Source organism: Silene latifolia, chromosome 1 (assembly GCF_048544455.1).
Source record: "Silene latifolia isolate original U9 population chromosome 1, ASM4854445v1, whole genome shotgun sequence".
Taxonomy (NCBI): domain Eukaryota; kingdom Viridiplantae; phylum Streptophyta; class Magnoliopsida; order Caryophyllales; family Caryophyllaceae; genus Silene; species Silene latifolia.
In genome coordinates this window covers 169,585,631-169,657,719 of record NC_133526.1, presented here as the reverse complement: position 1 = coordinate 169,657,719, position 72,089 = coordinate 169,585,631, and the positions used below count along the sequence as shown (strand labels likewise).

At 38.6% G+C, this 72,089-nt stretch overlaps 2 protein-coding genes and 1 non-coding gene across 3 annotated transcripts in view; all 3 read right to left on the bottom strand.

Annotated features, from left to right (window-relative positions):
• Positions 1–5,088, bottom strand: part of LOC141587095 (uncharacterized) — a 45,995-nt gene extending 40,907 nt beyond the window's left edge. The window contains exon 1 of the mRNA XM_074408522.1: positions 4,522–5,088. The gene's annotated coding sequence lies outside the window, so the exon portion shown is untranslated. The remainder of the gene's footprint in view (positions 1–4,521) is intronic.
• Positions 5,089–23,012: 17,924 nt separating this feature from the next.
• On the bottom strand, positions 23,013–23,758 carry LOC141587086 (actin-related protein 2-like). Its single transcript, XM_074408510.1, has 4 exons — positions 23,685–23,758; positions 23,484–23,533; positions 23,201–23,304; positions 23,013–23,091 (listed from the first exon to the last, which is right to left on the bottom strand). Exons 1-4 carry the CDS (start codon positions 23,752–23,754, stop codon positions 23,013–23,015), a joined length of 303 nt encoding a protein of 100 aa, XP_074264611.1. The 5' UTR covers positions 23,755–23,758.
• Positions 23,759–28,014: 4,256 nt separating this feature from the next.
• On the bottom strand, positions 28,015–28,121 carry LOC141619147 (small nucleolar RNA R71). Its single transcript, XR_012531604.1, has one exon. It is a non-coding gene; the product is annotated as a small nucleolar RNA R71 (small nucleolar RNA).
• Between the last annotated feature and the right edge of the window lie 43,968 nt (positions 28,122–72,089).

Here is a 72,089-nt window from a genome sequence, read left to right as displayed (position 1 = left end):
CAAAGTCACTTACCTATCATTCATTGGTATCCATCTAGATTTGAGTGGATTTGATGGTTTTTAACATGTAAAAATCAATAATTAACTCTTAAATCTCATTTAAGTCCAAACTAATAGTCCAAACTGTTTTGAACCTCAAAATTAGTCTTCACTAATTTTATGACAAATTATTAGTTTGGTTTGGTGATAATTTGCTAATTAAATCGGAAAAATCATAATATTTGTTCAAAATAATTGAAAAATTACCCAAACAATTGAAACAAAAATTTTTAGTATTCTGGAACACTCCCAAGAACACCAAAAAGTCATAAAAATTGCCCAAAAATTTGGTTTAAATTTTGTGAAGAAAAGGGCATTTACTAGGTCATTTTTAACCACTAAAACCAATAAATCATCAAAACAAAGTGAAAACACACATGCAAAATCACTTTTGACATTTAAATAATATTTTTAAATGTACATAAATTTATCATGGGCAGAATCAAAAATTTCGAAATTATGATTAATTAATTGGACTTTTATCGACTTTTAACTCAAAAAATCAATAAACATGCAAAAATTTGAACCAACCTTCAACCTTTTGCATACAATCGAGTAGAAAAATGCATGAAATGCCAGAAAAGGCCATGCACCGAATCAACATTTAACTAATTTTAGTCAATTTTTCACTAAAATGGGACATTTTGAGTTAGTGTCCTCCAAAAAACATTAAAATTAAAAATTCATTAAAAAATCACCAAAAATTCCACAAATTTTGAGATCAGTAGGTATGATTCCCAAAAATTTCGTGCCAAAACCTCTTCTAACACAATTTTTGAGTTTTTACTAATTATCTCATAATTCATAAAAATGCTTAAAATCAACATGCAAATTACAAGCCCAAATTGATAACTAATTAATTGAAAGATCACAGATCCATTTAGACTCTCTGATTTATAGATTAAAGGTTATCTCATAAATTGATTGTTAAGAGATTTAGTTGTAACTCATGCATGATTATTATTTAAAAGCGATAATTAAATAAAAGTTAAGGAAAAACGGGTTTTAGTTAATTGAATAATTTACTAAAATTGTACAAATTGATTAATGTGATTAATTTGTTCTTAAATAAAATAATGGGATGATCCTATATTTGAATAACCTTCAACTAGAAATTTATTATGGAAGCATTTAAACATGATAACGATGTTTAAAATGAAAACTAGTAACTTATTAATTGTGCCGACAAAATAAAAACCAACATGGATTACTAACTATTCTTAGTAATAATGTGTATACTGTAAAATTATTGTGATGGATGATTACTTTTTTAATCATTTTACCTTATTTTTATACTACCATAATATAAGTCTTATACTACATTTTGCATGTGAATAAGATAAAAATTATAAGGAAAAATTGTCCGGGTGGACTCAAGTACTCCTTCCAGTGGACACTTTTTCCTTATCCATTATTTATTCACATCACATCCTTCAAAATGTATATAAGACTTTTATTATGTTTTGTATGTGAAAAAACCTCTTGATTCTCTACAATAATTCATCTCTAGTATATTATTATTACTAAGAATAGTTAGTAATATTACTAGTATTATTATCAAGGGTTTTTATATTAATAAGTTACTAATTTTCTTCTTACATCGTATCATTTTAAATTATTTCCATAATGTTCTTGGGTGCTACTTGGAGGAGACTTTCTAGTTGAAGGTTATTCAAGGAGGATCATCCACTTATTTTAGCTCAAGAACAAATTAGTAAGGAGAACTAATTTGTGCCCATTTTTAAATTATATTAATTAACTAAAATTGTTTTTCCTTATACTTTTATTTTTATGCTTTTATATTAGCATGCATGTTACATAGATCACATTAACATCAATTTATGAGATAAATTTATTTTATTAGAGAGTCTAATATGGATCTATGATCTTTCAAGAACTTGAAAGATCATAGATCCATATTAGACTCTCTAATAAAATAAATTTATCTCATAAATTGATGTTAATGTGATCTATGTAACATGCATGCTAATATAAAAGCATAAAAACAAAGTATAAGGAAAAACAATTTCCTTACATTGATTATAAGGTAAAATGGGCACAAATTAGTTCTCCTTACTAATTTGTTCTTGAGCTAAATATATGTGGATGATCCTCCTTGTATAACCTTCAATTAGAAAGTCTCCTCCAAGTAGCACCCAAGAACAACCCAAATAATATTAATAAGTAAGAACTAGTAACTTATTAATATGTGCCCTTGAAAATAATACTAGTAATATTACTAACTATTCTTAGTAATAATAGTATACTAGAGAGGAATTATTGTAGAGAGATGGTAGAGGTTTTTTCACATGCAAAACATAATGAATTATGTGTAAGAAGGTAGTGTGAAGAAGTGAATAAATAGATGGAGTGAAGGAAGGGAAGTGGCGGGTGGAGGAGTACTTGAGTGGACAATTTTGTCTTATAATTTTTATCTTACATCACATGCAAAATGTAGTATAAGACTTATATTATGGTAGTATACAAAATAAGGTAAATTGATTATGTAAGTAATCATCCATCACACTTATTTTACACGGTCCACATGACCATATACGGGTCCATGTTGGTTTTTTATATTTGTCGCACAAATCCGTGTAATTTTCATTTTAAACATCGTATCATGTTTAAATGCTTCCATAATAAATTCGTCCAATTCACTCCGTAAATATACGTGTACCACTACACATATTTTTTACGTACTAATATTAATCACATTAATCAATTAGTACAATTTTAGTAAATTAACTAAAACCCGTTTCCCAAAACTTATTATTTAATTATCGCATAATTAAATAATAATCGCCAATAATTCCTCGAGTTCGCAACTCGAAATCTCTCTAACAATAATCGACTAACCTCTTAATCTATAAATCAAGGGACTAAATGAATTGTATCTCATACAATTAATTAGTTATCAATTTGGGTTCGTTCCTTTAGGTGTGACCGAAAGGGGTCAGTTGATCACCGCCGTCTCACGACAATAACGTCAAACTCTAGTCAGCCAACCGTTATCGATTTACGTTAATCAACTGACGAGGATCAAATAATTAAATATCTGATGATATTCTATTAATGAGATTTATTATGTTAACGCACTATTGTGGAGGACACTAACTCCAACAATCTCCCACTTGTCCGACACAAGGTGTGCGCTACCAATTCTCTTGTCCGTTTTAATCTCCCACTCAATGCAAGGTGTCTTACAGGTCGCACTTGCACATGAACACATCGCGAGTGGTTTTCTCGATCGGGAGTGTGACTACCTGACCGGAAAAATCTCTCACAGATTACTTCCGAGCGTGGCCACGCATTTGTAGTCATTAACTCCTCGAGTGGTCTTGAGATATAGTTACCCAACGTGGGTGGACAATTCCTGTATGCCCTATCTATCCTATTGCACAATACAGCTCACCATGACCTAGTAAATGCCCTTTTGGCCTCCTTTCACGGCACGACCTAGGACAAAACCAAAGTCACTCGGAAACCGCACCGCTCGATAATAGTCTCCAGTCAAAAGAATCGACTCATTAGAACATCTTAGAGATCCCCGCCACGACCAGGCGTCTATAATAGAACTTAGGGACTCTCTAAATGGTCACCGTCCGGCAAAGTGTCACACACTCTGCCTATGTAATCGACCAGTCATCATATATGACCTTATGGTGTTGAACAACCATCAATCGACTCACAATCTAGTCACTCCGAGACGTCACCTCATTAAGTGACTAGGGACAAAATACAATGTTCATCTTATTCACTTGAATAGTGTTCAACATTGTCTCCACAACTTATTCGATAAACAAGGTATTATAAATTTAGTCACACTAAATAAAAATTCATAAAAGAATGAATACGAAAACAATGAATGTGATTATCATATATATAATAAAAGATACACTATCCAATTATTACATATCCATAATCTAAAGAAAATCTGGTACTCGTCTCAATCCCATAGAGACGACATGACCATCATGCTTGGCCTTTGATAAAGGCTTGGTTAAAGGATCAGCAATGTTGTCATCTGTCCCAACCTTACAAATGTCAATTTCCTTCCTTTCCACATAATCTCTAATTACATGGTATTTCCTTTCAATGTGTCTAGATTTGTTACTAGACTTAGGCTCTTTGGCTTGAAAAATAGCTCCACTGTTATCACAATATAGAGTGATAGGATCTTTGGCAGAATGGACTACTCCTAGCCCCTCCATGAATTGCCTAATCAAAAACACTTCCTTCGCAGCCTCAGACGCTGCAAGGTACTCAGCCTCTGTTGTAGAATCCGCAGTAACACTTTGCTTGAAGCTCTTCCAGCAAACAGCTCCTCCATTTAGCATAAACACGTAGCCAGATTAGATCCATATTAGACTCTCTAATAAAATAAATTTATCTCATAAATTGATGTTAATGTGATCTATGTAACATGCATGCTAATATAAAAGCATAAAAACAAAGTATAAGGAAAAACAATTTCCTTACATTGAATATAAGGTAAAATGGGCACAAATTAGTTCTCCTTACTAATTTGTTCTTGAGCTAAAATAAGTGGATGATCCTCCTTGAATAACCTTCAACTAGAAAGTCTCCTCCAAGTAGCACCCAAGAACAACCCAAATAATATTAATAAGTAAGAACTAGTAACTTATTAATATGTGCCCTTGATAATAATACTAGTAATATTACTAACTATTCTTAGTAATAATAGTATACTAGAGAGGAATTATTGTAGAGAGAAGGAAGAGCTTTGTTCACATGCAAAGTATGATGAATTGTGTAAGAAGGATGGAGTGAACAAGTGAATAATATATAGAGTGTAGAAATGGGAAAGGAAGTGGCGGGTGGAAGGAGTCTTTAGTGGACAATTTTTGTTTTATATTTTTATCTTACATCACATGCAAAATGTAGTATAAAACATATATTATGGTAGTATACAAAATAAGGTAAAATGATTATGTAAGTAATCATCCATCACACTTATTTTACACGGTCCACATGACCATATACGGGTCCATGTTGGTTTTTATATTTGTCGCACAAATCCGTGTAATTTTCATTTTAAACATCGTATCATGTTTAAATGCTTCCATAATAAATTCGTCCAATTCACTCCGTAAATATACGTGTACCACTACACATATTATTTACGTACTAATATTAATCACATTAATCAATTAGTACAATTTTAGTAAATTAACAGTTAATTAACTAAAACCCGTTTCCCAAAACTTATTATTTAATTATCGCATAATTAAATAATAACTGCCGCTCCTCGAGTTCGCAACTCGAAATCTCTCTAACAATAATCGACTAACCTCTTAATCTATAAATCAAGGGACTAAATGAATTGTATCTCATACAATTAATTAGTTATCAATTTGGGTTCGTTCCTTTAGGTGTGACCGAAAGGGGTCAGTTGATCACCGCCGTCTCACGACAATAACGTCAAACTCTAGTCAGCCAACCGTTATCGATTTACGTTAATCAACTGACGAGGATCAAATAATTAAATATCTGATGATATTCTATTAATGAGATTTATTATGTTAACGCACTATTGTGGAGGACACTAACTCCAACAATCTCCCACTTGTCCGACACAAGGTGTGCGCTACCAATTCTCTTGTCCGTTTTAATCTCCCACTCAATGCAAGGTGTCTTACAGGTCGCACTTGCACATGAACACATCGCGAGTGGTTTTCTCGATCGGGAGTGTGACTACCTGACCGGAAAAATCTCTCACAGATTACTTCCGAGCGTGGCCACGCATTTGTAGTCATTAACTCCTCGAGTGGCCTTGAGATATAGTTACCCAACGTGGGTGGACAATTCTGTATGCCCGGCCTATCTATCCTATTGCACAATACTGACTCACCATGACCTAGTAAATGCCCTTTTGGCCTCCTTTCACGGCACGACCTAGGACAAAAACCAAAGTCACTCGGAAACCGCACTGCTCGGATAATAGTCTCCGATCAAAAGAATCGACTCATTAGAACATCTTAGAGATCCCCGCCACGACCAGGCGTCTATAATAGAACTTAGGGACTCTCTAAATGGTCACTGTCCGGCAAAGTGTCACACACTCCGCCTATGTAATCGACCAGTCATCATATATGACCTTATGGTGTTGAACAACCATCAATCGACTCACAATCTAGTCACTCCGAGACGTCACCTCATTAAGTGACTAGGGACAAAATACAATGTTCATCTTATTCACTTGAATAGTGTTCAACATTGTCTCCACAACTTATTCAGATAAACAAGGTATTAAAATTTAGTCACACTAAATAAAAATTCATAAAAGAATGAATACGAAAACAATGAATGTGATTATCATATATATAATAAAAGATACACTATCCAATTATTACATATCCATAATCTAAAGAAAATCTGGTACTCGTCTCAATCCCATAGAGACGACATGACCATCATGCTTGGCCTTTGATAAAGGCTTGGTTAAAGGATCAGCAATGTTGTCATCTGTCCCAACCTTACAAATGTCAATTTCCTTCCTTTCCACATAATCTCTAATTACATGGTATTTCCTTTCAATGTGTCTAGATTTGTTACTAGACTTAGGCTCTTTGGCTTGAAAAATAGCTCCACTGTTATCACAATATAGAGTGATAGGATCTTTGGCGGAATGGACTACTCCTAGCCCCTCCATGAATTGCCTAATCCAAACAGCCTTCCTTCGCAGCCTCGACGCCGCAAGGTACTCACCCTGTTGTAGAATCCGCAGTAACACTTTGCTTGAAGCTCTTCCAGCAAACAGCTCCTCCATTTAGCATAAACACGTAGCCGGATTGGGATTTCATGTCATCCCGATCAGTTTGGAAACTTGCGTCTGTGTAACCTCTTACACACAACTCAGTTTCTCCTCCAAACACTAAGAACGAATCCTTAGTCCTTCTCAAGTACTTAAGGATGTTCTTTACGGCTATCCAGTGACTCTCACCAGGCTTGGCTTGATACCGACTTGTCATGCTCAAGGCATACGCAACGTCGGGACGAGTGCAAATCATAGCATACATGATAGACCCAACAGCGGAAGCATAAGGGACGGTCTTCATGTGTTCAATTTCCTTAGGGGTAGAGGGAGACTGTGACTTGCTCAAAGTAATCCCTTGGCCCATAGGTAGAAATCCTCTCTTGGAGTCTTTCATATTGAACCGGTCAAGAACTTTGTCAATATAAGCTTCTTGACTCAATGCTAGTATCCTCTTGGACCTATCCCTATAGATCCGGATACCTAAGATTCGTTGTGCCTCTCCCAAGTCCTTCATTTGGAAGTGTTTCCCTAGCCACTCCTTAACGGAAGTGAGCGATGGAATGTCATTCCCAATGAGCAATATGTCATCCACATATAGGACAAGGAATACAACCTTACTCCCACTAAACTTCATGTATAAACACGGTTCTTCCACACTTCTAGTGAATCCGTATTGTTTAATGACATGATCAAAGCGATGGTTCCAACTCCTAGATGCCTGCTTAAGACCATAGATGGACTTCTTGAGCTTACACACCTTCTTAGGGTTAGATGTATCCACAAAACCTTCGGGTTGTATCATGTACACCTCTTCTTCTAGAATCCCATTCAAAAAGGCGGTTTTGACATCCATTTGCCAAATCTCATAATCATGAAATGCGGCAACCGCTAAGATTATCCTAATGGACCTTAGCATAGCGACTGGAGCGAAGGTTTCGTCATAGTGTAAACCATGAACTTGGGTGAAACCTTTTGCCACCAATCTAGCTTTGTAAACATCCACATGTTTATCCACGCCGAGTTTAATTTTGTATATCCATTTACATTGAAGAGGTCGCACTCCCTCAGGTAAATCCACCAAGTCCCATACTTGGTTCTCGTACATGGAATCCATTTCGGACCGCATGGCTTCTAGCCAAAGCGAGGAGTCGGGACTAGACATGGCCGATTTGTAGGTAGTGGGTTCATTACTTTCAAGAAGTAACAAAACACCATCCTCTTCGATGTTACCAAGGTATCGATCAGGTGGATTAGAAATCCTACTTGACTTTCTAGGAATAATTACCGTTTCAGAGGAAGAGGGAATGTTTTCCTCCACGTTCTCCTCTACCTCATTCTCGGTTTGTGGCTCTCGAACTTCTTCAAGCTCAAATTTTCTCCCACTCTGTCTCCTAGAAATAAATTCCTTTTCTAGGAAGACAGCATCACGAGCCACAAACACTTTGTTCTCGTGTTTATTGTAGAAGTAATAGCCACGTGTTTCCCTTGGATATCCTACAAAAAGACATTTGTCAGACCTAGGTGCAAGCTTATTGTCGACTTGATCTTAACGTACGCTTCGCAACCCCAAATACGCATGAATGACAAATGAGGGACTCTCCCTGTCCATATCTCATATGGAGTCTTATCGGCCGCTTTAGTCGGGCTTCGATTTAGTGAAAATACTGCAGACAAGAGGGCAAAACCCCAAAATGAACTAGGAAGCTCAGTTAGACTCATCATTGACCGAACCATATCAAGTAAAGTTCGGTTTCTCCTTTCGACCACACCATTTAATTGCGGTGTGCCAGGAGGAGTCCATTGTGATACTATACCACAATCTTTTAGGTGTGAATCAAATTCAATATTTAGATACTCACCACCACGGTCGGACCGTAGAGTCTTTATCTTTTTATCCAATTGGTTCTCTACTTCCTTTTGAAACTCTTTGAACTTGTCAAAGGCTTCACTTTTGTTCTTCATTAAGTAGACATACCCATATCTACTTAAGTCATCAGTAAAAGTAATGAAGTAGTGAAAACCTCCTCTAGCGGTGATGGTTAATGGTCCACACACATCCGTGTGTATGAGAGCCAAAACCTCACTAGCTCGTGTCCCTTTTCCCGCAAAAGGTGCACGAGTCATCTTGCCTAAAAGGCAAGACTCGCATGTACCATAAGATTCGAAACCAAATGGTTTGAGCACTTTTGATGAAGCAAGTCTCTTAATGCGTCTTTCGTTTATGTGGCCTAAACGACAATGCCAAAGGTAGGATTCGTTTGGATCACCCTTTTTGAGCTTTTTAGTTTCCATATGATAAACGTCATTAACATCATTTAAAACATAAATGCCTCCAATTGAAATGGCCTTGCCATAAACCACATCATTTAAAGAAAAAGTACAACACTTGTCCTTGATCATAAAACAAAAGCCTTCCGCGTCTAACGCGGAAATGGAGATGATGTTCTTAGTTAAAGTTGGTACAAAATAACACTTATTTAAATACAACTCTAAACCACTAGCTAAAGTGAGCACATAGGTCCCTACGGCAACGGCGGCTACTCTAGCTCCATTGCCCATGCGGAGATCCACATCACCTTTTGCTAGTGCTTGCACGTCCCTTATACCCCGCAAATGGTTACAAAGGTGAGAGCCACATCCGGTATCAAGTACCCAAGTGGAAGTACAAGCATAATTAACGTCTATCACATAGAGAGAGGAAATCATACCAATAGGCGTCACACGCCCTTCCTTGAGATCCTCCAAGTATTTGGGACAACTCCTCCTATAATGCCCCTTCCCATTACAATGGAAACATTCGGCCTCGGAGAGCTTGACACTTTTTGCTCCTTGGGATTGTCATTCACAACGGCCTTCCCCTTTCCCTTGTCAATTTTCTTTGACGATTTCTTGAATTGGGACTTTTGTTTCCCTTTTCCTTTCTTAACTCCAAGAGACATGTTCTTTAACTTCATGGTTAAAACATCTCCCTTTTCACTCCCACTAGCCTCCATATCCCTCTCCGCTTGGGTGAGGAGTGCATGAATTTCATGGTAACTCTTATCCATACCATTCATGTTGTAGTGTACCCTAAAGTGGGCAAACTTGGTGGGAAGTGAGTGAAGGATACGATCCACCACAAGAGTTTTAGGAATCTTACACCCTAGACGCTCTAGGATGTCAACATATTCGACCATTTGAAGGACATGGGGACCAACCTTTTGGCCCTTCTCAAGCTTAGCTTCAAAGAAGCGTGCCGCCGCATCGTATTGACGGACTTTAGGTGTTTGTGAAAACATAGTGATCATACGAGTGAATATCTCGTAAGCATTTAAAGAAATGCATGATGGCTTGAGCTTTGGCGATATTGACCATATCAACACATTCTTGATATCATTCAACATCCTCACATAGTCATCATAGGCGGTCCGCACCGCCGATGAAGCTCTTGCACCGGGCTCGATAGGAGGAGCATCGGTTAAGTAAGTGAGCACATTGTCGGACAACGCGGCACTTTTGATGTTGGATTCCCATTCAAGAAAGTTACTACCGTCATCTTTTAAAATACATTTGTCCATTACGGACCTTAGCCATGAATCTTTGCCTAGTGAAGTAGTCGATGGAGTTGATGAAGTTGCCATTGCGAATTAAAATGCTACAACAAAAAGGGAAATTAACATTCATTGTTTTAAAATTACTTGTAAAAACATGTTTAGCAAGTTTTAGCATTTATATAATGACCTCCCACTTAATTATATAAATGATTCCAAGACCCAAATATTAAACAAAAATGAGCATCGCTTGGGCGAAACATCCCATAATTGCGTAAATTCGGTAAGTCACGTTGACTAATTCTACCTCTAGAACTCTTGGTCGACAAATTTCCTCAAATTTATCTACTAGCCCCGGAACACAAGACCGTCTTATATCCCGTTGAGTCCAACCAATTTTGGCGTGTGATAACCGCTTACCACCCTACTTACCCAAGGTAAAAAGAGAACACCCCGCTAGGGCGAGCGTGGCTCTAATGAACAAGAGATTCATAGGTGTTACTAATTGGTAAGGCTAATCTCAATTTTAGTTATGTGAGAGATCTTGTCAATTTAGTCATAAATTCCTTATAAGTGAATTAATTCAGCGAATGTAAATGACGTGAATTGACAACCGCGAAAAATAAAATGCATGTGAATGGCGATTTTGGCATGCGCGAAAATAAAACAAGCAAACATGTAAGCATATGAATAAATCCTAGTATGGCCTCCTAGTTAATAAACAACTAGTCTATTACATTTCGGAAACCAACTCCTTGGTCCCTTGCCTCTTCATTCCTTAAGTGGCTCTTCCTTGTGGGATTTGGAACACCTTCCAAAAATAGACTCCGTTTCGTTGTAATCCGTCTTTTGGAAACGCCGGTAAAATAACTATTACAAATTAATTACATAGCTATTCCTATTATACATTAATTAATAAAATGAATAAAACTATTAATTAATTACAAACCGACGATACGAGATCGTATTTAATTACAAACAAATCGATATTCCCATTCATTTGGGGTAATAACGATTAAAATTAACTAGGCCATACTAGGTACAAAAGATAAATACTTTAAATAAATGACAATCATTCATTCAACTTAAATAAATATGCTTAAAATGCTGTAAATATGATGCCAAAATCGCCCTACCTATCATTCATTGGTATCCATCTCGGTTTTGTGGATTTAATCGATTTTTAACATGTAAAAATCAATAATTGACTCTTAAATCTCATTTAAGTCCAAACTAATAGTCCAAACTGTTTTGAACCTCAAAATTAGTCTTCACTAATTTTATGACAAATTATTAGTTTGGTTTGGTGATAATTTGCTAATTAAATCGGAAAAATCATAATATTTAAGTAAAAATCCAAAATAATTGAAAAATTACCCAAACAATTGAAACAAAAATTTTTAGTATTCTGGAACACTCCCAAGAACACCAAAAAGTCATAAAATTGCCCAAAAATTTCGGATAAATTTTGTGAAGAAAAAGATCGATATTTATCGGTTTTTAACCACTAAAACCAATAAATCATCAAAACAAAGTGAAAACACACATGCAAAATCACTTTTGACATTTAAATAATATTTCTAAATGTACATAAATTTATCATGGGCAGAATCAAAAATTTCGAAATTATGATTAATTAATTGGACTTTTATCGACTTTTTACTCAAAAAATCAATAAACATGCAAAAATTTCGAACCAACCTTCAACCTTTTGCATACAATCAGTAGAAAATATGCATGAAATGCCATAAAAAGGCCATGCACCGAATCAACATTTAACTAATTTTAGTCAATTTTTCACTAAAATGCGACATTTTGACTCGGTTTTCTACCAAAAAACATTAAAATTAGCAAAATTACTTGAAAAATCACCAAAAAATTCCACAAACCTTTTGAGATCAGTAGGTATGCATGTCCCAAAAATTTCGTGCCAAAACCTCTTCTAACACAATTTTTGAGTTTTTACTAATTATCTCATAATTCATAAAAATGCTTAAAATCAACATGCAAATTACAAGCCTATGCTCTGATATCACTTGAATGATCATAGATCCATATTAGACTCTCTAATAAAATAAATTTATCTCATAAATTGATGTTAATGTGATCTATGTAACATGCATGCTAATATAAAAGCATAAAAACAAAGTATAAGGAAAAACAATTTCCTTACATTGAATATAAGGTAAAATGGGCACAAATTAGTTCTCCTTACTAATTTGTTCTTGAGCTAAAATAAGTGGATGATCCTCCTTGAATAACCTTCAACTAGAAAGTCTCCTCCAAGTAGCACCCAAGAACAACCCAAATAATATTAATAAGTAAGAACTAGTAACTTATTAATATGTGCCCTTGATAATAATACTAGTAATATTACTAACTATTCTTAGTAATAATAGTATACTAGAGAGGAATTATTGTAGAGAGAAGGAAGAGCTTTGTTCACATGCAAAGTATGATGAATTGTGTAAGAAGGATGGAGTGAACAAGTGAATAATATATAGAGTGTAGAAATGGGAAAGGAAGTGGCGGGTGGAAGGAGTCTTTAGTGGACAATTTTTGTTTTATATTTTTATCTTACATCACATGCAAAATGTAGTATAAAACATATATTATGGTAGTATACAAAATAAGGTAAAATGATTATGTAAGTAATCATCCATCACACTTATTTTACACGGTCCACATGACCATATACGGGTCCATGTTGGTTTTTATATTTGTCGCACAAATCCGTGTAATTTTCATTTTAAACATCGTATCATGTTTAAATGCTTCCATAATAAATTCGTCCAATTCACTCCGTAAATATACGTGTACCACTACACATATTATTTACCTACTAATATTAATCACATTAATCAATTAGTACAATTTTAGTAAATTAACAGTTAATTAACTAAAACCCGTTTCCCAAAACTTATTATTTAATTATCGCATAATTAAATAATAACTGCCGCTCCTCGAGTTCGCAACTCGAAATCTCTCTAACAATAATCGACTAACCTCTTAATCTATAAATCAAGGGACTAAATGAATTGTATCTCATACAATTAATTAGTTATCAATTTGGGTTCGTTCCTTTAGGTGTGACCGAAAGGGGTCAGTTGATCACCGCCGTCTCACGACAATAACGTCAAACTCTAGTCAGCCAACCGTTATCGATTTACGTTAATCAACTGACGAGGATCAAATAATTAAATATCTGATGATATTCTATTAATGAGATTTATTATGTTAACGCACTATTGTGGAGGACACTAACTCCAACAATTTAAAAATTACTTGTAAAAACATGTTTAGCAAGTTTTAGCATTTATATAATGACCTCCCACTTAATTATATAAATGATTCCAAGACCCAAATATTAAACAAAAATGAGCATCGCTTGGGCGAAACATCCCATAATTGCGTAAATTCGGTAAGTCACGTTGACTAATTCTACCTCTAGAACTCTTGGTCGACAAATTTCCTCAAATTTATCTACTAGCCCCGGAACACAAGACCGTCTTATATCCCGTTGAGTCCAACCAATTTTGGCGTGTGATAACCGCTTACCACCCTACTTACCCAAGGTAAAAAGAGAACACCCCGCTAGGGCGAGCGTGGCTCTAATGAACAAGAGATTCATAGGTGTTACTAATTGGTAAGGCTAATCTCAATTTTAGTTATGTGAGAGATCTTGTCAATTTAGTCATAAATTCCTTATAAGTGAATTAATTCAGCGAATGTAAATGACGTGAATTGACAAACCAAAAAAATAAAATGCATGTGAATGGCGATTTTGGCATGCGAAAATAAAACAAGCAAACATGTAAGCATATGAATAAATCCTAGTATGGCCTCCTAGTTAATAAACAACTAGTCTATTACATTTCGGAAACCAACTCCTTGGTCCCTTGCCTCTTCATTCCTTAAGTGGCTCTTCCTTGTGGGATTTGGAACACCTTCCAAAAATAGACTCCGTTTCGTTGTAATCCGTCTTTTGGAAACGCCGGTAAAATAACTATTACAAATGAATTACATAGCTATTCCTATTATACATTAATTAATAAAATGAATAAAACTATTAATTAATTACAAACCGACGATACGAGATCGTATTTAATTACAAACAAATCGATATTCCCATTCATTTCGGGTAATAACGATTAAAAATTAACTAGGCCATACTAGGTACAAAAGATAAATACTTTAAATAAATGACAATCATTCATTCAACTTAAATAAATATGCTTAAAATGCTGTAAATATGATGCCAAAATCGCCCTACCTATCATTCATTGGTATCCATCTCGGTTTTGTGGATTTAATCGATTTTTAACATGTAAAAATCAATAATTAACTCTTAAATCTCATTTAAGTCCAAACTAATAGTCCAAACTGTTTTGAACCTCAAAATTAGTCTTCACTAATTTTATGACAAATTATTAGTTTGGTTTGGTGATAATTTGCTAATTAAATCGGAAAAATCATAATATTTAAGTAAAAATCCAAAATAATTGAAAAATTACCCAAACAATTGAAACAAAAATTTTTAGTATTCTGGAACACTCCCAAGAACACCAAAAAGTCATAAAAATTGCCCAAAAATTTCGGATAAATTTTGTGAAGAAAAAGATCGATATTTATCGGTTTTTAACCATTAAAACCAATAAATCATCAAAACAAAGTGAAAACACACATGCAAAATCACTTTTGACATTTAAATAATATTTCTAAATGTACATAAATTTATCATGGGCAGAATCAAAAATTTCGAAATTATGATTAATTAATTGGACTTTTATCGACTTTTTACTCAAAAAATCAATAAACATGCAAAAATTTCGAACCAACCTTCAACCTTTTGCATACAATCAGTAGAAAACATGCATGAAATGCCATAAAAAGGCCATGCACCGAATCAACATTTAACTAATTTTAGTCAATTTTTCACTAAAATGCGACATTTTGACTCGGTTTTCTACCAAAAAACATTAAAATTAGCAAAATTACTTGAAAAATCACCAAAAAATTCCACAAACCTTTTGAGATCAGTAGGTATGCATGTCCCAAAAATTTCGTGCCAAAACCTCTTCTAACACAATTTTTGAGTTTTTACTAATTATCTCATAATTCATAAAAATGCTTAAAATCAACATGCAAATTACAAGCCTATGCTCTGATACCACTTGAAAGATCATAGATCCATATTAGACTCTCTAATAAAATAAATTTATCTCATAAATTGATGTTAATGTGATCTATGTAACATGCATGCTAATATAAAAGCATAAAAACAAAGTATAAGGAAAAACAATTTCCTTACATTGAATATAAGGTAAAATGGGCACAAATTAGTTCTCCTTACTAATTTGTTCTTGAGCTAAAATAAGTGGATGATCCTCCTTGAATAACCTTCAACTAGAAAGTCTCCTCCAAGTAGCACCCAAGAACAACCCAAATAATATTAATAAGTAAGAACTAGTAACTTATTAATATGTGCCCTTGATAATAATACTAGTAATATTACTAACTATTCTTAGTAATAATAGTATACTAGAGAGGAATTATTGTAGAGAGAAGGAAGAGCTTTGTTCACATGCAAAGTATGATGAATTGTGTAAGAAGGATGGAGTGAACAAGTGAATAATATATAGAGTGTAGAAATGGGAAAGGAAGTGGCGGGTGGAAGGAGTCTTTAGTGGACAATTTTTGTTTTATATTTTTATCTTACATCACATGCAAAATGTAGTATAAAACATATATTATGGTAGTATACAAAATAAGGTAAAATGATTATGTAAGTAATCATCCATTACACTTATTTTACACGGTCCACATGACCATATACGGGTCCATGTTGGTTTTTATATTTGTCGCACAAGTCCGTGTAATTTTCATTTTAAACATCGTATCATGTTTAATTGCTTCCATAATAAATCCGTCCAATTCACTCTGTAAATATACGTGTACCACTACACATATTATTTACGTACTAATATTAATCACATTAATCAATTAGTACAATTTTAGTAAATTAACAGTTAATTAACTAAAACCCGTTTCCCAAAACTTATTATTTAATTATCGCATAATTAAATAATAACTGCCGCTCCTCGAGTTCGCAACTCGAAATCTCTCTAACAATAATCGACTAACCTCTTAATCTATAAATCAAGGGACTAAATGAATTGTATCTCATACAATTAATTAGTTATCAATTTGGGTTCGTTCCTTTAGGTGTGACCGAAAGGGGTCAGTTGATCACCGCCGTCTCACGACAATAACGTCAAACTCTAGTCAGCCAACCGTTATCGATTTACGTTAATCAACTGACGAGGATCAAATAATTAAATATCTGATGATATTCTATTAATGAGATTTATTATGTTAACGCACTATTGTGGAGGACACTAACTCCAACAGTAGGGGGACTGCCTACATATTCGCGTGTTTGCGAAATCAAACCAGATCGTAGTTCTGCTAGGTATGAAATGGGTTGCAAATTGAAGGTGTGAAAATTGAATGTGTGTGGGGGGTGTGGTTGTGTCCTCGTAATAGGACTGCCTACGTATTCGCGTGTTTGCGAAATCAAACATAAGGAATCCATTCTTATGTTACCATTACGAGATAATCACCTACACTATTCTAATCTTCTTAGGAGATCTTCGAGTATAGGCTACTTCATCATTAAAGCTTGATCAATCTTTAAATGAGCTTTATCTTCTCATGTATGCTTGAATAATTCTTTCACTATCTTGTGAGATTTTGATCCATAAATGAGGGCTTGATCATCATAAAGTCTTGTATACTTTCATCACAATTCTTTAAGCTTTGCAAATAGTAAGTCTAATCTGAAGGAACTAAACAAACAATTACGTGCAACAAGTATATAGAAAGTAAAGTACTCATCTCAAATTCGGAAGTCATCAACTCCAAAAAATATTTGCATAGATAGCGGTTGGTTGATCCAAAAATAATATTGTCAGCGTAGATTTGAACAATCAAAAGGTCAGTACCCTCGGACTTTAGGAATAGGGTTTTATTAACAGATCCTCTCTTAAATCCACTGTCAAGTAGAAATTTTGATAATCTGTCATACCAAGCTCGTGGTGCTTGCTTCAATCCATACAGGGCTTTGTCTAATTTAAAGACATGGTTTTCAAATTTGCTATCCTTAAATACCGGAGGTTGTTCCACGAAGACTTGTTCCTGTAGGTACCCATTTAGAAACACTGTCTTGACATCTATTTTAAAGAGCTTCATTCCTTTATGAGCTGCGAAAGCTATCAGAAGTCTAATAGCTTCAAGACGAGAAACAGGTGTGAAGGTCTCGTCATAGTCTATTCCTTCTTGTTGATTATAACCTTGTACCACCAATCTTGCCTTATTTCGAACAATGACCCCAGCATCATTCAGTTTATTTCTGAACACTCATCTTGTTCCAATTATAGATCGTCTTTGGGTCTAGGAACTATGTGCCAAACTTTATTCCGTTCGAATTGTTGAAGCTCTTCTTGCATAGCTATAATCCAATATGATTTTGCGAGAGCTTCCTTAATATTTGTTGGTTCGATTGTTGATAGGAATGAATAGAATGAGCAGAAATTGTTCAAGGATCATCTCGTTTGAACTCCCTTCTTAATATTGCCGAGAATATTATCCATTGGATGTGAGCTCTTGTATTTCCACTTTGTTGAAGTACTTGGTTCTTCATTATTTGAACTTGATTCAACATTATTTGGCTCAGAATTTGAGGACGTTCCCTCTGAATCCAATCCTGTTGTTGTAGTGGAGTCGGGTATAACTTCGGACTCATTACCTTGATTTGGATTCAATGCATGTTATAGTAACATTATCTATAACATTGGATTGGGAATCCTGTTCTTGAGACAATGTTATAGTATCATCAACTATAACTTTAGTTTTGTCCTTTTTATTCCTTCAATCTCATTATCCACAGTTTCCAATTCTAGGGGATCGTCTTTGGAAAGATGAAAGCCAGGTTCATCCATATCTTCTTCCTCATCCTGTAAGGGCTTGTCGAACACGTTATCTTCATCAAAAATAACACGAATACTTTCTACGATGCATAGTGTTATTTTATTAAACACTTTATAAGCTTTGCTATGATCCGAGTATCCTATAAAAATAGCCTCATCACTCCTAGGGTCGAACTTACTTAACCTATTTTTACCATTGTTATGAACAAAGCACTTACTCCCAAAACAACGAAGATGAGAGAGATTAGGTTTACGACCTCTTAGAAGCTCATAAGGGTTTTCTTTAGGATAGGTCTTATCATAGCACGATTATGGATATAACATGAAGTACTAATGGCTTCAGCCAAAAAATTACGAGGTAGACCACTACACAAGAGCATTGTACAAGCCATATCTTCTAGTGTTCTATTCACACGTTCGACGACACCGTTTGTTGAGGAGTTCGTGTTGCAGAGAAGTTATGTCCTACACCATTAACTACAATATTCTATAAAGGCTTGATTATCAAATTCGGTGCCATGATCCGTACGAATAGACACAAGATTAGTCTTATATTTATTTTGAACAAGTTTCATAAGACAATCGAATTCATCAAAAGTCTCATCTTTTGAATAAAGAAAGATAGGCCATACATACCTTGAGTAGTCATCTACGAGGATAAAGACATACCTGGATCCTCCTGTACTTCTTACCTTCATAGGACCACATAAGTCCAAGTGCACTAATTCCAAAGCTTGATTCGTTCTTACCACTCTTTTAGGTTTGAACGATGATCTCACATGTTTGCAACGAGCACAAGTGTCATACATCTTTTCTTGATCGAACCTGATCTTAGGTAGTCCTTCAACCAAGTCCCATGTCTTGAATTTGTTTAACGTAAGTGAGCTAATGTGACCAAAAAGCTTATGCCATAAACAAGGATCATCAAGTGGAAATTTTATGCATGTAAAAGAGTTAGTAGGCACGACATTTAAATCTACCATATACACGTTCCTTTTCCTATGGCCATCAAGAATAATATTACTTATTCCTTCAATTATAATACACAAATATCAGTATGAAAAACAACCTTGTTACCTTTGTCGCGTAGTTGAGTTATGCCAAGTAGATTATGCTTGAGACCATCCTCTAGATAAACATCACTGATTGCGTGTGATTTAGAAATTCCAACTTTGCCCACACCAATCACTTTACCCTTCTTGTTGTCCCCAAACGTCACTTTTCCTCCATTGAAGGGTTTGAGTGAAAGAAACAAGTTCTTATCTCCAGTCATGTGTCTTGAACATCCACTGTCAAGATACCATTGATTGTTTTCTTTCACCATTACCTGCAGAAGGATTAGATACAGTTTTTAGGTACCCAAGCTAGGTTGGGTCCTTTACGGTTAGTTACTCTATATACTAAATCCTTTCGTACCCAAACTTGTCTAATGATCATATTTCTAAACCTTGGGTAGCTTTGTTTAGGAGGAGTTCTAGGCCTAGGGGTCTCTCTAGGTCTCACAAAACCGGTCTCCTTGTGTTTAGGTTTACTTGGTTTAGATTGACAAGGAGTTTGTGAAGTGCTAGGTTTCTTGGTGTAATCAAAAGCCATGTCATAGAACCAACGGAAGTTATTATTCCTTTCTTCGTTAGATTCATCTATGGGGTATTCATCATCCTCGACTGTTGTGTCAACCGTTTTAGCAAAATCGGTATTTTTTCGTATATCATGTGCTCGTTAGACACAATTGTTTTGGATGTGACCCGTATGACCACAATAATTGCAAATCAGATATTCAGGAAGATCAGCATATTTTCTTTTTCTGAAATCGTGATCAGAAGGTGTTGATTTGCATTTAGAGTGATCACTACGGCTGTAGCACTCATGTCCTAACCCCATCTTCATATTATTATCGGATTGTTCGGTTATGAAGTTTAGGACTTTTGTGCTAACTTCCCACTTGTCATGGACTTTTCTTGCATGTAGGAGTAAGTCCTTTAGGGTTTTAATCTCCTCAAGATATTTTGTGTGATCTACGTCGTTATCCTTTTTGTCATTGTCACGAAAGTATTGGAACCTTTTGTTAAGAATAAATATAACATCTGAGTGTTGTTTCTTAACATTGATCATGTCAGTTTTAGATTCTTTCTATTGCTTTGTAAGAGAATATATTTCTTTCTTTTGGTCTAAAATCACTGCTTTATCCGATGTGATTTTAGTCTCTAAAAGTTCTTTGGCTTTTTTAAGTTCTAAAGTTATAGCTTCACTAGCTATAACTTTAGCTTGAAGGTGCTTAATATTAAGCTTTATGTCTGAAGTTATAGCTTCTATTCCTTCTTTTCAGCATTAGTAGAATCTAATGTTGTAGCTTTATCCGCCGTAACATTAGATTTCAACTTCTTAGCTTTTGCCTTTAGAATATGATTTTCCTCAGCAATATCAAAAATCTGTTCTTTTAGATCCTTTAGTTCCATATCCTGTTCGTGACATTTATCGAGGGATTGCTCAAAGAATTCAATTAGGGCGTTTTTAGATAATTCCTTAACACGTTTTTTGAGTTCAAGATAACTAACCTCTTCATCGTCATCTTCATCTGATTCTCCCAGAAAGCAATAATTTGAGTGAGAATTCATGCTATCATCATCGCTGTCAGAGATTAGGTCAAGACTGACACTGCTGAGACAAAGATTGGCTACTTCGTCATCTTCGGATCCTTCATCATCTTCTGTGTCAAGATCTCCCCAACATGAAGTCATCATTACTTGTTTGAACTCCTTCTTTGTCTTCTCGCGTTTTGCCTTGTCCTTAATTTTCTCTCATGTTGGACAATCCTTGATCATGTGATCGGATTCTCCACACTTGAAGCAACCTCTGTTAGCAAATGATGATTTTGATTATGTTGCTTTCTCGTTAAAAGACTTGTTGTTGTTATAAGAAGATTTTGCTTGCTTGTTTCGAAAGATTCTATTTTTAAAACGACGTGCAAATAAAACGGTTTCATCTTCTATGTCGGAGATAACATCTTTGCTTTTCAAGGCCATATTTTTACCTCTACTCGGTTCTGCGTCATCGGAATTTAGAGTGATTTCATGGGCTATGAGAGCACCAATGAGTTCTTGGTATGATAGGTTCTCAAGATCTCGCGATTCCTCCATTGTTGTGACCTTGGCACGCCACTTTTTAGTTAGCCTCCTAAGAACCTTCCTTGCAATGTCCTCGGTGTTGAACTTTCTTCCTAGGTTTTTCAATTCGTTTAAGATACTTGAAAAACGTGCGGACATACTATCCAAGGACTCATTTGGCTCCATAGTGAATAGCTCATATTTCTGCATTAACAGATCTATGCGGTGTTTCCTAACAATGGAAGTACTGATGTGACCATAATTAGAGCATATTTAGTCCCCGAATTAGCCTTGTTCCCATGCTTTTTAGTGCATATTTGGGTCATTTATCGTCTTTAGTTCTTTGTTTTGCATATTCTTTGAGGTTTTGATACCTTGGTAGGAAAAGAGTGCAAACCTTGCATTTTCATGGCAAAACGAGACTAAATTGATTGAATTCAATGACCAAGCATCAAGGAGCACTACTACAGAAATCATGAAGGACATCGGACTTCTAGACACATGGACATCGGATTATAGGCCGATGTAGAGTTCAGTCCCGTCCATATGGGGTGTAATGGACATGGGACTTTAAACCGATGTCCATTAATATATGCACATCGGATTTTTAAATATATCCGATGTCCATATGAGTAATGAACATCATATTTTAACATTAATCCGATGTCCATATGTGTAATGTACATCAGATTTTTATAGAAAGCCCATGTCCTTTGAAGCTAGAATTACATCGAACTTTTATAAATCCGCTGTCCTTTATATTGTTTTTTTTTTTTTTTTTAAATTTGAAAAGAGCAGGCCAATTCATATTGCATTACACCAATTTGAATGCCAAAACATTAATACAAAACATGCCAACTGCCATTCAACCAAAATGATCGATTTCAATTAATAAAAACCGATCCCAATCAACATACAACGCAACCGTCTCCGTCATCCGAATTCAACAACTAACGAACAACAACAAAGGGCATAACAAATCCCAGCCAACATAACATATGGTCTTGCAGATCATGTAATCAGTTTTTCAAAATGCAACTACCTAATACATTACTACGCTAGCTAGCTATCTACGGCTAGATATTGAGAAAATAGTTCGCCCACAAGTCCCGAACCTCATCTAATTCTTCTTGTGAATATGGCGTGGTGTCTTGAAAAACCTGTAATGCATATTAATGACAATGGGGCAGTCAGACATGGCCTCACAAGGGCAGCTTCATATAAGCTAATAGTTAAGGGAAGAGGGTGCAGCAGCTAGCTCATTGCATAAGGGCATGAATGAATGATGATAACACAATCTCACTGGAACTCCAGTTATTGTGCTACCAAAATTGGTGAATCGAAACATTAGATGTAGCTTGATGCACATCCTACTAATTACAAACTAAGCAAGACAAAGGAACGGATGCAAAACATTAAAAGACCTTAGACACAAACTTACGGTATAATTCTTCATTAGAATGGTGGTTTCTAGTCCCAATTGATACTCACGTTTGTAATCATATCGCAATACACTATAATGGTGTAAGATAAAATCATCTCGTAATTCCATTTGTTTAGCCAAACACATTTATCTTAACCTGGTATAGCATGACTTCTCTTTGATTTGTCTTACAGTTTCAAAATCGCAGACTTTGTTCATTGCATACCTTCAAAAGGGATATAATATTAAAGAAATTCAGTAAAAATGTTCTAGTTAAGTCAAGACAGAAACTTGACTTGGATAGCATCACTTATATAAAATGAAGTCATTCTCACCCTCTCCGTGTAAGCAAATCCACTAGGTAAGATGTTACATGCCTCCCTGCCACATTCATTCGCTTTGTAAGATGTGGGAATGAGTAACCATCAACAACTGGAACCTGAGGAAAGAGTTTAAAAATTTAAGCTCACAGAAAATGCATATATGATAGTATGAACGCCACCTACTGAAAATTTGACATAGTGAATGTGCATGGGGAAAACCTGATTAAAAAATTAATTTATCTGAAGATAGAAACTTAAAAAGAACAGAATAAGATGCCATGATTTCAAGAATTACCACGTGGGTGACTCCATCGCCCGAATCAATAACTAGTCCAGTGAGCAAGCCTGCGCATGATTTAGTCAACAGTGAAAAATGAATACACAACCAGTAGCTTCTTGTGTGAGGGCTTTTACTTGAGCAAAGAAATTTAAAAATCAATGCTTAATAAGGATGTTAAATTGAAAAGTTGCTGAATATATTTCAAGGTCACTGTACCTTGAGCATATAAAGTCAGGACAGCCTGGATCTGGATGAAGACACCAGAAAAGTTGTACCTCTCAAACATTGTCTCCACCTACATTGTGACCGAAATTACATAACTTTATCTTCTAAAATGATTAATACACGAATTTTCGTAAGCAAGATGATTGTGACACAAATTTAGTAACATCTTCGACACTTTGTCAACAGGTGAAAAATCAATAAACAGGAGATCAACTCTAAGCTTTATTACACTGATAAAAAATTTGACAGTGTAGTTATATATCAAGAAAAGTTCTAGGCACATTGTAACACCTGAAAAATTGACACATCTAATTACATTCCAAAATTGAATACTCTTTAAAAAAAATGAGAAGTTACAAATTTTGACAACTCGAACTATCGTCTGAGAAACCTTGCAAAATGGATCATAAAACCCAAAACAAGTGACCACAAACAACAATCTAATAGGACATAGGAGAATTCCTTATTTGGACTGTCAGATAATATGTCAAATGATTACAGTCATAAGATATCAGATAAGTCTTACACTATTCATTTACCTCAGAAACCATGCTGATCTATGGTAGAGTCAATGCACATCAATTGTTAGAATATTCACGTGCATCTCATACACTCCGAAGGAATTGAATTGAGATGTTATCATCTCGTGAGCTGCGCTACACAAAAGCATATCATACTGAGATTATATTTGCACATTACGTCACAATAAGGGGTTTTTACGGCTAAAATGGTATAGATAAACATGCAACAAACATTTCCAACACTACTATTTTCTCACCCATTACCCGCTTCTCCTACAACAGATCCCCAATACACAATTGAATAAAGCTGGCGACAAGAGTAAGTTTTAGAAAAAAGCGAACATCAAATCCAATTTTCCCCAATTATATACAAAAATAAAAACCCTAGATCAGAAATAAGAGCAACAAACTTGAAATAAGAATGCCAAAATTAATCAATCATCACACAATGTAAATTAAGCCCAAGATCATCTATCATAGCCCCAAAAAACCTCAGATCTCACTTTGTTGAAATAGAAATAAAAATTGAAATAAACCTAGTGTAGTAGAATACCACATACCTGATTAAAACAAAAGAAAGAAATATAAAAAAAGACAAGCAAGGTAGCGGCGACGCAACAGCAGCAGGACGACGGCGGTCGGAGATCGTGGGGTGAGGCAGGAGGAAGGCTAGAAGGAGAAATGACTGAGGGTTTAATTGATTTGGGAAATGAATGAGGGAGGGATAGTCAGGTTACGGGAATATGATAGTTGGCATATGTGACGGATTTTCCGTCCAGAGTTTTTTTACCTTTATTTTACATGTTTTTTTTTTTACTTTATCGGGATTATCCTATATGACAGTTTTTCCGTCACTAAAATATACATTCTGACGGATATTCCGTCAGAAATCCGTCACAATATATTAGCGCCACTTACACTATTAAACGCGCCATCTTTATCTGACGTATTCTGACGGAATATCCGTCAGTATTTTATTACTGACGGAATTTCCGTCAATATTCCGTCAGTTTCCCTAATTATCTGACGGTCTTGAGAATCCGTCAGAATTTCCGTCAGTTTCCCGCGTTATTTTTGTAGTGAGCAGCAGCTAGGATTTTGGGTTTTTGATCGGGTTTTGAAGTGAAGAAGCTAAGGGATGAACGATGAGATAGAGAAGAAAGGGATGAGTAAGCTAAGGGTTTGGGTTTGGGTTTGTCTTAAAAAACGAATGATATGGAGTAAGTATAATAGATTGACTCAGTATGCTAGTGAAAATAATTTGGGGCGGGGGAATTGTTTTCATTTTGCGCCCAAATTGAGGATTATATGGACATGGGTTGTAATTTAATCCGATGTCCATTATAATGGACATGGGTTGAAAATAACAACCGATGTCCATATAATATAATTACATCAGACTTTTATAAAAATCCGATGTGCAAACTTATTACATCTGTTTTTTCAAAAATCCGATGTCCATCCACTGATGTCCTTGATGAATTCTGTAGTAGTGGAGAGACAAGATTAGAAGGCCTTTGTACATACTATAGTAGATGGGCAATGATGAGAAAAGATCCTTGCATCCCCGAGGAAATCCCCAAGGATCTTATGAAGAAAAAGGAAGAAAAGAAGAAGAAACAAGACTGCCCAGCAATCCGTGGGTCTTCCCCAGAAGACGCCCGTCTCCACCACCACAATCCGTGCGTCTTCACTCCAAGACGCCCGGGCAAAAGCACCAGAAGACGCCCGTCTTCTCCCCAAGACGCCCGGGCAGAGACCACCAAATCCGCCCGTCCCGTGCTAAAAGCGCCCGGATTCCCAGGCAGACCCATTTCGTCTTCTCCAAGCTTCAAGGAATGATGCACAACTTTTTCTAGAGACCGGAGTCTCCCTAGAGACCGGAGTCTTTCCAAAAAGACCGGCGTTTCCTTAAGTAGGGACTTAATCGTCATTTAAGCCCTTAGTTAACCCTAATTAACACACCTAATCCCCACTATAAATACCCCATTAGTCTAATTAGAAGAGCATGTTCTTCTTAGCAATCTTTAGTGTAGTTAATATCAATCAAATCTCTCTTTAATCTTGTAATCAACAATTAATCAAGTTTTAATACAAGTTTTATTTCCTTAATCTCTCTCTTGTTCATCCTTTATTTTGGGTAATTGAAGATTATTTGGGTTATTATTGGGATATTGACAACCTCTCAATCAAGCATCAAGTACTTCTTTTATTCTTTGCTTTATTATTGGAATCATTAGTAGATATAATTCTCTTAATCCCTTTTTAATTATTGTTAATTACTTTCATTTATTCATCATGTTTCACTTTGTTGGTATGATTGACAACCTTGCTAGCATGTTCAACATGATAATGAGTGAGTAGTTTCCTTAGCTAGGGTTAATGGGTAATTAGAGGAAACCAACATAGGGAATGATTCATGCTTAAATTAATATGCTTTCATAGTTTATTTGCTTGCTTGTTGTGATCTCAACTTATGCACATGTTATGTTTGATGAAATGTGAGCCTATGAATCCTTGCATTTTTTACCCATCACCTATCTTTTCAATGAGACTTGTAAGACATAAACCAACTCGAGTCTCATTAGACCATGCATATTGTTGAGCAGGGAAGATTAAATAGACTTGTAGGTGTTGTACAATCTAATCGATTCGGCTCCGGGACCCAAACTTTCCTAGGATTGTAAGATATAAACCAACTCAATCCATCACAACAATAATTGGTTGCTTATAACTTGAGAATATGTTTGTATGAAAAATTCCCATGAATCCCCTATGGCCCCATGACACCCTAGTGCTTTTTATCAATTGTTTACAACCCTTTTAATTCATCTTGCTTCTTTACTTTTATTGCTATTTAGTTTAGTGACCTTCTACATCAAACCCCAATTGTGACACCCCTAAGACACCACTAGTTGCAATAGAAATCTCATCTCAATTCCCGTCCCTTGGGATCCGACCTTTACTTGCCTCTTTACTAATTGTAGAGTTGTTTGTGAAGTTATAAATTGTGTTTTGGTCTAGGTGCTCCTAACGACAAGTAACCGAAAGATTAAGTATACACGACCAAAAATGGCGCCGTTGCTGGGGATGGTGTTAACTTGATTTAGATTTTCTTACATTGTTATTAGTTGTGTCTTTCTTTGACTTGGGGAAGTAAAACTCCTCAAGGTTTGTTCTAATTGTTTTCGAGTTGTTTGATATTTTGCATGTCTAGAAGGTCACAAGGTGACTTGTTACCCTTTGATCACGAAATTGAAAGAACTTTGACAACCAATAAAAGACTTGCTAGGAGAACTTTGAGAGGTATTGGTGAGGTTGTAGATATTCAACCAAATACTATTGAGTTCATCAACCCTTTTGCAAGAGATGGTGAGGAGAACCCAACACAAAATCCAACACAAAATCAACCCACAATGCCTAAGTTTTCATCACATTCCGTACCCACCGAGGAGAACCTATCCAATGGTACTCCCACACCACAACATCTAACCGGAAATTTTATTGCCAAATCCGCATTTATCCAATTAGTCGAAAGAAGCCAATTTGGGGGGGGGGGGGGGGAGGTGCCTAGTGAAGACCCTCATTCTCATATGGAGACCTTTTGTGACTATTGTGATGCGATTTCTCAAACCGGTGTAACTCAAGACCAAATTCGATGGGTCTTATTTCCTTTTTCTCTAATTGGCACCGCGAAACAATGGTTGAAAGGCCTTGATAAGGCTACTCTCAGAATTGATTCTTGGAAGAAGTTGGCTCTAGCTTTCTACAAAAAGTTCTATCCATCGGAAAAGACTAACATGCTAAGAGCTCAAATTACGGATTTTAAGCAAAGGGATGTAGAATCGTTGTGTGAAGCTTGGGAGCGATTCAAAGGAATTTGTCGCTCATGTCCTCACCATGGACTTAGCGAGTGGTTCTTGGCACAACAATTTTGGAACGGTCTTTATGAAGATTCAAGGAACATTCTCAACATGGGATCAAATGGAATGTTCACCGAAGTTGATGACAATCAACCTTGGAACAAAATTGAGGAAATGGCGGTCCATAACTCACAATATAGTAGACCTCGCAAGGCTACTAGAGGAGGAAAGCATGAAGTGGACTCCATTACTCAATTGGGTGCTCAACTTAGTGCTCACATTGATACCATCAATTTGAAATTTGAAAAGGCTATGGCTAGACTTGAAGAAGCCTCAAAATCACCAAAGCATCATGCTAATGCCATGACGGCATCTTCATCAATCCCAAGTGGGATATGTGAGAATTGTGGAACTTTGGGACATGACCAAAGTGAATGTAGGGGAACAAATGAACAAGTGAATGCTTTCCAAGCATACAAGAGTGGTACCCCTTATTCAAACTATTACAATGAAAATACCAAATTCCATCCAAATCTCTCATACAAAAGCCAAAATGTTCAAAACCCTCAACCAACATACACCCCACCTCCCATGAGAAACCAAAATCAAAGACCCTTTTACAACCAAAACCAAGGTTACCAAAATCAAACTCCATACAATCAACAAAATGACCAAGGTTTTGATGTTCAAAAAGCGGTCCTTCAAATGCAAAAGAATCAACAAGAGTTTTTCACTCAAATGCAAAAGGATAGTCAAGCAAAGGAAACCACCATCAACAACATCCTAGCTCACACCAAAATGTTGGAAACCCAATTGACTCAACTAGCATCTTCAAGCTCACAAAGACAAAAGGGGCAATTACCACCTCAAAGTAATCCCCCAAGACATGAAATGGTTAGTGCCATTCACTTGAGAAGTGGTACAAGGTATGAAGCACCGAAGACTCCAAGGATGGAGAACCATCAAAAGAAGAAATTTCAAAGAAAAATGAAGACATGGTCAAGGAGAAGGAGCCCATTGTGATTAGACTTCCTTTTCCAAGTCGTCAAGCCAAGCCCAAATTTGATGACCAACTTGGAAAATTTATGGAAGTTGTGAAGAATTTGGAAGTCTCAATTCCTTTCACGGAATTAATCAATCACGTGCCGGCCTATGCGAAATACATGAAAGACATCCTCACAAAGAAGAAGTCGATCCGGAAGCTTGAGACTATCGCCTTCACTAAGGTGAGTAGTGCAATACTTCAAGGGAGTTCACCTCCAAAACTCAAAGATCCGGGAAGCTTCTCAATACCGTGTACCATTGGCGACACCACGATCAACAAAGCCTTATGTGATCTAGGGGCTAGTGTAAGTGTTATGCCGTACTCGGTGAGTAAAAGGTTGGGGATGGGAGAGCTTAAATGCACCAATATCACACTCCAAATGGCCGATAGATCGACGAAGACACCATTAGGGATATGGGAAGATGTTCCCGTACGAATTGGGAAATTTTTCATCCCGGTGGACTTCGTCATTGTTGACATGGAAGAAGACTCCAACATTCCAATCATTCTAGGAAGACCTTTCTTACACACCGCGGGTGCGGTGATTGATGTGAAGCATGGAGAGCTCACTCTAGAAGTGGGAGATGAGAGCATAACTTTCAATCTTGACAAGACCATGAGAGCTCCCCGTTTGCATGAACCTTGTTTTATGGTTGATCATTATAGCCAGAAGGATGATAGGAAAAAGTCGGAACTCCAATGGAAGAAGAAAATTGAAGATGCTCCATTCAAAGAGCAAGTGAATTGTAACAAAGAGAGCTTGAAAAGCTCACCAAAGTCAAGCAATGAAGAGGATGGCCTCATTGGCCAAGACAAGGAAGTGGGAGAGTTGTCTCTATCAACTCAAGAGATCTTTAGTGATCAATTAGATGAAGTTTGTGGTCTTTGGGACGATGAGTTTGAAGGGATTTTAAATCCCTACATTGGTAATGCTATCGATCAAGACCGACAACAAGGGCAAAGATCTATTGAAGATCTTTATCATGATAATGAACAAGCTTTTGATTACTTCTTCAAGGTGTTGAGCAACATCAACAACACCTTGGACATGCCCCCATGACATCTCACTAAGGATGAGAGTTTGGTGGAGTCCTCCCTAAACCACCATTTGTAAATATTTCTAACTCCCTAACTCGCATTTTAATTCTTACATTGCATTTTTGTCATTTTTGGATTTTTATGCCTTGATCAAGATAATTATCATTTTTGAGAGAAGTGAGGGAGGGACTAATGATTTCAATTGATGTGTAGTGCTTTAGCTTAGTGTGGGGATAGCAATTGCCTAGGCAATTCATGCCTTAGTAGTGCCCCTACAATGAAGAACACGGGATTTTGAAAAATGAAAAATGACACGGGATATGCAAGTGCACGGATGGAACTGAATCCGGGTAAAAGGGGCAGAATCCGAGCGTTTTCTAGGGAATCCGCCCGTCTTCAGGCAACCCGGGCGTCTTTCTCAAAATCCGTCCGTCCTTCTGAGCTGAGAATTTGAAATTTTGGGACTGTTGATAAATCCGAGCGTCCTGCAAGAGAATCCGCCCGTCTTCAAAAAGACGCCCGTCTTGGAAGAAAAGACGCCCGTCTTTTTGGCTGAGAAAAACAAGGAAATTCACTGGAAAGGAATCCGCCCGTCTTTAGTGAAAGACGCCCGTCCCGCAGTTGAACAATCCGAGCGTCTTTGCTGAAAGACGCCCGTCTTTAGGCGAGAATTCTGAAGCCAAAACAGACAGAATCCGGGCGTCCCGAAGGAAAGACGCCCGTCTTCCCCCTGCAATTCAAATTTTTTCGGGTCTTTTATAAACCCCATCCCCCATTCATTTCTTCATTCCTTTATTCAAAACACTACCCATAAAACCCAAAACTCAAAACCCTCATCCTCTCCATCACCAAAACAAGATTTCCTCAACCACATTCATCAAAATCAAATCAAAACATCCTTCTAACAACAATTAATCACTCCTCTTTCAACAAAAATCAAACCAAGCACCAAAATCTTCAACCTTTGAGTCGATTTTTGACATTATAAAGGCAAAGCCTTTCATCTTAAAATCGATTTGGGTATACTTGGAAATTGAAGATTTTCACTCTTTTCTTGATTCAATCATCAATGGCAAGGACAAAAGGAGCAACAAAGGCACCTAAGGCAAAGGCACTCTCAACAAGACAAAAGAGTCTTCAAGCAAAGAAAGCCACATTGGCTATGGTGGTAGCTAGTTCAAACTTGGAAGTGCAACATCAACAACCTCCCTTGGAAGCAACAACTTCAACAACTCCGGAAATTGCTCAACTTTCGAACTATTTGGAGGTAATTTTCATTTCTAACTCCCATAGGGAAACATTTGCCAAGTATGCTAGAAAATCCTTTCTATCCACCAAGTTTATTTGTGAAGATGCCTTGAATAAGTTGGGTGTCCTTGAACAAACTAAATCCTTCTTTGAAGCCATGGGGTTGGGAAAATTGTTTGCTACAAAAGAATTGACATACCCCTCCCTTACCTTAGAATTCTTGAGTTCTTTGAAAGTTACTAAGGTAGAGACTATGGAAAACATCGAGTTCCGCCTAGCTAATGTGAGTAGGCGCATCACCTTTGATGAATTGGTTAAAGCATTGGGTCTTAGTGATTCACCTAGTTATTTCAAGAATCCCGTAAAGTATGACCCCGCTCCTCTTTGGGAGGCGATTTCCGGAAGAAAATTTGAGAACTACCATGCTAGTCGCGCTCTATTAGTCCACCGTCCGGGCATTAGAGTGTGGCAGAAGGTCATCGGGAATACCATCATTTCAAGAAAAGACACCAACCACTTTACCAAGCTCGATTGTGTTCGTCTTGAGTCGGCCTTAAATATTGGAAGGGAATTCACCATGCCTTACAATTCTCTAAGGCTTTTGGTGGAAAGATGGCTAAATGTTGATTGTGAGAAGCAAGGCACCACCGTTATTGTGAATGGAGGTCTAGTCACTCTTTTGGCCAAGTACTTTGATCCGAATTTCAACAAGGATAGCAAGTATGTGGCGAAAAAGGGGGGTCATCTCATTGATTTGGATGCTATGATTAACAAGTACAAGTGGGTCACTCATAACCCTCTTGACACTAAGTATGGGTGGCTCACCAATGAGGCTAGATCTTTTACTTTGCCTTCTAAGATTTGTCGTTTGAGTGTCCATCGGACCAACTACCTCCTTCCCCTCTCAAAAGAAGCCGAATACATAATCCGACAACAAAGGGATGATGTTGAAATGCCCTCCTCTTCCATTGTCACACCACCCTATCCTTTCAAGTACCAAGAGTTCAAGCCCGAAGGTGTTGAAGCAAGCAAAGATTATATGACTCTACTTATGCAAGAGATGCACAAGCAAGCTTTTAAGGATCGGGAAGATGCTTACTTAGCCCAATATCCACCCCTCCTTCATTTAGCTAGGCAAGGACTACTTGATCCTTCATGTTCTTTGCCTAGTTGGGCGGATAGGAAAGTCTTCTTTCCGAGTGCATCTAGGGGTGAGCTTCCGGGTGACGATGTGGTTGTCGGTGATGCGGTTGTTGATAGCTTTGATGAAGAGGCTAGTGAAGAAGAAGAAGAGGATGATGAACAAAGTGAACAAGATAGTGAAGAGGGAATTGGTGATGAGTCCACTTCTATTGAGGAAGATGATGATAATGATGATATGATGGAAGACTAGCAAGCTTTGGAGGCTCCTACCCTCTTGAGGTTTGTTTACTTGTTTCTTTGTTTTTATTTATTTATCTTGATCATGGTTGGAGTAGTCCTAGCAACATAGAGGACTAACACCTCGACCCCATTGAGGTGTTCTTATTTCATTGTTCCCACTTTTGAAAATCCAAAATGACAAATTTAGTTTCATGCATTGCATCTTGTGTGCATGAACTACCCCCAACTTTAGGACATTAGAAATAATGTCTAACTCGGTTTGGGGAAGTACCTGCATACGCAACGGGAGGTAATCTAAATTACGCTCTCCGTCATAAACAAAAACCCATGCATCATGTAGTGTAGATTAGTGTAGCTTGCATTTAGTGTAGAATTCATGCATTATGCTTGCATGATTTCCCATCATTTTGGCCATTGAGGATAATGCTCATATTAGTGTGGGGATGGAGAATTCTAACTTAACTTTTATTCAAAAATCCAAAAAAATTGAAAAATTTCAAAAAACCATAAAAATTTGAAAAATTTGAAAAACCAAAAACAAGTTCATTTCCTTTGTAGTGTAGTCATGTATATATTGTTGTATATATTGTGTTTGTTTTATCCTTGTCCACATTGATCGACTACGCCACATCCGAGACATGAGGATATTGAAGACCGCATGGTATGATCTTTCCAATCTCCTTTTTCCTCTTTATGTTAATGACTATGTGGCTTTATTTTGATTGATGCGGTATAACAATGTGAACTTAGGATTTGCATTTAGTTTATATGTCATATTAGTTGGTAGAATCATATGTATTAGGATGTATATATGCTAGTTGCATAATGGCATGTAGTTGCATGGTAGAAAAATTTTGTGAAACCGCCTACTTAGGAAGCTTGACAAGTGTTTATAGGCCCTAGTATATGCTTTTTCTTCTTAAGACTTTGCTTGGTAGAATACTTGTAAAACACCCTAGGATGTGTCATTCTAGTATCCTTTGACCCATGGATTAAGGCCTAGTCAAGAGTACCTTGTGGTGTGATAACTCCTTGGCTACCGTTTATTCCAAGGTGACCCTTGAAACCATGCAACCATCATTCATCCATGTTCTACCATACATTTTGTCATCAAAGGGAATGGGCACAAAAAGAAATCAATTTGAGTTCAACGAAATGAAAAGTGAAAGAAAGTTTGCAAAAAAATGCATCAAATGAAAAGAGGAGCAAAAATAGAACTCCTATGCTTCAAATATAAGGCACCCTCACTACATATGGGGTGACTTTGAAAATATTCAAAAAGAAATGCAAAGAAAAGTTGAAAAGTTGTCAAGTATTGAAAAGCCAAAAATCAAAAAGAAATGGGAAGAAAGTGTTTTCAAATGTTATATGCCATGCGAAATTGGGGGGAAAAACAACAACAAAGCAAACTCCCAAAGTGAAACTCAAATATCTATTGATCCCTTTATCCATCGTATCCATTTTTGTGCATGGTAGAGAGGGGACGACCCTTCTTCTTGTCTAGGCAAGAGGGGGAATTCCGCGATCCTCCAGTGTTTCTAACACCATAGGGAGTCTACTCTTGACAAAAGCATTTAACGATTGAGGACAAAGGTACCCTAGCTTGACACAATTTGGAGGTGATTTATTGGTATACTTCTAGGCTTAGTAGTTTGAAGAAATTGCATCTATGAAGGAGTGTGTACCCTTGAATTGCTTCCCTTGTAGATAATTTCCGCCACTTAGATGAGGAAAGTGGCTATTCTTTTGTAGATGCATCCATTATTTGATTTTGTGTGCTTAATGTTTGGATGTGTCGCCATTTTGGCAAGACCCACCTTGCCTTGCAAGAAGGCATCCTACCTCATGGTTGTCTTGTTGTGAGTTGAAGGGGCGGAGTGAGACCCGCTAATTGTCTCATATCGACTACGTTATTAGGTTAGTTTAAATAATGGTCCTAGTCTTTGTCACCTCTTTACTCGGGACGAGCAAAGGTTCGGTTTGGGGATATTTGATGTGACCATAATTAGAGCATATTTAGTCCCCGAATTAGCCTTGTTCCCATGCTTTTTAGTGCATATTTGGGTCATTTATTGTCTTTAGTTCTTTGTTTTGCATATTCTTTGAGGTTTTGATCCCTTGGTAGGAAATGAGTGCAAACCTTATATTTTCATGGCAAAACGAGACTAAATTGATTGAATTCAATGACCAAGCATCAAGGAGAGACAAGATTAGAAGGCCTTTGTACATACTTAGTAGATGGGCAATGATGAGAAAAGATCCTTGCATCCTCGAGGAAATCCCCAAGGATCTTATGAAGAAAAAGGAAGAAAAGAAGAAGAAACAAGACTGCCCAGCAATCCGTGCGTCTTCCCCAGAAGACGCCCGTCTCCACCACCACAATCCGTGCGTCTTCACTCCAAGACGCCCGGGCAAAAGCACCAGAAGACGCCTGTCTTCTCCCCAAGACGCCCGGGCAGAGACCACCAAATCCGCCCGTCCCGTGCTAAAGACGCCCGAATTCCCAGGCAGACCCATTTCGTCTTCTCCAAGCTTCAAGGAAGGATGCACATCTTTTTCTAGAGACCGGAGTCTTTCCAAAAAGACCGGTGTTTCCTTAAGTAGGGACTTAATCGTCATTTGATGCCTTAGTTAACCCTAATTCACACACCTAATCCCCACTATAAATACCCCATTAGTCTAATTAGAGTGGTTGTGTGAGTTTTGAGCGAAGTGGCCACCTGGGCTGCTCAAAGAGGCGCGAGCCACGTCGCGGTTCTTCGAGTTATCCTGTCACTGCAATCTTTAGTGTAGTTAATATCAATCAAATCTCTCTTTAATCTTGTAATCAACAATTAATCAAGTTTTAATACAAGTTTTATTTCCTTAATCTCTCTCTTGTTCATCCTTTATTTTGGGTAATTGAAGATTATTTGGGTTATTATTGGGAGATTGACAACCTCTCAATCAAGCATCATGTACTTCTTTTATTCATTGCTTTATTATTGGAATCATTAGTAGGTATAATTCTCTTAATCCCTTTTTAATTATTGTTAATTACTTTCATTTATTCATCATGTTTCACTTTGTTGGTATGATTGACAACCTTGCTAGTATGTTCAACATGATAATGAGTGAGTAGTTTCCTTAGCTAGGGTTAATGGGTAATCAGGGGAAACCAACATGGGGAATGATTCATGCTTAAATTAATATGTTTTCATAGTTTATTTGCTTGCTTGTTGTGATCTCAACTTATGCACATGTTATGTTTGATGAAAGGTGAGCCTATGAATCCTTGCATTTTTTACCCATCACCTATCTTTTCAATGAGACTTGTAAGACATAAACCAACTCGAGTCTCATTACACCATGCATATTGTTGAGTAGGGAAGATTAAGTCGACTTGTAGGTGTTGTACAATCTAATCGATTCGGCTCCGGGACCCAAACTTTCCTAGGATTGTAAGATATAAACCAACTCAATCCATCACAACAATAATTGGTTGCTTATAACTTGAGAATATGTTTGTATGATCAATTCCCATGAATCCCCTATGGCCCCATGACACCCTAGTGCTTTTTATCAATTGTTTGCAACCCTTTTAATTCATCTTGCTTCTTTACTTTAATTGCTATTTAGTTTAGTGACCTTCTACATCAAACCCCAATTGTGACACCCCTAAGACACCACTAGTTGCAATAGAAATCTCATCTCAATTCCCGTCTCTTGGGATCCGACCTTTACTTGCCTCTTTACTAATTGTAGAGTTGTTTGTGAAGTTATAAATTGTGTTTTGGTCTAGGTTCTCCTAATGACAAGTAACCGAAAGATTAAGTATACATGACCAAGTACCTTCATAAGCTAGTTCAAGGCCGTCCCATATTTCTTTGACCGTTGAGCACGAAGAGAATCGATCGAATTCTGTAGTAGTCATGCCATTCTGCAATAGACTTATAGCTTTAGAATTCTTTTCGGCCTTCTTGTAGTCAGCCTCGACACAGTCCTCTTCCTTTTTCTCGTAAGTAGTGCCTTCAGTGGATGCAACCAAAATTTTACGCGGTCCGTTTTGGATAATTCTCTAACACTCCCAATCATGACCTTTCACATATTGAGTCATCATGTTTTTCCATAACCCATAATTCTTTCCATCAAAGACGGGACATTTGAGCTATTTGGAATCCATTTATCACGTGACAGGCAGCGGAATATAAAATTATTAGATAAATAAAGATAGACAGATCAGCCTCTTTGTGGTTAGGCAATCAAGAGCACGATACTCTGATACCAATTGAAGAGTTTATCAATCCGAAATACTCAAGAAGGGAAGGGGGGGGGGGTGAATTGAAGATTTAAAAACTTTAACCTACTTTTACGCCTGCACGTGTATAATTAATTATTTAAAGTTTATTGATTAAATTTTAACTAATCAATCAATTATCGAATTAAAACAATGCAAATAAACGAAAGAGAGAGAGACACACGGATTTTTGAAGAGGTTCAGTTTCACAAATCGAAACCTACGTCCACTATTCTCAATTAATAAATTTAGTACCTTTCTACGGATTACAAATTTACTAACCCAACTCATATAACTAACCCTAGTTGTAACTCAAGTGAGTACCGTTAAATACTCGAGTGACTAACTTACGCTAATAAGAAAGCACTAATGATTCTTCCAAAAGTTCACGTTAATGAACGAGTAAGAAATCGATTGAGCACTATTATCTTATAACGATAACGAAAGAATGAATGCACAAGTTTATAAACACACGACCTTTTCGAAAATTGCAAAACGGTTTTCTTGTTTGAAACACACGGTTTTTAATCTTAAAATAAAACCAAATTATGCTTAAAGGTCTTACTTTCAAATGTTGCAAAGTGTAAAGTATTTATAGTAAAGGAAGGAGCATGGCACTCGGTTTACACGAAAACCCTAATGGCCAAAATATTAGATATGTAAAAAAATCATATCTTTGTTATTTCTTTCCTTAAAACCCTAAGAGATAATAGAGAATATTCCAAAAGATTATTTATAAATTATTCTCCTGTTATTCTTTCCTTAAATCTTAAGATTTGATAAGATTTTCCATAACAAGAATATTCTTACCATAAATAACCATATCAAGCTAAATATAAAAGATATGTTAAGATAATTCTAGAGAATAAAATCTTAACAACAACAACTTTTATTCCTTAAGTTCACACGAAATAAACACGCCACATATGCCTCGTTTTTCGTGAAAACCCTAGCTTGAAGTTAGGTTAGATTTTAGGGTTTAAGAGTATGCCTTGTTAAAAACCCTAATTAGTAATATGGCTCAACTCATAAGTTGATCCAACATAATTACTAATTATAAGTTTAAAATAAAACCACATTCTATATGAATATTGGCTTCCTTATTAAATAAATACTTTTGCTAAAACATTTAAAAAAAACAAAAAACATTTTTAAAAAAAAATTTGAAATCTTCTTGAGTCGTGTGTAATATAAGATCAGCATCTCAATGTTATAGTAGAAGACCTATAACATTGAGTTCTTGCACAAGTAATGTTACAACTGCCAAGCTATAAATTTACTAACATAAGGAATCCATTCTCATGTTACCATTACGAGATAATCACCTCACTATTCTTATCTTCTTAGGAGATCATCGAGTATAGGCTACTTCATCATTCAAGCTTGATCAATCTTTAAATGAGCTTCATCTTCTCATGTATGCTTGAATAATTCTTTCACTATCTTGTGATATTTGGATCCGTAATTGAGGGCTTGATCATCAAAAAGTCTTGTATACTTTCATCACAATTCTTTAAGCTTTGCAAATAGTAAGTCTAAAGGGACTAAACAAACAATTACGCGCATCGAGTATATAGAAAGCAAAGTACTCTTGACATCATCAAAACATAAACATATATTCTATATGGTTCAACATGGAGTTTCTTGTGGACGATCGATGACACCCAAGGGATTCCTATTTGACATAACGATAAGTGTTATGACTTGTCTTGGCAAGGGATTGCACAAAAAAAAGGCAAGTACGATACAAATGTACTAAAGGCAGTTTTGTCGTGGAGACGCGACGATGTGACTATGTTATCAGTTCATTAAAGATCGTGAATGACCTCTTGTATTTGAACTCTGGGTGAAAGATGTTGAATTTAGACTCGAGTGTCGACTTGGGCATAGTGATGCCTAGACAGACGACTTCTTACGAGATTTGGAGGTTTATCGATGGAGTGACGCCGTTGGACGAGACGCTTACACAAACTTCACCTTTGACCCGTAATGTAAGGGAAAGTCGAGTTTAATACCCGAGAGGTTTTGACTCTCCTAACGCCATTGAAGATGTCTCGACAATTAGGCGACACGACCTAGACCAGAAGGTAGGTACTAACTTCGGCGGAGATTCGACGTTATCTAGACTAACTGACTTGAAATCGACTGGACTATAATCGACTCGAGGTTGAATCGGAAAGGTGGACTGATATGTTCGATGTCATTATTTAAAAAGGATTTTTAAAAATTGAAATTTTTAAAAAGCGAGATTTGCTTGAGGTTGTCTTTCGAAAAAGGTTGAGTTCATTATCGGAAGAGGGGTTTGAAATAATCGGGGGTTGCAACAGCTTAGAAAAAAGTGCGTTACTTTGAAAGACGGGTTTGAAATTCAGAATCAGGGATTTGAAAATCGAAAACTGAAGAATTTGAAATCGTCATCACAATGGCCATGAAAACAGTTAAATTTATTTTCAAAGAAATTGAAATTGGAAAATTGAAATTTGAAAACGATTAAATTTGTTTTCAAGCAATTTGATTTTGAATTGAAATTTAAAAACGGTTAAATTTGTTTTCAATGATTTGATTTTGACTTGAAATCTGAAAACGGTTAAATTTGTTTTCAAAGATTTGATTTTGACTTGATATTTAAAAACGGTTAAATTTGTTTTCAAAGATTTGAAATTGGAAATTGAAATTTGAAAACGGTTAAATTTGTTTTCAAGGATTTGATTTTGAATTGAAATTTGAAAACGGTTAAATTTGTTTTCAAAGATTTGAAATTTGAAATTGTGAGGATTTAATTCGTCATTACGACGGCTTAGAAAATATAAATTTGATTATGAAAACGAGATTTGAAATTTGGAAAGTTGCACGGGTTGAAATCGTCGTTACGACGGTTTGAAAAAACGTTTTTGTTTGAAAATTGATTTCGAATTTTGAAAATTCGAGGGTAAAATTTGTCATTACGACGGCGTAAAAGGGTGCTTTGAGAAATGCAACGGTCGGTGAGAGACCGAGGTTTGAAACGGCCATTACGACGACGTAAAATTGGATTTTGAAATGGTTTTTGAAAACCAAGGTTCGAAATCGTCATTACAACGGCATAAAAAGGTGCATTTAAAATGGTTATAAAAAACCGGGTTTTGAAATGGCCATTATAACGGCATAAAAATGTGCTTTTGAAATGGTTATAAAAAACCGGGTTTTGAAAACGTCATTACAACGGCCTAAAAAGGTGCTTTTGAAATGGTTGTGATAAACCGGGGTTGAAAATCGTCATTACGATGACCTAAAAAGGTTTGCAATAGTCGGCAGAAGACCGAGGTTTAAAACGGCAATTATAACGGGCGAAATGTGGTTGAAACGGTCGTAGAGAACCGGTTTTGAAAGTCGTCAATACGACGGCATAAAAAGGGTTTGCAACAGTCGGTGAAAGACCGAGGTTTGAAACGACCATTATAACGGCGCAAAAAGATGTTTTTGAAAGTTTGAAAAAGACGCGGAAGGACTTATGACCACATAACGCATAAGCGCTCACAGTTCTTTATATTATGCATAATGCTGACACGGGTTTTGGTTTAAAAGGGTGGGTTACACACCAAGCGATCAAACCCAGATCTTCGAGAAGGATACTAATCCAAACAAAATGTGTAAGGAGGGTGCCCTAGCCTCGTGCGCGAAGGAAATGAAAGCTCTTTGACGAAACATAAATGTGTAACGTCAACAGTATGCTTGACTCAATCGGGATTCGAAACGCGGGGATGAGAAAACTCACGCCGACGGGACAAGCCTATTGGTCGATAAAGGTTAGTTTATGGGCTTAGACAAGGAACCCGACTTATGACCCTAATTTCAATTAATGCACTTTAACCACGACCTCGTTCGAGTTTCACCTCTAAGGATCACAAGGACTCAAGTGTCCTAGTTTTCCCCAGTGGAGTCACCAATCTATAGACATGGGCCACATACCGGTTTGTGGACATCGGCCACCTACCGGCCTATAGACACGGGCCACCAGCACGCCAAACCAAACTCTAGACATGCAGCTGTCATTTGAAAGCCACGCTCGGTGGTGTTGAAATGCTTTCGACCGGATCATTTTAGATCGGTCGGTGTCGTTTCGGTAAAGGTCTTGAAACGATGCAGAGATGTTCGGAGTCGCCACCAAGAAATTACGATTTGCCTGAAAACCGTTCGAATCCACTTTATATCTAGGTCATTCAAGGCCAAAAGCGGTGCTTGCCATAGGTACTAAAGATAAGTACTCGTCCTCCTTTTAGCATCCTATCGATAGAATGACTCTCGTACGCCCTGGATAAGGACATCCACTATCCAAAGGTTCTGAGTAATGGGTGAAGGTACGTATTGGGAAGCCCCTTAATCAGACACCCAATCCCGCCCGCGTTAGCGACCTCTACTAATCGGTCGTGGTTGTTTGAGTGCAAAAGTTGATAAAACGGTTTAAATGCATGAATGCGCATCCAAAAGCTTAACCTAACATGTTAGAATTTACTAAGTCGATTGTTTATGCATGTACCAAGAAATTGGAGTCAAAGTTGGATTTGGATTAATTTACATGTGAAATGGAAATTAAACATCCATTTACCAAATTCGGATTATGGTGCTTAACACGATCCATTATTTGAAAAAGTGTCCTTAAAGGATAAAGTATAAAATGCAAACTCGTCAATCTGATCTGTCACGTATTCGGGTTAACTGTAATCGGGATCGTCCTTGACAAGTGCTGAAAAGGAAGCAGGAGCAGTGCCAGGCAGCCCCATTAAGGCGCGAGCCTATTGGCGAGGGAAAGGGCTCTGCCCAGGTTTTTTTAAAATATGAAAACAGACAGCCTCTTAGGGCGCGAGTCAGACGACGACCCACGGGGCGTCTCCTGGTTGTTAAAAAGGCTGTTTCAAACCGTATTTTGTAATGAATGATTTGCAAGTATTGTTTACATAACTCGGAATAATAACTATTATGTTAGTAATATTCGTTGTCGGATTTTCATGTTTGAAAAGTATAGTTTATAAGTAAAAATGTAAAATGTTTGACATGAACTAATATGTTAACTTCATTTCTTTGTACTTAATCAAGTTTGTAATTGTACTCGGATTGAACCGACATAGTATAAAAAACCAAAGATGATTATGAATTATGACTAATATGTTTACAAGTGTAATCAAATGAGAAGAATGTTAAATAAAAGAAAAGAGTGTTATAATACCCTTTAAAATGTGATTAACCAAATAATATCACCGAGTCACGAATAAAACTACCATGGTATAAGGAACCAAGGGTGATTATGATTTATGGTTAAAAACGTTTGTTATCCATTTGAAATGGTAAAAACCGATTGCAAATAAGAAATGAAACAAAGAGGAAAGACGAGAACAAACACGGGTGGATTAAGCCCTGAGAGGGCATTGAGGCGCGAGCCTCCCTGCTATGTAACGAGCCCCTGTCTCAGGCCAAAATCCGGTTTTGGCTCGTCTAACCTATAATTGAATCGTGTTATGCATTGTTCATGCTTATAAACACATAAAAACAGTAAAGACATGAAATAGATTAGTTGTTTACACCCTCAAACTTACATGTATTGATGTTTGCGAGGTAGACGATTTTAGAGACGGTTTTCTCGTTGTGACTACTCGCGATCAAAGAAGTTTAAAAGAGTGCCTTAAAAAAGGATTTTGTTTTGAAAATGAGTTGAAAATATGTTGTTGAAAAACATATTGATTAATGTTGAGTTGATCGAATGGGTCGGTCGAATGCACGGTAACGGTACCAAAAAAATTTTGTAAGGCTTGTGTTTTCGATCGGTAGGTCGAAACACGTTTCGATTTTGTGACTTAGGAAGTCGAGTCTAGAAGTTTAAGGGAGATGTGAGGGGGTAGACGCTTGCGTAAGGATTGTTGTGTGTGAAGGTTGGTATTTATAGAGAAATGTGGGATGGTAGGTCGGTTGAGTTTGCTTGGAGGCTAAGGAGGACGCGCATTGAGGCGCGAGCCACCCTGCTACGCAATGGGGTGCCCTGTCCTTTTCAATTTGGACGTGGCCTTTCTTCTATCCATTGTTTGGTCGGTTTGATTTGTGGTAATCAAATAAGATGTCGTGTAACAATATGGGCATCTAATAAGATGATTTTGGGTGTTACTTGTGATAGTTACTTTATGTGCTTGACTCGGGTTTGACCCGTGTTGAGTCGGGATTTGAATTTGGAGTCAGTTTTTGGCCCGGTGTCGGTTTTGACTCTAATTAGTGTCATTTAAATGTAAATGACATGATAAGACATTAATGGCATTATTTTTGACATTCGAGACTCGGGTTGACTCAGATTGACTCGAGTTGCGGGTTTCTGAGTCGGATTTGGGTCCGAAGACGGTTTTAACTCTAAATAGTTTTATTTTAATGCAATCGAACTTAGAAAACCATTTTTGAAATCATTTTTCATATCCGAGTAATGCATTAAACCGTCTTATGTATAGCCAATCCACGCATGCATATCAAAAACACGTTATAGTCCGATCATCATTGGGGGGTTTTTGGAAGGTGCAGAGACTGGGTATCTACAGTACCCTGTACTCGATCGAGTAGCCCTGGTAATTTATTATGCGTGCTTCTAATCTTCACCTACTCGGTCGATTAGGCTGTACTCGATTTAGTAACACCTATTTTGGTCATATGCTTATCTTTTGACCTCGTTCGCATATCATATTTATTTCAAAGATGTTCTTTTGCTTCTTTATGCATTGTTTTATATATGTGTTGGTCCTAATACGTAAGTTACCAGATCTTATGATGCAAGGAGTAGCACTTTATGATGGGTATGAGTTTGGTGGTGGGGGGGGGGGGGGGTGGGAACATGAATTATACGTGATTGTGATGGATAGTGAAAAGAGGCAGGGAAGATTGATGAGTTTATTAAGGCAATGAGCACATTTGATGAGGTATGGTGAGTGATATGGTCGTTGGTTTAAGTAGGGTAGTGATAATCGTACATGGTCAGAGGGGTAGGTAAGTCTGAGGAATGTGAGAAGGAAAAGATTGAAAGGAAGAATGTGAATAGTGGCAACTTGGGATGTGTAAGGATATATGGAGGGAGATGGTTAGGATTGTGTTGGTTAAGGATATATGTAGATACCCAGTATCTGGCGAGTCTCTAACAAACACCCGATGATTATCAGACTACAACTTGCTTAGGAATCGCAACGTTTAATCGACAGTTTTGTATAACTATACGTCGGAAAAACTCAAAACGATTTCGAAAAAAAGACATTTCAAAACTTTTCAAAAGTCCTTGGAGTGTTTAATGCACGAAGAGAGAGTTTCAATGACACTAACTAGAGTCAAAACCAACACCGGGCCAAAAACCGACTCAAAAATTCAAATCCCGACTCCAACAACGAGTCAAACCGAGTCAAATACAAAAAAAAAACACTTCTCAAAACTTCTATGTTAAGTATTTTCGGAATGCTTGAATGGTCAAGTACAAATCATGTCATCCAAAACCTAGGATAGAACAAATCATGATTTCAATTGCGTGATATTGACAAGACAGCTCGAACACCCGCGAAATGGCCCGCGCCTCTTCGAGTAGCCCATGCGGCCACGTCGATCAAAACGCACACACCCACCCATTTTTGTATAAATACCCCTCAAATTCCACCATTTGAAGGTACGCGAGTGTCCACCCCCTCATTTCACCCATAAAATTCTCGACTCGACTTCTTAAGTAAAAAACCGACACGTATCTTCGACCTACCGATCGAAAATACAAGCCATACACATTGTTTGGTACCGTCATCGTGCATTAAATAACTTTAGCTACCATCTCGACCAACTAAACCATCACTACAATTAAACAAAAACACTCTTTACATTGCTAAAACGGTATTCAACCGAGTTTTTCGACCAAACAAGTTGATACACTTTCGTCGATTTCTCGTCTTAAGCCTAGCATATAAGTATGAGGGTGTAAAAATCCTCTCATTCATGTTTTTCATCTGTTTTATGACTATAACATGCTAAAACATGTATAACATGATTCAAATATAGGTTAGATGAGCCAAAACCGGATTTTGGCCGGAGACAGGGGCTACTTGCGTAGTAGGAGGGCTCGCGCCTCAATGCCCTCTCAGGCCTTAATCCAGCCGTGTTTGCTCTCATCTTTCCTCTTTATTTCATTTCTTATTTGCAATCGGTTTTACCTTTTCAAATATTTCAAATCATTTTCATGATAAACTTTTAAGCATAAAACATTTTCACCCTTGGTTCCTCATACCATGACGATTTAATCTGTGTTCGGTGATAATATTTGGTTAATTACATTTTAAAGGGTATTTTAAAACCTTTTATTTCATTTCTTTACATTTCAAAACAAACATATTAGTCATAAATACAAAATCATCCTTGGTTCTACATATCATGTCGGTTTTTAACCCGAGTACAATGATAAACATTGACTAATCACAAACAAATGAACTTAAAACAATTAGTTCATAATAATTTTCCAAAACTATTCATGTCAAGCTTGCAAAACCGAACCCGACATCGAATATTGTCAACATAATGATGATTATTCAAGTCTCGTTCTTCATATTGGCATAAAAGCGGTCAAAACGACCTTTTCAAACAAAGACGGTTTCCAACACCCCTTTACAAACCGTTTTACAAACGATTTCAAACAGGCGGAAGACATCCCTTTGGATCGTCTGCTGTCCCGCGCCTAAACAGGCCAACTATTTTCCAATTTTCAAACCAGGACAGGCCTGCTTGCATCGCCTGACGGCTCTCGCCTCAATAGGTTGCCTGATGCACACCCTGTTTCCTTCCCAGCACTTGTCTAGGACGATCCCGACTTCGATTAACCCGAATACAGGATGGATTAGATAACAAATTTGCCCCTTTTACATTGTGTTTGCAAAACGCCTTTCTAAGACAAACGGATCACGTTATGCACTATAAACCTAACTCGGTAAATAGATGTTTAATTTCCGTCTTGCATGAAAATCAACGATAAATACAACTTGACGTCAATTACTTGATATTTGGATAAACAAACCGACACAGAAAGCTCAAATGTTAGGTTCAAACTTGTGGATGCGCATTCATGCATTTACCCGTTTTAACAAGTTTGGCATTTAACCAACCAAGATCGATCAGTAGATGCCGCTACCGCGGACGAGATTGGGTGTCCTATTAAAGGGTTTCCCAATATGTATTTTCACCTCTTACTCAGAAACTTTGGATAGTGGATGACCTTATCCAGGGCGTACGAGAGTCATTCTAGAAATAGGATGCTAAAGAGGGACGACTCCTTATCTTTGGTACCTATGTCAAACAACGCTTTTTGCCTTGGTTGACCTAGGTATAAAGTGGATTTGAACGGGTTCCAAGCATCCCACAAATGCTTGGAGGCGACTCCGAACATCTCTTGCCATGTTTCGATACCCTTGCAGAGACGAAATCGACCGATCTAAAACGATCTGGTCGGAAGCATTTTTACGCCACCGAGCGTGGCTTTAAGGGTGTTTCATGTCCACAGATCGGCTGGTCATGCAGGTGGGCCCGTGTCCACATATTGGCGACTCCGCTGGGGAAAGCTAGGACACTTGTGTCTTTATGATCCCTAGATGGTGAGACTCGAACGAGGTCGTGGTTAAAGTGCATTAATTGATATTACAGTCATAAGTCGGGTTCCTTGTCCGAGCCCATAACCTAACCTTTTTCGACCAATTGGCTCGTCCCGTCGGCGTGAGTTTTCTCATCCCTGTGTTTCGAATCTTGATTGAGTCAACCATACCATTGACGTTAAACTTTTCTCAAAAATCGAGGTTTGATCGCTTGGTCTGTAACCCACCCTTTTAAGCCAAAACCCGTCTCAGCATTATGGATAACATAATGAAACTGCGAGTGCTTATGTGTTATGTGATCATAAGTCCTTCTGTGTCATTTTAAACTTTCAAAAAACACCTTTTTGCGCCGTTATAATGGCCATTTCAAACCTCGGTCTTTCGCCGACCCTTGCATTTCAAAAGCACGCCTTTTTAGGCCTTCGTAATGACGATTTTCAAAACCTGGTTTTCTACAACCATTTCAAAAAGCACGCCTTTTTAGGCCATCGTAATGAAAATTTTCAAACCTGGTTTTCCACAACCATTTCAAAAAGCAGGCTTTTTAAGGTCGTCGTAATGACGATTTTCAAACCCGGTTTTCAACAACCGTTTCAAAAACACCTTTTTACGCCGTTATAATCGCCTCGTCAAGACACGGATTTTAACCCGTCTCGCGCCGACACAATTGCTCTTTCAAAACCCGAAAATGGCACACACCCCTTTTTTTGAAGCTTTTTCAAATCTCGAGGAACATACACCGTCCCCGAGACCTTTTTAAACCTTTCAAAACTTGATTTTCAAAACATACAATTTTGAATTTAAAAAAACCGTCTTTGGAAACAACACATTGTTTTCAGAGGCGCCTTAACTCGAACTCAAACCGTCTTTTGGAAACAAACTTAAGACAACCTTTTCAACTGATCAACCTTTGAGGATCCCTTTTCTTCGAAAGCCGTCCATAAAGTGACAAACGAATCTTTTTGAAAATCTCTATTTTCGAAAATTTCATTCCACCGTTCCAATTCCGCCTTGTGTCTATCGAGTTGAACCAAGCGTACTTATGTGTCTTTACTTATGAGTCATCTCACCCCGAGACTCGTTCAACGGCGTCACGCCATTACGTTAGACGCGAGTCGAAATCCAGTCAACACTGTCACACTATAAATCAAGTCAACACCGAGTCACCACACACGGTTTCCCTTGTCTTGTCGAGCCTAATTTGTCTTTCCGTCTCATGTGCTAACTGCGTTTAGTCATTAAACCGTGTCGTATCGGGATGTAACGTGAGCCATTTTCTGCCTTAGAGCCATGGCCCCATTTTTAGCTTCGTCGAACAACAACGATGACAACAGAGATCTCACGACTGCTCAGCTAGCAAGCCTGCACACTGCTCTTAAGGTCACCCTAGACCATGTCAGACCCATATCTACACCCTGGAAAATAAGGAAACCGGAGAACATAACACTCCACCTTTGACTGAAACCTAGAAAAGGCTCAAGCTCTGGGAAGAACAACTCCTAGCCCGTGGTAACAATATCCACCTTGAGAACAATCGAAGATTCGAACCCATCGGGGATAAGCTACCCGACAACTTTACCTTGGCTGATGTACCCAAGTTCAAGGGGGTAGAGGACCTACTCAATTACATTCGGGCCTTCAAGGATTACATATCTATTAAGGGGGTCAAACAAGAACTCTTCACCTAAATCTTTCCATCATCCCTGGAAGCGATTCCCCGCCAATGGTATTATTCCCTCGGCCCCAAGAGTATTACTACTTGGGACGAAGTCGCCGTCGAATTGGCTAAACAGTGCGCCGACAACGTCGAGATCCAAGCCGACACCCGCACTCTTGAGGTCCTGACTCGGAATGATAACAAAGGGTTCACAGAATTCCTAACCCGTTGGAGGAGGGTAAGCACTCAATTGGTCAGTAAACCGAGGGAATCAAATCTGGTGGAGAAATTTGTCAACAACCTCCGCCCAGTCTATGTCAACCTGCTAAGATATCAAAACATTCCAGGACCTAAAACTCCTCGGAACCCGCATTGAGGACGATCTTCGTATGGGTGTCCTAGCCAAAACCACTGGTCGAGGCAATCAGGGATCTACATCAACGGGATCTCGCCCCTATTGTCAGACAAACAAAATCGATGAGGTCAACCTCCTCGAACAAACTACAAAGAAAACTGAACATCCTCAAAGGGTATTCATAAACATGGGAACAACCTATACTTGTGCCCTAAAAAGGCTCATGAACCAAGGGAAACTACAGCCAATTGGGCCCACTCCGGACCCGATCGAAGCCAAGAAAACACGTTTCTGGAATCCTAATGCCTACTGCCAATACCACTAGGGTAAAGGTCATGACACAGAAGCTTGCTTTAAACTAAAGCACGCCATCCAAGATATGATCGAGATAGGAGAAATACCTTTACCTCCACCCACCAAACCAAATAACAAAACAAACCCCTTGGGAATCCATGCCATATCCGATGAGGAGCCAACCTTGGATTGCTCACACCTCATCCTGCCAATTGATGAGGAGGTGAATGCCTTGGAAAAAGATACCCCGGACGGGATATTCGTGTTCGGCGCTGCAACCATGATCGCCATGTTCAAACAGGTTGAAGAAGCCATAGCCAGTATATTGGAAAGGCTTACCCGAATTGAGGACGCCTGCCACCGGTCGATTTTCAACCCACCAACACCAACACCACGTCCAAGGGAGGGTCCTCCAATCACCCACAACTCCCCTCACCAGAAAGGATTGCTCCCGCGACCATTTTGGCATGCACCCCACAATAATCAATCCTACAGAAACTACCCCCACAAGAACTTCCCCTAAAAAACGTTTCCGCCAAAGAATACCCCTCCGAGATACCCCCGCGATCCTGAAATAAACCGTATCTGGAGAGACAATGCAGAGGATGTCTACTTTGTTCCGAGAAAGGGCAAACAAATAAAAGAGATCGGTCATCTTACCCGGTCCGGATGCCCCTACCAAAACTCGAACAATACAACGGCCGTTCCAACAACCAATGACCAAGTTGTCCTGAACGTGGACGCTCAACCCAAGGTTCCAGGAAACTCGATCCTTAAACAACTGCAAAAGGCTATGGCCTAAATTTCAATTTAGCAACTGATTGCTACATCCTTCGAACATCGGCAGGCTTTAATATAAGCCTTGGGAAAGTTAACGGTTCCCTCTACCTCCTCTCCATAAGAAGTGGTAGCACACATGACAAGGGATGTCTCCGACCTAATCAACCCGGTCATCTTCTCTGACGAAGATATCCCTCCATTCAGAGCAAACCATAACCTGGCCTTGTACATCATTGTACAATGCCTCAAGAAAAATATGTCTATGGTTCTGGTAGATGACGGATCTGTGGTCAATGTCATTCCCCTCAAGACGGCTCACAAACTGGGTATCAAAGAAGCGGTCTTGGTCCCGACTAGTCAAGGAGTACGCGCCTATGATGGCACTCATCGTAAGGTTGCAGGACATATCACCTTGACTATTACAACTGGACCCCTGGAAAGACAAGCAAGTTTTCAGGTGGTCGACATCGACGCCTCTTTCAACATGCTTCTAGGATGCCCCTGGATTCACGCCGCCAAGGCCGTCACCTCAACCCTTCATCAGAAAATCAGGGTCCCTTTCGATGGGAAAATAGTCACAATTCCCACCTCCCCAATCAAGGCTATCATGAAGAAGGGACAGCGAAATGTGTGGATTCTAAGCTGTGAATGCCCTAACTGATGAATCAACACCCCTTGATTATAACCCGTTCTCCAACCTCACAGTCAATCGCATTCTGATGCGCCAGGGTTATTTCCCGGGTCTACCTTTCAATCCATTGAAAAGAACCTTGCCTCCCATGAAATAGGCCAAGGTCCCCAACATCACCTTCGGGTTAGGCTATGAACCTACTGATGAAGACATCCAGGAGATGAACCTCCTAACGCGGAAGCGCAAAAAGCACGGAGTCATCCTCTGTCCCCACCATTTTACTCTCAATGGATAATTCGTCCCCGAAGGAGGATCCGAGCTCTACATCGGCTTTCCTGAGCCAATCTACGACTCCGTAGCTAAGGTCAAACACCCGGGCATAGAGGTCTTTCAAAACTGATACATTATCCGTGACAACACCAAAGCTGCGTCAACAAAATCTGAGTCAACCTCATGCCTGGACGGACAAGCCGCTAGTCTCCTCTTCGGAGAAGAAAACATCAAGCTCCTCGGCTATGAGGATATCATCAACATTGCTCTAAAAAATAACCAATTCGATCCCACTACCTTAATCTCTGATACTGACCCAGAGAAAACTACTGTGGACATGGGCCACCCACGCGTTCATCTGGTTTTGAGGCGGTGGCATTTCTCCCACGGAACCTTAGTTTGCCAAAGCACGTCATAAGCCGTTACCGATTTGTGAGGCATTGAAACCGGTGAAAGATTGAATAAGCCTGGATTTGTTGAGTCGCCACCAATTTATTGTGGAAAAATTGGAAACCGGTCGAATACCTCGTGCCATGTTAAGACAAAAAGTAATGACATGAACACTAAGAACTTGTTACCCTTAGCATTCCATGTCTAGAATGACTCTCGAGATGCCAATGGACACGGATGTCTAGAGATAACTGGAGTCAGGGGTGAGGGTACGTATTAGGAAGTTCTTTAATTCGAACACCTAATCCCGCCCACCTCGATAGCGGCCTCTACTAATTATTAGAGAAATTATTCATATTTGATATGTCGTCGATGTAATGCATACAATGCAACAAACATGGATTAATCCTAGCATGTGAAATTAGACTATGTCGGTTAATACGTGTTTTAACAAACAATTTGGTCGAAGTAGGTCTTAGATTAAATACATGTGAATGCCATATAATTAAATCATACATAAAAATAATTACGATAAATGTATTACGTGCATTTTACATAGTCTTTTTAGCCTATTTTATGCACGTATTTCCATGCTTTTATCGTAGTTTTATGCTACGAAATGCCCCGAATATGCTACTTTGGGTTATTTTGTCTTATTTGCAGGAATGAACCAGAAAGTAGTGAAATCAAGCCATTTACCGTCCGTTTAGCATGCATTTGGAGGAAGAGATAATTTGGAGCGGGAAATATTGCTGTCTTGGGATGCGTGAAGCTATTTCGGGAGCTAAAAGGCCAAGTCAAAGACCAAATTACAAGACCAACACGAGCTGGAACCAGGAACCACTCGATCGAGCAGTCTCTGTTGGTCGATCGAGTAAACAGACGAAGGATATGTTCGATCGAGTGGCCAACTGTTCGATCGAGCAGTCTCTTTTGGTCGATCGAGTAAACAGACGAAGGAACTGTTCGATCGAGTGGCCAACTGTTCGATCGAGCAGTCTCTTTTGGTCGATCGAGTAAACAGACGCAGGAACTGTTCGATCGAGTGACTTAACTGTTCGATCGAGCAGTTACAAGCTATTGGGCCTCTATTCACGTGAAGTTTAGATTAGGTTTTATATTTTGATGCTATAAATAAATCTAACAGGAGGCTTGTACGGGGATCTTGGCCCTTCTCCTCTCCTTTTACTTGGTTACTGTTCAATACACTGTTGCTTTGCTCTTTATTCTGGATCATTATTTCAGTAACATTTCTTCCCTTTTCTCTCTTAATTTAATGTTTATTTCTCTTTTAATTCTTGTTCTTGTTTATTTCATAATGAGTAGCTAATTCCCTTATGCTAAGACTATAGGGGATCCATAATTATGAAGGGAGAGTAATCGATTTATTGGGTTAATGCTGGTGTTGTCTTTGTTGGTTAAATGTTGCAGTTAATTGTATCTGTCTGATTGAGTCGACGCAATTAGACCTTTAATTCTTAGTGATCCTTGACCTGGACCGAAAGGTTGGAAAAGGTAGACTAGTAGCGAACAATAGAGTATTGCAGTGAGGGCGAAAGTTAAGCTGTTTACACTTTAGGGTGAATTAAGGACCGAAAGGTGACGTTCGTTACCCCTTGGACCGTATTTGCATTGACCTGAGACCTAGATTACTTGACCGGATGATTATGGTGAACCGTTTGTCTTAGCTGTTTCTCTCTGTCTGGTTAATCCCCTTCTCTTATTCTCTTTTCCTTATTTTTATTAGTTTAGAAAATCATTTCAAACCCCCACATTGTGACCCGTTACTCATAGACTAAAATTAGACAGATAAATCTCATTTTTGCCTCCCTGTGGAGATCGACCCTACTTACCGCTAGCTTCTGTTAGTAGTACTTAGGTATTTATTTTTGGTACCTGACGACGGTATCAAATTTTGGCGCCGTTGCCGGGGAGGCAGCGTAGTTTTATCTGTTTTTATTTAGTTTATTTCTTGTCTCAAGGAACTTCGGTTCCTTGAGACCGTTCTCATGTCGTTCCTTCTGAGTTTTCCGCAGGAAGAGAACGAAATCTTTGGTGTTTATTTAGCCAGACTTTGGGAGTTTATTGAGCCCAGACGAGATGCCTTTTCTGATCTCCAATTGTGCTGGACTATCTTCCGGGGTATGAATGACCCTACGCGAGCATACCTCGAGTCCATAGGTAAGTGGGATTTCGAAAGAATCCCCGTAATTGAGGTATTAGAATTCTTTAATTGGTTTGCTACTGAATCTCTTAAACCTACTTTTTCTCTTCATGTTGACTCAGATGAGGGGGTGGGTGAGACCTTAGAAACCAATCTAGGAAATGCTGACGGAGACATAGAGGAGACCATTAGCGTGGTTGACAATCCTTTTTATGAGGATAGTCTAGAACCCCTTTATGATTCTTGCAATGTTAGTGAGGACGATTTGGAGGCTCTCTTTGAGAACCTCCATCTTAACGAGTCTAGCGATGAGGAGAGCGATAATCTAGAGGCTAAATGGGATACTTATGATGATATCGATGATGAGCCTATTTTAGGAGACCCCATTGACCCATTTGACTTTGCTATCCCATGCATTTGGGACGATTATCCACCTTCTCCCTTAGTTGACCAGACTCCTCCACCTCACATTTCATACCCGTCGAGTATTTTAATTCTACTCGCGTTAATTTTGAGTCGAATGCACCGAGTTCGTTAATTCTCCACCCGTGGTTAACTTGAGCTTTTATATTCCGCTCTTAGTGGAGGGCGAATTATTTTGTGAACAATTTTAGGAGCCGCCATAGGAAATTTGTTAAGCTTAAATGTTTTTACATTTTGATTTCCTATGTTATTTCTATCTTATGGTGCTACTTACGGTTTTGTGTAGCACATGCGCAGCCTATTTGAAAGTTGTTGCGAGCCTTGAGTTGTTTTGACTGGGCTCCATTAGAGTAAGCTGCTGAAGAAAAAGAGGTCGAGATGGGACCTGTCTGAAGCTAGCGCTACCCGGGAGGCAACCCGGCAATTTTATTCTGCATTTTATTTCATTTAAGTTGTAATAAATGGTTTTATACTATAGACTATCTCAGTATGCTTGTCTTGTTAGTTTGCGGGCCGTTTTTCATTGCGCTTTGCAGGTACTAGCTGAGAATCACTCGATCGAGTAGCTTTTCTACTCGATCGAGCACTTGTGCCGGCAATTCCCTTCGATCGAGCAGACCTTCCACTCGATCGACCACCTGCAAGATGAGGAACTACTCGATCGACTGTTATTTTACTCGATCGAGCAGTTTTAGACGCCCATGTTACTCGATCAGCTACTATCCCTCTTGATCGAGTGTTATTGACTTGGATTAGCTTCCTGAGACGGTTTTCCGGGCCTTTAGCAACCTCCCATATTCATGGTCGGTTTGGGGAGGTCCCTTTATTCGCGCATTTTGTAAGCATTTCCGCATTTATTCTCTTTCTCTTTTAGTTTGCATTTCCTTTCCATGTTTTGGTACAATGAGGGCATTGTACGGTTTGGTTTGGGGAGGTTATGCATCCATATCTGTGTCTGCATATTGTTTTTACTGCATTTCAGTTATCACATTTAATTTATGTTTGCATTGTTGTTTATTTTCGTTAAAATTCAAAAAAATTCAATAAAAATTGAAAAATTGTTAAAATTCAAAAAATTTCACGTTTATATTAGCATGTAGGTTGAGTCAGAACGGTAGATTTCCGTGATGAAATTGCACTTTAACTTGTCTTTCTTACTTGAGCCTTGCACTTTATTTGATGTTATTATTAGGTGAGTCTTGCGCATATCTACGAGTTTTTGTTCAAATATAGCTGACCGTGTAGACTTGACCTATAAATTGGCAAACTACTTAAAAAATTCTGAGATTTAGAGCCCATAACTGGTGACATTCATGACCAGTTCATTAGGAATTTTGAGTAGTACTCCTTGCATAGCATGTTCGTCTCTTTTGCACATTTATGACATTCAATTTCTCGTCAAAATGCACATATTCGGGTTCGTGGTTGGTGTCACATGCAGGGAGGGCCTTGCAAATTTCCCTCTCCTTATATTTTCGCCCATTTAGCTCCACAATTAGCCAAATTTGCCTTTTTGACCCATTAGCTACATTCCAAATTAAGCCTGCCTAGTCAAGCTAGTTAGTATGTTCTTTTGTGGTATGAGTTTTCGTCTGCAGTTTGGCCATATCTCTTTTGTATGGAGTTGTTGGAAAATAAAGGAAGGAGGAAAGAAAAAAAAAGTATTGAAAAAAAAAAAGAAACGTGAAAGAAAAAGAAAAAAAAATGAAAAATTGAAAAAATAGAAAAAGAAAAGAAAAATCACGTGAAAAGCCAGGAAGAAGGAAGAAAGTTGTAAAAATTTTAAGTTGGTTGATTCTGAGTCCGTCTGTTTTCATTTCTATCTTGTGACGGTCTCACTCCTCCGTTTTATCCCATATTTTTGAGGAGATTGTGTATTGGGTAGTGAGTTTTGTGCCAAATAAAGGGCACTTGTGTTTATTTTTCAGTCAGTTGAGATTCGGATGGTTTACTATGGTCCTGTTAGGAACTAGCTTGACGCTTTTACCTCCACATTTCCATAACATTTTTTGCCCTTTCTCACCTGAACCTCACTATTCCCAAATTATTTGTAAGCCCTCGGCTGTGACGGACATTATTGGTTGGAGTATATGCATTAGTACTTGAATTGTCTTTCATTTTTGTTGCATGCATGCTATGTAGGTCGCAGTTAGGTGAGTGACTGTCCTTTCTTCTCTCTTTTACATATAAACATTCACCCTTTGCTTCATGAGAGAAGAGTGACCACGAGAGAGTCCGATTTTGTTGGTCTTGCAAGGTCGATAGGTTGGCTATATTTTTGGAAACGACTTATAATTCGTTTGCGTCTTGATCGCTTAGCTTAAATCTGTTAATCTTTGTTGCATTAAATTGGTTCAAGTAGACAAGTTAAGCTAGCTCTGAGTTATTTTTCCGTTCCATTAGCATATAGTTTTGAGTTTACTCGAGGACGAGTAAAGGTTTGGTTTGGGGAGATTTGATACGTGCATTTTACATAGTCTTTTTAGCCTATTTTATGCACGTATTTCCATGCTTTTATCGTAGTTTTATGCTACGAAATGCCCCGAATATGCTACTTTGGGTTATTTTGTCTTATTTGCAGGAATGAACCAGAAAGTAGTGAAATCAAGCCATTTACCGTCCGTTTAGCATGCATATGGAGGAAGAGATAATTTGGAGCGGGAAATATTGCTGTCTTGGGATGCGTGAAGCTATTTCGAGAGCTAAAAGGCCAAGTCAAAGACCAAATTACAAGACCAACACGAGCTGGAACCAGGAACCACTCGATCGAGCAGTCTCTGTTGGTCGATCGAGTAAACAGACGAAGGAACTGTTCGATCGAGTGGCCAACTGTTCGATCGAGCAATCTCTTTTGGTCGATCGAGTAAACAGACGAAGGAACTGTTCGATCGAGTGGCCAACTGTTCGATCGAGCAGTCTCTTTTGGTCGATCGAGTAAACAGACGCAGGAACTGTTCGATCGAGTGACTTAACTGTTCGATCGAGCAGTTACAAGCTATTGGGCCTCTATTCACGTGAAGTTTAGATTAGGTTTTATATTTTGATGCTATAAATAAATCTAACAGGAGGCTTGTACGGGGATCTTGGCCCTTCTCCTCTCCTTTTACTTGGTTACTGTTCAATACACTGTTGCTTTGCTCTTTATTCTGGATCATTATTTCAGTAACATTTCTTCCCTTTTCTCTCTTAATTTAATGTTTATTTCTCTTTTAATTCTTGTTCTTGTTTATTTCATAATGAGTAGCTAATTCCCTTATGCTAAGACTATAGGGGATCCATAATTATGAAGGGAGAGTAATCGATTTATTGGGTTAATGCTGGTGTTGTCTTTGTTGGTTAAATGTTGCGATTAATTGTATCTGTCGATTGAGTCGACGCAATTAGACCTTTAATTCTTAGTGATCCTTGACCTGGACCGAAAGGTTGGAAAAGGTAGACTAGTAGCGAACAATAGAGTATTGCAGTGAGGGCGAAAGTTAAGCTGTTTACACTTTAGGGTGAATTAAGGACCGAAAGGTGACGTTCGTTACCCCTTGGACCGTATTTGCATTGACCTGAGACCTAGATTACTTGACCGGATGATTATGGTGAACCGTTTGTCTTAGCTGTTTCTCTCTGTCTGGTTAATCCCCTTCTCTTATTCTCTTTTCCTTATTTTTATTAGTTTAGAAAATCATTTCAAACCCCCACATTGTGACCCGTTACTCATAGACTAAAATTAGACAGATAAATCTCATTTTTGCCTCCCTGTGGAGATCGACCCTACTTACCGCTAGCTTCTGTTAGTAGTACTTAGGTATTTATTTTTGGTACCTGACGACGGTATCAAAATGAATTAAAATAATTAAAACAAAATTACAAGGTTTATTTGATCTAGGTCAAAAGCACACTCAGACGAGATTTCGAAGAAGAAAATAACAGGAAAATAAAATTGGAATTAAAATATGCAAATACGTCAAATTAGAGGTGATAATACGGATAATAGTTGATTTAAACCGTAATTAGGAACTACGTCAAAGCGATAAAGAGTTTAGAGACAGAGACCAACCCATAACAGACATAGTATCTGCCGCGTCCTCTGGAAGAGGCGCAGCACCTTATGCGTTTGTTCTAGAGCTGGGTTCCGGCTGTGAAGTCAGAACCGCAACATTGTTATCGTTCATTGGTAGATTTAGGATGAATTATCGATATTAGAGTCGAACTGAAGTGTTTTAACCGATTATATATATCTAGGCAAGTCATAAAACGAATTAAAACGAGAAATTACAGCGGTTTACATGATTATGATGAACTCGTGTCGGAAATACAAAACGGAGAAATTTGAGGTTAGATAAGACGAAAATTGGACAAATAAAATTCAGAAGAAAATTTATGTATCAAATTGGGATTCCAGAACTTCGACATGAACAAGTCGAAACCCCGACGAATCATTTTGAATTAAAACGGCGAAAACCCACAAGTATTGAATTGCTCGGGATTAAGGACGAATTAAACATTTTAAAAAAGGGAAGTTGCTAAAATACGATTTATATACGGAAAATTACAAAAATAACGAAAGAAATTAGAAAAGAAGAAAAATACAGAAAGTCGAGGAAGAAGAAGAAGAAGAGCAGGAGCAGCAAGCATCCTCTGGAAGAGGAGCAGCAAGCATCCTTAAGGTGTTATGGGACGCTCGTCTTGGGCATAAGACGCTCGGATCTTACTGCTCAGAGACGCCCGAATTGTGGACAATCCGCTCGGATCCTGGGACAGACCGCTTCTCTTCTTTTTGCTCCTTAATAATCCGCAAGGATCGTGTTGAGGAAGCAAGGATCCTTTCATCATTGACCATTTCACTTTATTATCTACATAGGCCTTCTAGTAATGTCTTCTCTTTGATGCTTGGTCATTGGATGCGATCAATTTAGCTCCATTCCGCCATGTAAATGCAAGGTTAGCTCCTTTCCTACCAAAGGGGACAAAACCCCAAAGAATATGCATACACTACTACAGATACATGCTATAACAACGGTCAAAAACCGTTGTTATATAAAAAAGCGGACGTTGTTTAAGCGTCCGTTGTAGAAGGTTTTAACAACGGTTGGTTTACTTAACGAAACCGTTGTTAAAACTATTAACAACGGTTTTATGTATAAAAACCCGTTGTGGAAAGTGTGACTCAATTTTGGGGGGAAAGTTATAACAACGGGTTGTAATATACAAAACCGTTGTTATAACTAAAGACAACGGGTTGTTTCGCAATAACCGTTGTTGTTTGTTCTTAAAAAATAAAAAAAATTAAATTAAATATTACTAGATGCATGCATAATTACGGCCTGTTAGAATTCCGATGCATGCATTATTACCGACATCCTTTGTACATATGAACGGATAATATGGAATGAGAAGGGTTAGTAATAGGATTTGAAAACGACATTATTGAGAGATATGATGATGATTATTATGGCACAACTTCCTAACATATATATTAATTAAAAAGCAATTAACTCAACCCACACATTGCTTAGTATAAATACATTGCATATCTCAACTAACATTTCCATTATCTCATATATTCATCTCCAAACTCTAACTGTTAAAACAAACTCTACTTAATCTTTCAAATCAAACTCAAAAAACTCTAACAAAATGAATGATTTCATCCTAAAGACTCTTACCATGATCGAGAACAACAACAACTTCATCCGCCGGTTCCTCCATATTGAGGAAAGTTTCAGGAGCTACCTTGCGGAAGCTCGATCCGCACTGAAGCACGCCAAAGAAAATGGCTTGACGGAGCAGCAGCAGTTGCAGCTATATGACGATATAGCAACTGCTGAACGGAACCTCCAAATAGCCAAGGAGGAGAGGACGGATACGATAGAGCACAATAAGATCCTCCATGAAAATATAAGAATTGCATTTTTACATATGTAATTTTTTTTTAATTTATGTATTTATAAATATATATATATATATATATATATTAATTATGTTTATCTTCTTCATCTTGCTTCTTCATTGTTTTAGTAACTAATTATGCGAACAATACTTAAACAAATAACATAATGGTCGATAAAAACACATACATGCAAAAGAAATAAATAGAAAAAGAAAATAATGACGATGAAACTAACAGTGACGGCGAGATTTACCTGATAAATACAGAACGTAATAGACGATGAAATCACAGTGACGGCGAGAAGATAAAGCGACGATGAGAAAGAGAGAAATAGAGAAAGAGAGAAAGAGAGTGTGTATGTGTTTTGTGTTTGTTTGTCTCTTTGTGTTTGTGTTTGTGTATTAAGGGTTGTGTTTTGTGGCTGCAGCAGACTTCTGTTTGTGTGGTTTATAGTATGGAAGGTATTGACAACGGTTATTAAACAACAACCGTTGTGAAATATGTTTTAACAACGGTTGTAGAAAACACCCGTTGTTAAATAAGTTTTAACAACGGGTTTCAAAAATAACCGTTGTGATTACTTTTCACTAACTTTGCGCCAATTTTGCGCCAAATTATTAACAACGGTTGTGCATGTGTGACCCGTTGTTAAAACTAATAACAACGGTTTTTATAACCATACCCGTTGTAATTGATTTTAGTAAAATTCGCGCCATACATTCTACAACGTCTATTGTGATTTTCCTGAATAATCGTTGTTAAAGGGGCGTTGTATTTGCCTGGATTTGTAGTAGTGGCAAAATGGGAAACTAAAGATAGTAAATGACCCAATTATGCACTATAAAGCATGAGAACGAGGTTAATTCGGGGACTAAATGTGCTCAAATATGAGTCACATCAAGATCAACCAAATTTTCGAAGTGTAATAACTACTTATTACCCCACTCATCCAACGTCAATAGAAGCACCCCGAAAAATCGTATTGTACCCCTTATGAAATTGAGATTCATGGGCTCCTACTATTTGGTAAGGCTAAGTGTCAATCTTTTTAAAAGTAAAGGTCTTGTCAATTTATTATCTATCAATTTTAACTGAACTAAAAGTCGAGTTCTCGATAATTAAAATTGACACGGTCGATGACTCGATATGATATGCATGTGTTGTTATGGCAATTTGGCAATGCATGCAACATATTAAAAGAAATGCAAAGCAAATAATAAATTCCTAGTATGGCCTTCCTAAAATAGAAAATCAAATAATCTCTTACAAATTTGAAAACCAACTCCTTTGGTCCCTTGAATCTTCATGTGGCACGACTCCCTAGAACACCGTCTTTGTCGGAACGCCTTTCCGAATGGCACCGTCTTGAAGAAAATCCGGAATTACAAATAATAATAAAAATACATAGCTATTCCTATTATACATTTGTAAAAAGAAAAACTAGTAAAAATAAAATTGATACGAGATCACATTAAATTACAACCGAATTAATATTCCCTTACATTACGGGTAATATCGATTAAAACTAAGGCCATACTAAGTGATACGTGCAATTTGTGTAGTCTTTTTAACCTATTTTAGCACGTATTTATATGCACTTTCATACTGTTTATATTGCATTTAACCCCCGAATTGGCTACTTTGGTTCGTTTTGTCCGTTTTGTAGAAATGAACGCGAAAGTAGTGGAATCGTACCATTTTTCGTCCTTTTTGCATGCATTTTGAGGAGACGGGATTTTTCGGAGTGAGTTTCTGCATTGGGATGCGTGAAGGCACGATTTACAAGGCAGCCGGGCCCGAGATTGGGCTGATTTGAAGGAAGAATACTCGATCGAGTGGTTTTATTACTCGATCGAGTGGTTTTTAAAGCCCTGGTTGATCGATCGAGTGGATTTCTACTCGATCAAGAAGAGCTGGAAAGTGGAGTTACTCGATCGAGTAAGATTCTACTCGATCGAGTAGATTATCTGGCGTTTTACTCGATCGAGTGGTTTGAAACTACTCGATCGAGTGGTTTTTGGTTTCGTGGGCTTTAATTAGCCCGTGAAATTGTTTTAGCTTTTGAACTTAGTTTATTTTCTATTTAAACGCAACTTTACTAGGTCATTAGCATCTAATTCATTATATATCTTTATATCATCTATCATTTTTTCCAAGACTGCGTTCTTTGCTTCTTCACTGTAACTTTATTTTCGGGGTTATTTCGCTCGGATTTGATAGTTCTTTACGCCGGATTCTTGCGATTGTAATCTCTTTCTCCCTCTTTCATATTAATCTTTCATTTATTCACTTTAATTACTTGTTTTGTCTCAATTAATTTCTGCCCTAATTACCTTTTTATGCATTTTTATTATTGTTTTATCATGTCGAATGCTGGTTATTTATTTGCTGGTAGTATTGATAGTATTAATAGCGATATGAGTAGCTAAATTTGTTTCATGTCAGGATTAGGGGATCTACGGTAGAAATGTGGCGATGTAGTGAACAAGTTAGATGAATTAATTGTGATATTCTGTCGCCATAGCAATATAACTGTATTTACCGACTTAGTTGAGTGCACGCTTCTGAGTCACCCTTTTAATCTGGCTAAATTTAATCCTGGATCGGAAGATTGGACTAAATAGGCCTGCTATGAATAGTAAACTACCCTGACGAGGACGAAAGTTAAGTTAGTGGAAGTTTAGGATAGAAAGTGGACCGGAAGGACCTTTCCATATCCGTCTCGCAATAATTTATCTAAGTTGTTTACAGTTGAGTCAGTGGACTACCGTAGTGAACCGAAATCCTGACATGTCCCTTCTCTATTTGATAGTTTAATTCTCTTTTCCTGCCTTTACTTCTCTTTTCTCTGCTTCTCTTCATTTAAACCTTTTATATTAGAAAACCAATTTAAACACCCCCTATTTTGTGACCAAATAGACGGACTCTTACAGATATCTTGCCTCCCTGAGGAGATCGACCTGACTTCCCTAGCTATATAGTTAGTTTAGTTAGTTATTTTTGATAGGTATACGATAGCCCTGTCAAATTTTGGCGCGTTTCTTGGGAGGCAATTGCCCTATCTGTCTTTGTTTCGTTTATTTTATCCGTCTCGGGGAATTTTTATTCCTTGAGGAAGTTCTTATTTATTTTCTTTCAGTGTTGTTTATGCCCAGGTCAGACAGGTTTGAGTTAGTTGCAGCTGATTCTGAGCCAGAGAGACTACTTAGGCATAGACTCCGTCTGCAAAGAGAATCACGAAAGGAAGACTTGAGTACTTTCGAACCGGAGCTTCAGCATTTCCTTTTTACAGAAAATATATCTTTTGAAGAAGATACTTCTAGTTCTGTAAGCCAACCAGTAGAGATGCCGAACATTGCTAGTCATTCGGAGCCTAAAGCATCATCAATTCCAAAGGGTTTTAATCTCCAGACAGAGGATGGGAATACATTTGACATCCGTCCTTTCTATATCAATCTGGTAGAGAGAAATATCTTTAGAGGTGTGGCAGGTGAAAACCCGAGGAAGCATATGGAGGTCTTTACGGACTACTGTTCTACTATCCAAGGGGGTAACTCAAGACAAGATTAAGGAGGTTTTATCCCTTTTTCTTTGATTGACTCAGCCAGGGAGTGGCTGACTGATTTGGACCGCACAGCCGCAGGGGTTACAGATTGGGAGTCTCTTGCTCTTGCCTTTTATAAGAGATATTTCCCTCCACAGCGCACCAATCAGCCGAGGGCCAAGATTACCAGTTTCAAGCAGGCTCCCGATGAGACTTTCTATGAATCATGGTCCTGTTTCAAGAAGTTGGTGAGGTCTCTTCCTCACCATGGTTTTGATCCATGGTTTCTGTCCAACCAGTTCTACAATGGTTTATAAGATGATCACAGAGCCATACTTGATGCATCATCTAACGGGAGATTCCAAGAGAACACTGACGATGATAAGGGATGGGCCCTTATTGAAGAGATGGCGAATCAGTGTTCTGAGTATGGGAATCCGAGGGATGGTATTAGGACAGTTCATGCAGTAGATAAGCAAGTTGTGGCTCAGCTGGAAGCCATGAATGCTAGGTTTGATAAGTTGGAGCTGCATTCTACTGGGGAGCCTCAGACGGTTCATCTGCTTACTAGAGGGGAGACTGTTACATGTGAGAGATGTGGGAGCAATGACGGTCACACTGCTGTTGGCTGTCTTACGGAGAAGGAACGTGTCCTTGCCTTTCAACAATATAGGCAAGGAGGGGGTTCCTATTACAACAACCAAGGGGCACTCCATCCCAATTTAAGGTGGACAAGTCAAAATGTGCTCAATCCTACCCCTCCTCCGCAGCAGCAGCATCCATATGTCCCTCCTCATAAGACTCAACAACGCTTTCAGAAGCCTCCTTCCTTTCCTACGCCTAATCAAGGTGCATCCTCTTCTGGTGGAGTAAGTGAACTAGGTGAGTTGAAAACAATGTTGCAGTCTTTGACAAAGCAGTGGCAGCTGAGTGATCAACAAAAAGACGCATCAATCAAGGCACTTGAAACTCAAGTCACCCAGTTAGCCGCGAACCAGTCCGCAAGGAAACCGGGTCATTTACCGTCACAAGCTGACAAAAATCCACATGAGACGGTAAATTTAATTAATTTGAGAAGCGGTCGTTCATATGAGGGACCAGAAGTGTTGAAATCAGACCCGAGGAAGGAAAATATTGCTGATGAACAATGTTCTGGTGAAGAAAAGGAGCTGACGGCAAAGAAAGTATTCGATCGACTAGTTTCTGGGGGTCGATCGAGTAAAAATGGTGAAGAAAGTACTCGATCGAGTGAACAGGAAAAAGAAACTGCTCGATCGAGTGAAATTTCTACTCGATCGAGTGACTCTGTTGAAGAAACTACTCGATCGAGTGGTATTTTTGGTCGATCGAGTAGTGTAGATAAAGGACAGCTTGATCAAGAGCCTACTAGTGCTCGATCGAGTGAAAAATCACCTGAAAGACCTCGTTCGAGAGGAAAGAAGCGTCCGAAGGACTTAGAGCTTGATCCGGCTGACACGTTGGAACAGAGGAACAATGGACTCGAGATACCCATCACGGTTCCCTTCCCGAGGCGTCTGCAGAGTACTAAAGCTAATCAACAGTTCGACAAATTTGCCGAACTCCTGAGAAGCTTGCAGGTCACTGTGCCATTCGCCGAACTGCTGATACATGTACCCTCTTACCTTAAATTTATGAAAGAAATTTTAACACGTAAGAGGCACATTAATGATCATGAGATGGTTGCTTTGACCGAGGTAGGGACGGCCCTAGTTCAGAATACGTTACCTCCTAAACAGTTAGACCCGGGTAGTTTCTCAATTCCGTGTCATATTGGTACCCATTTGATTGATAACGCGTTATGCGATCTTGGCGCTAGCGTGAGTGTCTTACCGCTGTCTTTGGCTAAGAGACTTGGTTTGACAAAGTTTAATTGCACAAACATGACTGTTCAGATGGCCGATCGTAGCATATCACGGCCACTAGGTGTAATAGAAGACATACCTGTTAAGATCGGGAGGTTCTTTATTCCCGTTGACTTTGTTGTACTTGACATCCCCGAAGATGCCCATACCCCTATTAATTTAGGGAGACCATTTTTATTTACTGCCCGTGCAGTAATAGATGTCAGGGGTAAGACATTAACTTTTCAGGTTGGGGACGAGGAATTGATATTCCATCGGTCTAAGTTCCGGAGGGCTCCCATGCAAGCTTAGCCTTGCAATGCCCTCTCTTCTATTGACCCTCCTATTGACTCTCCAAATGAGAATTTGGAACATTGTGCTGCTATTGTGACCCCTCCGCCTCAAGCTGAGAGCAAAAAGGAGGAAAGTTCTTCTGGTTTCCTTGCTGCAGGTATAGATGAAAATATTACAGGAGCTGTCAAAGGGCATTGTGAAATTAATGTAAGTCAAAGTGGGAGTGACGATGTTAAAGCCGGTGAGAAAGGAGTAAGGACGAGAAAAGTTCGCGCATATGTGGATGTCAACTATTCTCCTCCCAACAATTCAAGTTCAAGCTCGTGGAAACTGAAGAGGACAATCAATGTTGCTGAGATGACGTCCTCCAGCCAGGAGCCCTCGGAGGGGCTACTGAATTGCCTTGGGAAGTGAGCGGGGAAATGCCCCATGTAACAAATTGTAAAAATAGTTTTTGAATTCTCCGTTGAATTTTATTTATTGCTTTTAATTAGGACAATTAGAATTTAGACAATTTTTAGCGTAGATTATAGACTATAGACTGTTACTTTGCGTATTTGGTATTTTAGGATATTTTTGCAAGTGTTTCTATGCAGGTTTGGGGAATTTTACGCAAATTCAAAGGAAGAATGGCGAATTCAAGAGCTTACACGAGGAAAAGATCTCGATCGAGTACTTTTTGTACTCAATCGAGTGAAATGTGTTCGATCGAGTGATTCCATTTTAGTCGATCGAGTAAAGCTGAAAAGGGGAGTTCTCGATCGAGTAAATTTTTACTCGATCGAGTAGATGGATCCATAAAGTCCTCGATCGAGCAGTTCTAAACCACTCGATCGAGTGAATGGGAAATGACGTGCAGGGAGTTTTCTTTAACTCCTTTCTTTTTCATTGTTATTTCATTTAACCCCTAATTTTTCGAAAGCCCTTCCCTTTTGCGATCAAAAACCCCAAAAATGCCTCCATTTTTTTGCCCATTTACCAAATTCATCACCTACATTTTGCTCTTTGTTAATTAATCGTTCAAAGCCCTCTGTTTTCCCCTTGATCTGTGTTGTTTTACACGGTTTAGTAGTGGGATTAGGGTTTGCGTTTTTTCGATCAAAAATCACATTTTCTGCTTGCTCTTTGTCGATTAATTGAAATTTGTAGGATCTTAGCATCAAGTAAGTAATTCCTACACCTCATTGCATTTTAATTTCATTAATTATGATTTTTATGAAGTGTATTAGGAATTAGGGTCTCGATTTCAGTTTTGGGTCGAAATTTTCGACTAAAATTTCGATTCCATGTTTAAATTACACTACTTGATGCTTAATTCCCATGCCTCGTTGATTTTTGCTTGTTAAATTCGAATTTTTGTGAGAAATTTGCGATTAGGGCAAATTTCAGTCGAAATTCTCGACTGTCACCTGGTTTTGCTGCTATCATTTGCTCAATTTATCTACATTGTTGCGAAAATTGTTGCTGCTGTCATCTGCTACCTTTCCCTTATCGCTGTTTACATGCTTTTATTCCAAATTTTTGGGGAAAATTGGAAATTTTAGGGCTATCAGTCGGAAATTTCGACTGTTTACGGGAGTTTTCTGTTGTTTTCAGGCTGATTATAATGCTGTTTTCATGCTTTTTCTTATCAAATTCCCCTGCCCTTTTTATTCAAGATGGATTCTAGCTCTCTGCCCTCGACTAGCTCGAGTTCTAGTCCATCCTTGTCTGAGACGGTGGTCCCTACTGTCACCACCGCCTCCACTTCTGTTAGTACCGCAGCCTCTGTGTTCTTAGTCTCTTCTGCTGGTACAGTTTTTACGCCTGCTAGCACTGCTGCTAGCTCTGTTTCGGTTGCCACTTCAGGTCACAGCCACCACCACTGCTAGCACTGCTACTAGTCTTTCTTCCTCAGTGGTGGTCACAACAGCCATAGCCTCTACTTCAGCCACGATGAGCACACCTGTGGCGGACTCACCCGCAGTTGCAGCTGCTTTACAGGCGGCTCTAGTTCCTCGCACCGTCACTGGACGGGCTTCTACTTCAGGTTCTAGAGGCCGGGGCCGAGGTCATGGACGTGCTCGTGCTACACCAGCTCCTAGTACTTCTACTTCTGTTGCTCCTTATGGCACGGTCACTGTCCGAGGGGACGACTCCCTCGACTCCCACCCCGAGTACCCACAGGTAATTTTCGTTAACGGTGTACATCGTAAGAGGTTTTTTAACCTAGTTTGCTGTGAGTTTTTCCCTACCCGGTTCTTAGATCGACCGACACATGAGAGACTCGGCTTCTACGAGTCAGTTTGTGAGCTTTTACGGGGCACGGGGATGGCCGGACTCATCACTATGAGTGGCCACACTTTTCTGGAGCTGAGTCTTGAGTTCCTCAGCTCCTTCAACTTCTCCTCCGGGGCACACGACGCTGTCCCCACTAGTCCTTCCGTGTCATTCCGGTTGTTCAACCGGACTTTTTCGATGACTTTGGAGGAGTTTGGTACCAGACTCGACCTTTCCTTTACGGGCGACACTGCTGCCTCTAGGAAGGTCATTCGTCAGCTTTGGCGGACCTTGGCCCAGACCACCTTTCCCGAGCGAAAGCACGCACAGGTCCACCTTCCCCCTGCCCGTTACTTTCTTGGACTGATGGGGAGCACCATTTTTGGCCGTAGGGAGCCAAAAGACATCAATAACAACGAGCTCTCCATCTTAGGAGGTTACCTGAACATTGACTGCGAGGGTCCTTTTACCCTCAACATTGCCTATCTGACCGCCCAGTACTTCCAGGCCCAGGGGGAGAAGGTCACAGGATCTATTGTTTACGGTGGCATAGCCACCATTCTTGCCCGTTCCCTTTTCCCTTTCTGGCCTCGTGACTTACCGTATCTCCAGGGAGAGAGGTATCTCAGCCTAGATGCCATGCTTTCTCAGCATTGGCTGACCACAGACTTCCGGACTTGGAAGATAGATGGTTTCTTGTCCGTGGACTTACCTTGCACCACTCTCCCCCGTCTAGCCCCTTTGCCTACTGTCGCACGGGGCACACGACTTCCACCACTACCTGACTACCACCTCCAGGTTCGTCCACCTACTACTTTACCCGCCGCTAAGAAGCGGCGCAGACTTGAGACCGGAGAGGGGTTCACACCTTCTGGAAGCGGCCAACCTTCGACGGCCACTCCTACACCCATCCCGACCCCAACTCCTACTCCTACTCCTAATCCCGCACCCGCCGACTAGACACAGACACAGCTGGTCCTACCGGCTAATTTTGTACCTCCACCACCCTTTGAGGCGTCCTCGGTCACGGACCAAGGGCGCCGTGACGGTTTGTTAGTTGAGATTGCAGAGAGACAGGCTCGTATAGAGCGGGACTTAGCTTTGACTTTGTTCCCTCTATACGAGTATCACATGAGTCGACACCGTCCGATCCCAGAGGGTTGACCACACCCTTCCTTTTACCGGTACCCAGCTGAGGGGTACCCGGAGTCTACTGAGGAGGAGGAGGAGGAGGAGGAGGAGGAGGAGGAGGAGGAGGAGGAGGACCCAGCGGCGGCAGCGGAGAGAGCTCGAGCTGTGCAGAGGAGGAGGAGAGAGCAGGAGGTAGACCCGGACTTCAGGGTGACGGTGGAGGACGTGCGTGACAGCGACGAGGAGGCTGACGAGTAGCTGCTGGTCTACTCACTTCCCCAGTTTTCTGGCTGGTTTGGGGAAGTTCGTGTTTTGTATGTACATCTCACTCTTTTATTTTTGTCTCCTTTTTATTTTATTTTTTTTATTCTTTATTGGTTGTATATTCCCGTTCCCCTGTATATATCTGCTGGTGTATGCTGGAGGACAACGAGGGCGTTGTCCGTTTTAGTTTAGGGAGGGTATTGCATACCTTTGATTCTGCATTTGCATTTTTTTTGCATTCACGTTTATTTATTTCAGCTTGCATTGTTTATTTATTTCATTAAAAATCAAAAAAAAAAAATTAGAAAACTTCAAAAAGATTCAAAAATTTTCACGTTTATTTTTGCACATAGGTCGAGTCGGAACGGTTGATTTCCGTGATGAAACTGAACTATAACTCGTCATTTTTACTTGAGCCTTGCACTTCTGTTGATAGTTATTAGCTTTATCATACGCATAGTCTACGCGTTTTTGTTCAAATATAGCTGACTGTTTAGACTTGACCTGATAAATCGGCAACCTACTTTACAATTTCTGAGGTTTAGAGCCCATAACTGGTGACATTCATGACCAGTTCATTAGAAATTGAGAGTAGTACTCCTTGCATAGCATGTTCATCATTTTTGCACTTTTATGACATTCGATTTCTTGTCAAATGCACACATTCGGGTTTGTGGTCGGTGTCACATGCAGGGAGGTGCTTGCAATTTTCCTTTTCCTTATATTTTTCACCCATTTAGCTCCACTTAAGCCAAAACTTGACTTTTTGACCCATTAGCTACATCCCAAACTGAGCCTGCCTAGTCAAGCTAGTTTAGTATGTCCTTTTGTGGTATATTTTTCCGTCTGCAGTTTGGCCCGTGTGTATATGATTGGAGTTGGTAGAAATAGGTGAAAAAGGAGAAAAAGAAAAAAAAGAATTGAAAAAAAAAGAAAAACGTGAAAAAGGAGAAAAAGAAAGAAAGAAAAAAAAATGAAGAAAAAAGTTGTGTTTCACGTAAAGAGAAAAAGAAAAAGAAAAAAAAAGGTTTGAAAATAATTGATTTGTTTTAGTCAATTCATTTAGACGGTGTTAAAAAAAGAAAGTTTGTGACCGTCTAACTCCTCCATTCTTATTCCATATTTTTGTGGAGATTGTGTATGAGATTAGTGAGCTGTGTGCCAAATCAAGGGCACTTGTACTTTATTTTTCAGTCAGTTGAGATTCAGATGGTTTAATATGGTCTTGTTAGGAACTAGCTTGACGTTTTTACCTCCACATTACCATAACTTGTTTTGCCTTTTCTCAGCTGAACCTCAATATTCCCATATTATTTGTAAGCCCTCGGCTGTGACGGACATTATTGGTTGGAGTGTGTGCATTAGTACTCGAATTGTCTTTCATTTTTGTTGCATGCATGCTATGTAGGTCGCAGTTAGGTGAGTGACTGTTTTTCCTTCTCTCTTTTACATATAACATTCACCCTTTGCTTCATTAGAGAAGAGTGACCACGTGTGAGTCCGATTTTGTTGGTCTTGCAAGGTCGATAGGTTGGCTATATTTCTAAACAGCTTATAACTCGTTTGCGTATTGACTACTTAGCTATGACTGTTAATTTTTGTTGCATTAAATTGGTTCAAGTAGACAAGTTAAGCTAGCTCTGAGTTTTCATTTCCGTTCCATTAGTTGCATTTTAGTTTACTCGAGGACGAGTAAAGGTTCGGTTTGGGGAGATTTGATACGTGCAATTTGTATAGTCTTTTTAGCCTATTTTAGCACATATTTATATGCACTTTCATACTGTTTATACTGCATTTTGCCCCCGAATTGGCTACTTTGGTTCGTTTTGTCCGTTTTGTAGAAATGAACGCGAAAGTAGTGGAATCGTACCATTTTTCGTCCTTTTTGCATGCATTTTGAGGAGACGGGATTTTTTGGAGTGGGTTTCTGCATTGGGATGCGTGAAGGCACGATTTACAAGGCAGTCGGGCACGAGATTGGGCTGATTTGAAGGAAGAATACTCGATCGAGTGGTTTTGTTACTCGATCGAGTGGTTTTTAAAGCCCTGGTTGATCGATCGAGTGGATTTCTACTCGATCAAGAAGAGCTGGAAAGTGGAGTTGATACTGTCGTTTCGTACCAAAAATAAAATACCTAAGTACTACTAACAGAAGTCATCGGTAAGTAGGGTCGATCTCCACAGGGAGGCGGTGTACTATCTATTTGTCTATTCTATCCGTCTGATGTCACAAATGTGGGTTGAATTGATTGTGTTGACTAAAGTAAAGACTAAAGCAAGGGAAATAAAAAGGAGAAATTAACTGAAGAAAAGGGAGTATGCTAGGAGTCGGTCTACCGTGGCAGCTATCAAATCTTATACTATTGGGAATACTGAGGCGATTAGACTATTGATAAGAAGAGCTATGGTCGTCACCTTTCGGTCCTTAAACCGCCCTAGAGCGTAAAATGACTTAACTTTCGCCCTCACCTGCAATACCCTATTGTAATTAAGCAAGCCTTCCCTTCCAATCTTTCGATCTAGGTCGGGGTTAACTAGATTTATGGTCTCCTGCATGCATTCATTCGACCGGATAACAATTAAATTGCCTAATACAATTCCTATCGCAAGTCTAACCTATTCAAGTCAGTTAAAACATCGCTACCACGGCTTCCCTAATCCTAACATACTATGGGGAATTAGTTACTCATGATAAAATAAACAAGAACAAGAATTAAAAGGGAATTAAACATTAAATTAAGAAAGAAAAGGGAAGAAACGTTCTTGAAATAATGATCCGGAATAAAAAGCAAAGTAACGAGTGTATCGTTCCAAGAGAAAAGAGAGAGTCGAGTGTCTCCGGATAAAAAGCATAACATAATCGACGACCTAACTCCTATTTATAAGAAATTAGGAGTTTAATTAAACCTAATGACGGAAAATAACCAAAAAGCCCAGCCCGTCAGCAAAATCCACTCGATCGAGTAACTAAATCACTCGATCGAGCAAAGGCATAAAAGGAACTGGTCGATCGAAAGGAAAAATAGTCGATCGAGTACTTATTCATCCTAAAACCACTCGATCGAGAAGAAGTGGCTCTCGATCGAGCAAATGGGCTCTCGATCGAGCAAATGGGCTCTCGATCGAATAGAAATAGTTCTCGATCGAGCACTTCTCAGCGCGTAATTCCTGCTTCGCGCACTGAACTTCAAACGGCTGCCATTCCTTCGTTA

What these genes read in the sequence shown, in the direction of transcription:
- LOC141587086 (XM_074408510.1), bottom strand. Translation starts at nt 23,754, where the DNA reads ATGTTTGAGAGGTACAACTTTTCTGGTGTCTTCATCCAGATCCAGGCT. An exon ending in CCTGACTTTATATGCTCAAG is followed by an intron (nt 23,534 to 23,684) that starts GTACAGTGACCT and finishes AATCATGCGCAG; the next exon opens with GCTTGCTCACTGGACTAGTT. An exon ending in GCGATGGAGTCACCCACGTG is followed by an intron (nt 23,305 to 23,483) that starts GTAATTCTTGAA and finishes CTCTTTCCTCAG; the next exon opens with GTTCCAGTTGTTGATGGTTA.